Here is a 72,089-nt window from a genome sequence, read left to right as displayed (position 1 = left end):
TATGTGTGATGCTTTATTCTTTTTTTACTACACTGTCTAATGAATTCCTGATATACTAGTTAAAGTTCAATGCATGATAATTCGAGTAAATCAAAAGATCTCTGCATATACGCTGGTTGCATTAAGTACAGTTGCGTATACACTCTAGTTCACTAATGTGAAGTAGCATATACAAATCAGTTTTGAAAATTAAATTATTGATCTACCCCCCCTCTCAGTATTATTTCCAACAAAATCCTCCTGAGTGCTAATGAATGCATGATTTATTGTGCGAATAAAGATCTTCTTCATTCACTGTATCTTGAATTGTCTCATGTGTTTGTTGTATTGACATTCCTTTTCACTTCTTTCAATGATTACCATGTCAGTACAACATGCGAATTGTCACAAGGAAATTGTTTGGTACATTTATCATGTGAGGAATATGATTCATATATTCAAGGCATTTGTAAAGATGTTCAAACTAATCTATCATGGTTATCTCTAACCAAGAATATCTTGCCACAAACAATCCATTTGATCATAATATTAACTGTCACTGTTGGTTGGAAGACACATCAGATGGATGTGAAGACAACCTTCCTTAATGGCATGAATGATTGAGGAAGAGGTGTACATAGAGCAACCTAAAGGTTTTGAGACTTTTGACCATGATTCACATGTGTGCTAGCTTAAGAGAGCGTTGTATGGGTTGAAGCAAGCACCCCGTGCTTGGCACACCAGGATAGATAGCTAGTTCACCGGGTTGGGCTTCACGAAGAGTGAAGCGGATGCGAACCTATACCACATAGTGGTGGAGGCTAAATTGTTGATCATTTTACTTTATGTTGATGATCTCATACTTGCGTGTGATGATCAGCTGATCAATTCTTGCAAGGAGGACATTGCAAGAGAGTTTGAGATGAAGAACATGGGGCTCATGCATTACTTTCTTAGCATAGAGGTATGGCAGGGAGATGGGGAGTTGTTTGTGTCTTAGGGAAAGTATGCCAAGGAGATACTTAGGAGATTGTGCATGGAGAGTAGCAAACCCATGGATACTCCTCTAGCAGGTAACTAGAGGAAGGAGGATGCTACTTCGAGGGAAGTAGTGGAAGCTACTATTTACAGTTGCGGGTTCACTCACGTACTTGGTGAACACATGACTGAATATGTGTTATGCAGTTAACCAACTTAGTCAAGTGATGGTTAGGCCTACTAAGCTGTATTAGAAGGCGGAAAATCATGTGTTGAGATATCTCAGGGGCACTTCTCAGTATGGATTATGGTACAAACGGAAAGAGGAAGTGAAGCTTCAAGGCTTCATTGATTGGGTAGGGACTCTGTCTGACAGGAAGAGCACATCAAGAGGGATCTTCAGTATTGGGTCAGCGACAATTTCTTGGTACAACAGGAAATAGATATCGGTTGCACTCAGTTTGGTAGAGGCATAGTACATCGATGTGAGTCAGGCAACATTCGAGGCCATATGGATGAGGAAGATCTTGGTTGGTTTGTTTGGTCGGTAGATGGATCCAACTGTGATTTACTACGATAATCAAAGTTGTATCAAACTCTCTGAAAATCCAGTTTTTCATTATCAGTCCAAGCATATTGATATCCGATATCATCATCTCAAAGATTGTGTATTGAGGCAGATTATCTTGTTAGAGTACATTCCCATAGAGGAGCAAGATGCTGACATTTTGACAAAGGCATTGTTAAGATGTAAATTCAAGTTTCACATAGACAGGATCAGGGTAGCTGATAATCCCTTTCTTGTTGAGAGGGAGTGTTGAGAAATGGGAACAAGAAATTCCAGATTATTTTGTCCTTGAATTAAACTGAGAATTAAAATCGAATTCTATTCTCATAGAAACTCGTAAATAGTTAATTAAGTTTAATTAACTTAATTAGTTGAGGAATTTCAAGTTGGAAACCTTTTTGTAGTCATGTATATGTTCTCCCTAAGTTTTAGGGGTCTAGTATGAGTTTAAATTGAATTGGAAATTAGATCACTCGGTTTACTAAGTTAAGTTCAGTTAAATTAGTTCCAAACTATTTTTCGAACTAATAGAGGACAAACATTCAGTTGGTGCACTAGTGCATCCATAAGTGCTACTCCAGTTAACTAAAGATTCCCTCATTAGAAACTCATGCATGTTGATTATGAGAAAGACCCAGTTGATACTAGAGTGCAGGGACAGTGTACTATCAGTGGTATTATTTACTGGAGTATGAATATCATGCATGCATCAAAGATTGATCCCATGTTTGGATTGCATAGTTTTGGAAGCATGAATTCCCTTTAAATACGGGCTATTCATACTAGTAATTACACAAGAGACTAGGGGCCTGGAGAGCTACAGAACTGGCTAAGTGTTGGCCAAGAGCTAGCTTGTGAGCTGTGAGAGTTGAGCATACTTGTACAGAATTGTTCTAGTGAGAACAATATTTGTATCTTCACTCATATTTCTGATATATGCAATACAGATAGCAGGGTTTTGAGTAGTGGCTTTCCCCAGATACATCTTGTGTTATGTGACATTGATTTATCTTCTTCTTGTTCATATTGTTTTCATCAATCTATTAGCTTTCGTTGGTTGAAATTAGAAGTAGATTCTTGTCTTGTGCTTTAGTAAATTGCATGATCCTATGAATCTACAGGATTTTCTACATTGTATTAGAGCTAAAGATAATATACTATAAGATATTTTGAAGTTTTGAGTTTTGGGTTACACGTGAAATTCGAATTTGCAATACATACTTCAGGATCAGCAGATGACATTCTACGGTTTGCGGCTTAAGTATGCCTTGGAAGGAAACTTGAATTTTATAGCCTGGAGAGACAAAATTGAGGTTGTGCTAGAGGATAATGGCTTGAAGGAATTCATTGATAAAGAAATTCCTAATCCAACAGCATCGAATGCACAGAATTTGGCCGAATGGAAGAAGTGTGTGGCGAAGGTGAGGCGGATAATCCTTGAGGGAGTTCCAGACCACATTGTCTCGAGTCTCCATGGAAAGAAAACTCTGTATGCTATGTGGAAATAATTGACGAACTTGTATCAAAACAACAATGACCAAAGGAAATTGGCACTAAAGGACAAACTTCGAAAAATCAAAATGGAGAAAGGCGAGATGATTCCAAAATACTTAACCAAGTTCACTCAATTTCATGATGAACTTGGAAGTGTCAGAATCATGGTTTCCGAGGATGATATGGTGAGTCTTACTCTTCTCGGACTCCCAAAGAGTTGGCATAGTTATCAGGACTCTGTCAATGGTTGGGAGAAGTTGTTGGATTGGGAACGACTGTGGTCAAATTTGATGCAGGAGGAGATCAGGAGGAACACCAGGGATGGCTCTTCATTAAAGACTGATGATGAAGGGAACTGTGCCTTAGTGATTAAGGTGAAGAATGGGAAAGGGAAATATTCCCATTCCAAATCAAATTCTTATATTGGAGGTAAGAATAAAGGCATGATGAAAGTTAAGTGCTTTCATTGTCATGTGTTGGGCCATATTCCTACAAATTGTCCACTCAAGAAGTCCAAGAATAAGTCCTCAGGAGGAGCGGTAGGTGAATCTTTGGTCTCTCAATTCGAATTGGAATTTTCCCTTATTGCATGCATGGTGTCATCAATGGTGGGAAGTGTATGGTACTTAGATAATGGAGCTTCATTCCACATGAATCACAACAAAGAGTTATTCAGTGACATGGAGGAGAAAGATCTCCAGATGCATATCGAGATGGGTGACGAAGGGAAGTATAGTGTTACTGGATTGGACACGATTACTTTTCAGAGGGAATATGGGGCTCCACTCACCTTAAAGAATGTTATGTATGTGATTGGGCTGAAGAAGAACTTGGTATCCATTGCCATGTTTGAGGATAGAGACTATGATGTGATCTTCTCGAAAGGAAAGGCGTTCCTTTGACACATAGCCATGGGTCAAGTAAAGAAGATAGTGATTCAGGTGAAGAATCTCTATAAGTTGGAGGTAGAGGAGTGTGTTTATTTAAGCACAAAAGCAGAAAGGGTGCATAGCCAAGACATTGGAAAGTTTTGGCACAAGCGATTGGGCCACTTGCATCATGGGACTTTCAATATATTGCAACAGATCTCTACTGGTCTTCCCAAAGGTAAGCTTGAGCAAGTTGATACATGAAAGGGGTGTACTTTAGGAAAATACACCAAGTCTTACTTTCATGACAGAGACAGTCGAGCAGAGGTTATTCTAGAGCGATTCCATTCAGATATGTATGGATCATTCTCGAAAGCATCCACGACCAAACACGGGTATTATGTTATGTTTGTTGATGACTATTCTCGTAAATGTTGGATATTTTTCATGCAGAAAAAGGATCAAACTTTCACAAAGTTTTGTGAGTTTAAAGCATTGGTGGAGAAAGAGTCGGGAAAGAAGGTTAAATCTCTATGGAGTGATAATGGTGGTGATTATGTCTTAAACGAGTTTAAGAACTTCTTTACACCAGAAGGGATTAAACGGGAGTTGACGACACCCCATAACCCTCAACAGAATGGGGTGGTTGAGAGGAAGAACTATAGCATAGTAGGGACAACGAGGGAAATGTTGCATGATCAGGGCCTACCACTACACTTGTGGGATGAAGCATGCAACACAATGGTTTATGTTTAGAACTGTAGCCCACATCAGATACTTGATATGAAGACACCATAAGAGGCTTATTCTGGTAAGAGGCCACATGTTGGTCACTTCAAGATTTTTGGGTCATCGGTATATTTCCATTTGACCAAAGATGCACGAAAGAAGCTTGATCCTACAACAAAGTTGGGGATATTTAAGGGGTACACTGATACACCTCACAACTATCGGGTGTACTTGTCGACCAATAAGATGGCAGTGGTTTGCAGGGATGTCAGATTCGATGAGGAGAAGTCTATGCAAGTTTCCCTTGAGAGGGAGCTTGAGCTACATGCAGATGAGGAGCCTTTAGCTCCTAAGATTGAGGAACCTTAAATTGATGTGGAGCAGTGACATGCAGAGGATCCAGGAGTGGAGACATCATCTCAAGTAGAGTCTTCCAGAGAGGGAAGAAAGTGCACCAAAAAGGCTGACAGATTGTTGGATGATGCACGGGAGAATGTGGGAGCACCCACTTCTCAGCGCAGGTAAAGGAGGTCACCTGAGAGGTACAGGATACATGGCTCTTATGGGAGAATGTGTTGTCACAGAGCCATCATCCTTTAAGGAAGCAGTGCAGTAGCCAGTTTGGGTTGATGCCATGGTGGAGGAGTATGACTCCATAGTTCGTAACGATGTTTGGGATGTGGTCCCGAGACCGGAGCACAAGTCAATGGTGAGCTCCCGTTGGATTTACAAGGTAAAGCAAGCTACATATGGTAGTGTGGAGAAGCATAAGGCTATATTTTTGGCCCGTGGATTTTCATAGGTAGAGGGGATTGACTATGATGAGACCTTTGTTGTTGTTGCAAGGTACTCGTCAATCAGATCTAAATTGGCACTATCATCATAGATGGGTTGGAAGATACATTATATGGATGTGAACACAACATTTCTTAATGGCATGATTGAGGAATAGGTGTACATAGAGTAGCCTGAAGGTTTTGAGACCTTTGACCGTGATTCGCATGTGTGATGGCTCAAGAGAGCATTGTATGGGAAGAAGCAAGCACCCCGTGCTTGGTACACCCGGATAGATAGTTACTTCACCGGGTTGGGCTTCACAAAGAGTGAAGCGGATGCGAACCTATACCACATAGTGGTGGAAGGTTGATCATTGTACTTTATGTTGATGATCTCACACTGATAGGTGATGATGAACTGATCAAGTCTTGCAAGGAGGACATTGCAAGAGAGTTTGAGATGAAGGACATGCGGCTCATGCATTACTTTCTTAGCATGGAGGTATGGTATGGAGATGGTGAGTTTTTTGTGTCTCGGGGAAAGTATGCCAACGAAATACTCAGGAGATTCTGAATGGAGAGCAGCAAACCCATGGAGACTCCTCTAGCAGGTAACTAGAGGAAGGAGGATGCTACTTCAGGGGAAGTAGTGGAAGCTACTATTTACAGGTAGCTTGTGGGTTCACTCATGTACTTGGTGAACACATGACCGAATATGTGTTATGCAGTTAACCAGCTTAGTCAAACGATGGTTAGGCCTACCAAGTTGTATTGGAAGGCAGCAAAGCATGTGTTGAGATACCTCAGGGGCAATTCTCAGTATGGATTATGGTACAAAATGACAGAGGGAGTGAAGCTTCAAGGCTTCACCGATGTAGATTGGGCAGTGAGTCCATTCGACAGGAAGAGCACATCAGGAGGGATCAGTATTAGGGCAGCAGCAGTGTCTTGGTACAACAGGAAACAGAGATCTGTTGCACTCAGTTAGACATAGGCAGAGTACATGGCTGTGAGTCAGGAAGCATGTGAGGCCATCTGGATGGGGAAGATCTTGGTTGGTTTGTTTGGTCAACAGATGGATATAACTATTATTTACTGTGATAATCAGAATTGTATCAAACTCTTTGAAAATTCAGTTTTTCATGATAGGTCCAAGCATATTGATATCCGATATCGTCATCTCAGAGATTGTGTATTGAGGCATGCATGTTATTAGAGTACATTCCCACAAAGGAGAAAGATGTTGAAATCTTGAAAAAAGCATTATCAAGATGTAAATTCGAGTTTCACAGAGACAGAATCAGGGTAGTTGATAATCCCTTTCTTGTTGAGAGGGAGTGTTGAGAAATGGCAACAAGAAATTCTAGTTTAATTTGTCCTTGAATTAAACTGAGAATTAAAATCGAATTCTATTCTCATATCAGTTTGTAAATAGTTAATTAAGTTTAATTAACTTAATTAGCTTAGGAATTTCGAGTTAGAAGTCTTTCTGTAGTCATGTATATGTCCTCCCTAAGTTTTAGGGGTCCAGTATGAGTTTAAATTGAGTTGGAAATTAGATCACTCTATTTACTGAGTTAAGTTCAGTTAAATTAGTTCCAAATTGTTTGTGGAACTTATAGAGGACTAAAAGTCAGTTTGTGCATTAGTGCATCCACAAGTGCTACTCCAGTTAAATGAAGATTCCCTCATCAAAAACTCATGCACGTCGATTCTGAGAACGACCCAGTTGAGACTAGAGTGCAGGGACAATGTATTATCAATGGTATTATTTATTGGTGTGTAAATATCATGCATGCATAAGAGATTGATCCAATGTTTGGATTGCGCAATTTTGGAAGAATTAGTTCCCTTTAAATATGAGTTATTCATCCTAGGAATTACACAAGATATTAGGGGCTTGGAGAGATGCAGAATTGGCTGAGTGTTGGCCAAGAGCTAGCTTGTGAGCTAAGAGAGTTGAGCATACTTGTGTGGAATTGTTCTAGTGAGAACAAGATTTGTATCTTCACTCATATTTTTGATATGTGCAATAGATAGCGGGGTTATGAGCAGTGGATTTCCCCAGATACATCTTGTGTTATGTGCCATTGATTTATCTTCTTCTTGTTCATATTATTTTCATCAATCTATTGGCTTCCATTGGTTGAAATTATAAGTAGATTCTTGTCCTGTGCTTTAGTAAATTGCATGAGCTTGTGAATCTACAAGATTTTCTACACATTCAAAAAGAGGCTACTTGGTTTGGTGAAAGAAATTGTACCCAAGTGAAACTAGCTTGAGACCCAATTCTTTATACCATGACCTTGTCGGGGACATGCTCGCAAAAACAACAAGGAGTAGTTTTCTCTGACACCACTGATCTTGGTTGTACAAGGAACAAAATGAAAGGCATGAAAGAAAATGGAACACACGTAGAGAAATATAGCATATATCATAATAATATAGTGAAAACCCAACTTCTATTGATAAATAAATATATATATATATATAGAACACAAAATTTCTAGAATGGTGGTAGTTATCTTCGAAGGGAGAGATAAGGCCACTACACACATTCACAAAAGGCCATTAAAAGAGGTTGAAAGAATGTAATTTTAACATAAATAAATAACCCTGTAGATCTAAAACACTAACCCTAGAAGATTAAGCACAAAAAGTTTTAAGGACCTCAAGGTGGTTAGTTGGTACATCAACTTCCTAGGGGTACAACTTTTGCATACGATCACAATAGCTTATTTAAAATAAATATTTGAGGATTATAACTTTTTTTTAGGGCCAGGGCATTCCATGAAAACCCATGGTCCCCCGAATGGGCAAAAGAAATCATTTTTGGCCTCAAAATGTTCCCAGAAGTTTGGGACTTGAAAACCATAGAAAAATGACAAAAAATATAGAGAACCATTGAGTCAATGGAAGAGATGGGTGGACACCAATATCCACCTAAATCAATATAGATGTGATCAAATTTCATTAACCACCTCCCAAAAGAATATATGTACACATGATTTCTTGGTCGATTGGTATTCTTTCATTCTTTATCCCTCACGCATAACTTAAGAACACCATTCAACAATGGATTTTGCATCTTGAATGAAGGAAGTAGGAGTGAGCTTCATTTCTTTCCTACATAATGATATTTTGATGCATGTGCCTGCTCCATCATGTTTCCCCTTTTTTGCACCCAATCTCACAATAGTTCCAAATATGTGGTACCTTATTTTTTTGTGCCACATACACAACCATTGAAATACACTTTCATTTTTCAACTGACCAGTGCAATCATCCGACCAAATAAAATTTTGATTCATCTCTATATTATTCTCCTTCAAGTAATAAAAGAACTGAAATTAGTGGTGTACATAAGCTAGGTAATGATACCTATTGTGACTTATTTGGAAGTGATACTCCTTCAATATAATCATATTGGCTTCTATACTATATGGACCATGCCTATATGTAATATGGACCATTACGATGACGTGCTTTAAATGATAATATTGGCTTTGAATCTCATTTCGTAGTTGAAGTGTGCATTTTTTTACAAAATCTACCACTGATAAATTACAAAACCTATCTTTACAAAATTGAAAATGTTTGTCTTGTGATCAAACCACATGGAAATGCTACATATATTGTTGGATCTTTTTAGAAATTCCAAGCATATAAAAAGTTTACATTCTGTTTGAGACTTTGAGCATACATGATGGCTCACATGGATGTTGTTTTGTTCTTCTTAAAAGAAAGATAAGCAAAAATCTCAGTCCTTTTTTGACTGATTGTGGATGTTATGATATGTCCTGATACTGCTGAAAATAAAACTGTCTAGACTACCTCCCTTCAGGAGGCTTAAGTACAAGATATACTATGCATACTCCGGGGTCTCCTTCAGAGAAAGAAAACAACCCCTTACAAGATTGTATATAAGACTGTGAGACAAGACGCAAGACTGTACAAGAAGATTTTTGTTTTTCTGTTTGTGGTGCTCATGATAAATATAACAGAAAAGATAGAGAAAAACTGTAAACTGAAAAAAAAAAAATTGTGCCCATGGAACTGCTGACAAAAAGAAAAGACGAGCCTCGTTCATTGTGGAGGAGCAAAAGGGGGCTGTTGGGAAGTGGATGTCTGCCCCTGACTGATTTCCACTATTGACCAGCTGCCCATATCTTGTTGTAAACCAGCCTTAGAAAGCTGGTCTGCTTCCTCGTTTTTGTCCCTGTAGATGTGGCAAATGGTAAAACTGTTAAAAGATGACTTTAAAAACATAATTTCTTCTACAAGAGTCTTCAGAATCTGGTTTTGACATGATGCATTCCCATTAACCCATTTTATGACATTCAGAGAGTCTCCGAAGATTTGAATTGTGAAGATATTTCTTTGAAGTAACCAACATAGGAGAAGGCGCAAGGCAGACAGTTCAGCATAATTGTTTGTACCAGGTCCTAGCCCTACAGATGCTTTTAAAGAGTGATCAGGATTTAAGTGAATGCACAGGCCTGCTTCAGCCTTGTTATTCTGAGATGCCCCGTCAAAATAGAACATTGTACTCAAGGGTTTTAACCCATCCTAAGAAGACTCATATGGTAGGAATTTAAAAAAATTATTAAATCAAGCTAGAGCTTTGCCTTGGGGAGAAAAATAGATTCCCATAAACATTGGATTCTTCCACATCTTAGCTCACCCTTGAAATTGTAAGAAGAAGTGGATGGCCAATATAACTAATCAAAATAATTATAGATATAGATTTAAGGGCCACTGATCTGTAAACTTCTATGGATATTCCATTGGACAGTTCGTCACAACAGATCTGATAATATTATATTAAAATTTTGAGATTCTGCACTATCACAACTTTATTTAATTTCTAGATCTATAGATTTTATTGTAATTAGTGAATGCATGTAAAAGGAAATTAAGCAGATAAGTAGAGAATGGCAAAATAATCTCACACACACATAAGACACAAGATATGCTCTCTGGGAAAACCTTTTGGGAGAAAACCCAGTTGGAAGGTGAGGTTGCTTCGCTCTCTTTCTTTGTCTAGAAATATGGATGCAGGTATAAAGAAGTAATTCATGTAACCCGTGGGCTGCTACAATGCACAAATCCCCTCTTTTTTCTCTACCTCCTATCTCTCTTGGCTATCTTTTCTCATCTATGGAACAAAATTCTCTCGAAAGAATGAATGCCTCTTCCTCCTAGTGACCTGGTCATAACATAACCCTATAGCCTACTAGTGGTTAAGTTTGACTACATCAACTCTTAACTAGAGTTACAAAATAGACTCTTCTAGAGTCTTATACATCATAATCACGTGGCTAGCCCCTTTTCCATGAATAATGGGGGCTGACGTGACATCCTCCCGAACTATAGGTGTGAAAACAGGAAGGTCAACTTCTGAGTGGCATAACTTTTGCATACAGACTCTGATTAATGCGCTTCTTGCACTGTTGGGAAGATATCTGCGTGTAGAATAACATAAAAAGTTGCTACACCATAGCAGAAAATTTTTACGCCCAAAAAACATCATTTGATGCGTCAAAACTCTCCCGAAAGGTTTCAAACCCCATTTTGCCAAACTAGGTCCCGCCGTAAAAACGGTCCCGTGAGATGATTCCCCCAATTTTTCCATTCCAAATGCATCGAGATGGATGACAAACAATATAATGATCCAATGTGGATGAGCCACAAGAATGCCAAAGAACCTGTATGTATAGTTAAAGTGGTGGAATAATTTTAGAGAATAGAAACTTGAACAATATGTTACAAAAATTATAAAATATTTACATATAAATGTCCTAACACATGAATAATTGGGAGAGAGCTCTCAAACTAGAGAAAGGAAGAAGGTGATTGAGTTGAGGAAGGACTTTCCATGTCCTGTAACGTGGTAATAACTAAAAGAGATTGTGACATCATAGAACTATTAGAGTGTCCACTAAATGAATAAAATATATGTTGCATTATGACCCACCCCACACAAAGAAACCACATACTTTTCATTCTAGTGTTTTAGGGAGTTAGAGAACCCTAGGAAACATCCCTAAATTATAGGTAATTGGGGATCCAGATGTTTTGGATATATTTTGGAGACATTCTGGGCATATTTTAGGGATTTCTAGTCAAACATTTTCAATTTTGACAATGGACATTGACAATTAGACAATATGAACATTTTTGCCATCCGTCTTTTGTATTATATTAAATCTATAAAAGTTGCAACTCAAAACCTGGATTTTGTATGATGGGTTTGCATTTTGGTTTATGGTGATTTAACTATTGTCTTTTTAGCAACAACATTACAAGCAAGGCCTCTGTGCCAAAAAAATTAAGAAACACAATATCTCAAAGTATTGATCCTTGTGGTTATTACTCTTGATCTTTTGATTTTTTGGATGATATGAGATTTCAGATATTGTACATAGGTGTTGAGGAATTATTCAATTCTAGTTCTTCCACCATCCCAACCCCAAGCATTATGAAACAATCGAATAGTAATGATTTGGATTGAGTATTAAATGTTTGAATAAATTCTAAATTAATCACCTTTTTCATGTGAAATATGAATCTAATGTCTTTACAAAATATGTGCATGTATATCCCAAAGTGTTTTATAGTGGTTTCAACACAATTATAAAAATCTACATAATTTATTAAGAAGGGAATGCATTTAAACATAATCATAATTCACATGAAATACGATGAATACAAATTATTATAGAGACAATTATTTGTCTCACAAACCCTTCATCGATCTAATTAAAACATACAAATAGTTACACTTAAGTTTCCTAGATCTAAATTATGTTTTACTCATGTCCACAAGGCAATATTGGAATGCCACTAGACCCTTTATTTAATCATTGAAACATTTTTAGAACTTGTAAGTGTCAAGGCTATGCATAATACTCTATAGTATAGACTCTTATGCTTACAAAAAACTACAAATGATTATCATGAATTGTGTTTTTCCTAATTTTTTATTATATATAATATTGTTTCCATCCTCAACTCGTTATTTGTTGAAAATTTTGGAGATTTTCTCTAGCCATCCTAGGGATGCATCCCCTGGTTCTTGTCATTTTGTTGTCCTAAAAAGAGTTATAAAATCCTTTAGTTTTTATAATGCATATTTGTGTGAAATAAATGAATATATTTTCATTTATAAAGTTTGAGAAAAAATATTTTGAGGAATTAAATTTTCAAAACAAATTTGTATACAATAGTTGTTAAACTAATTAAAAATTGGATATTTAGAAATAAACTAACCAAATATTGAATGTTTAAAATTAAAATTAAAATTATGTTCATAATTAAACTAACTAAAATTGGATATTAGAATTCAAAGAGTAAGGGACCAATACTCACATATCCCATGGTGATGAAATGAAATTATTGAAATATGGAAGATTGAACGGAATAAGTAATCTCAAACATAATACAATTTTGTAATGAATGTTGAGATGTTGTTTATTCTTGTGTATGAATCTGGTGAGAATAAGGATTTATATTGTAAATATAGGTCTAATTGTTGTAGAAATATGTATACATCGGTCTAAATTATTGTAGAAATATATATACAAATAAAATATTTATAAATATAATTTGTCAAATTACATTATAATTAGAAAAATGTGATGTGAGAACTATGATAGTATTGAATCTTTTATTAAAAAGTAGTTAGTCATAAAAAAAAATTATTTTCTTAAAAAAAATCAATATAGAATAAGAAATCACACTCTTATATACTTGAGTACTTAACCTTAATATCTAGATGGATAAATTATTAAATAATATAAGTTATTAAGTGAAGAGTAAGCATTAATTCTATCTATAACACTACAATGTTAGTGTTTATTAAGTGAGGAGTAAGCATTAAATCTATTTATAACACTACAATGTTACTATTTTGCTATATATAACCTTTTACAATGTTGCATATCCAAAATGTGGAGTACGTTTCTACTGAAATGAATTACACACTTAGTTAAGAAATTATAGTCTTCCTATGTTGACCCCAATGAAAGTTCCTTAACATCATTGGTTTATGGAAATTATTATTATTCGCCTAAATGCTTCATTATGTAAGGGACAAAATCCTAAAATTTGGTACCAAATTCCTTACTAAATGGTGTACATGATAATTAAAATTCAAGAAATTTTAGATTGAGTTGCATAATAATAAAAACATTTAGCATATTTTATTATCGAAGAAAAGAGAGTTGTAAATTTTAAATATGGAAATTATTTTTGTGTTGGAGGAGCACATTTTACAATTTAATACGAAATATATGTATTTTTTTTATGTTCAATCTCAAGTTGATACTTGTTTTTTAAGTAAAATATATTTTAAAATAAATATCATATTTGGTTAGTTTTAATTAAAAATCAACGTAAATAATCTCACTCTTACTATACTTTCTAGATTAGTTGTTAATATTACAACTCAATATAAAGAAGATGTAGTAAAATATTTTATTTCCACTCCGGAACCATAAATAAAATATTTAGATATCTATTTTAAGTAATTTACTTTTATGATAACTTTGGAGAAATAAAATAATTAAAAGTATATATATATATATATATATATTTTCCTTATACAAATTTCAATTTAAGTCTAAAATAAACTTTTTGAATATTAATATTAATTTATATATTTAAATAAAAATTTATGTATATTAGGGGTTGAGGAATCAGTCGATCACATCTTTCTGGAATGCTATTTTTCCAAAGCCATCTGGGACTCTGTTTGTAATCTCCTTTCTGTGAGCTTAGTATGGAATGGAACCTCTTGTAAGGACACATGACAAATCTGGTGGCATTCAACCAATCTAAATCAACTAAAAAATCTCCCTCCTATTATTAGCTAGGCGATATGGATTGCGAAGAACAATGTCATTTTCAATGATAAATCTTCAAAGTGTTTGCACAAAGTGTGGCTATTTATGAGTTTATTATTGTCAATTCGTCGAGGGACCCCTGAGCATATTTTGATGATGCATCACAAGTGGGGAATGTATGTGTGGGGAATGTATGTGTGGTGTCGTTCTTTATTTAAATGAAAATCATTATTTTAGTCTCAAAGTGGTTTTGGGAGAGGAACAATTAATTATGCAAAACTTATAAGCCTAAAGCTTTGACTTCTTTTTGCACTTGAAAAAGAGTGCAGGCAACTATAAATTTTTGGTGACTCCTAAATTGCTATCAATTGGTTCAATGAAGTCTTTAGGTGTCGTGTCACACACTTAGTCCCATTGTGAAGGAACTTCTTTTATTAAAATTGAATTTTGATCATATATCTTGTTGTCATATCTACATGGAGAGAAATACCATTGTTGATGAATTATACAAGGCAGACGCGCAGCAATACCTAGGCACATAGAAAATTACAGAGCAACTGTGACATGAGGACTATTAATTCTATCATAGACCCTTTATAGAAGGGCCAAAGGTGGAACATGTAGAGGACAAAGTTTAATTAGTTTAATTTATTTTTAAACAACTTTTGGTATGCACACATGTTCATTGTTATTTTTTCTATAGGGATGAATTAGCGTGAAATTTGTATGACCGGTTAGAAATGTTGTAATTTTTGGATTATTGAACGATAAAGGTCTAGAATGTCTTATCACATTTTGTGGTTTGGAACTCTCTAATAGACTATGATATGTAATGGGATGATACAGACATACAATTTTATTTTTTTTAACTTTTTGCTTCTTACATACTGGTTATTATAGAAAACACAACCTATTTTTGAATGCACATTATTTATCTGCAATATGTATTTGTCACTAGCTATAATGAAAGTTAAGATTTTTTCCTTGGAAAAAAAAATATGTGTATATGGACCAAATAGAATATTTTAATATCCAAAGGAAGAATTAATTAAAAATAAAATAATCTAATTACTTCCTAATAAGAGGGAGATGTGTAACTCATTTAATTTTTAATATAAAATTGATATATAATATTTAAAAATATTATTAATAATAAAATAAAATAATAATCAATGTGAGTTATAAATAAAATATTTTAATGGAAGATTATGACCCGGATTATCCACAGTACTTTGTTCATTAGATCGACGTTTCGAATCCCAAAGGGGATCCATCATCAAGATAGAAAATAAGTACTTAATCCGAGTCATAATCGTCCAAGAAATAACCAGAAGTTTAAAATTCAACAAAATATTTTAATGTTCATAGTAAACATCTCAAGCAATTTCACTATTTTACACTTAGGTCTTTTTCAAGGTATAGATTTTACTCAATTTTATTTTAAAATCTAGAACTGATTTGTTGAAATTGTAAATTTAAGTTGTGTAAACTACACAATCCAAGTGCCCAAGCATTTTATCCATTTATACAATAAAAACACAAATTAAACTATGAAAAAATAAGCATGATATATATATTAAATCTCTTGACATGTAAGCATTTTTTCACATTTATACTCTAAAAGTGGTTTTCATATCCAGAGATTTGATCCATCTAGATGCTTAGTAGATTCTTGATTAAGATGTAGATTCTTGATTAAGATGGATCTACACTGATAATACTTGTGTTCAATGATATTGTTAGTGAACTATATAAGCAGGTGATCAACCCCAATCTTGAAAAGTAGAATTGTCTATTTGTCTTGACTAGTGAAAGTTAGGAGTTGGTCAATTCCCAAAACTCCATGGGATGAAGGAGTTTGTCCCTTATACAATGCTAAGAAGATTGAAGATGAAAAACAAGTTCTATTGGATTAACCAACTTTTAGTCGAGCTTTTACTTGCATCTTTCTAAATTTCAAAATATTTGTCATACTACCGACCTTCTTGACTTGCTCAATCAACATAACTATGGTGATTTAAGAACTAGCTTCTATTGCGTTTGTTCCAACATAGAAATAAAATGTTAAAGAATCTCAATTAATCTCTTACTTTCTTAGCATAGAAATAAAATGTTAAAAATCTCAATTAATCTCTTACTTTCTTAATGTCCAATAGACCATATTAATTTTAGTGAACATTAATCACTATTATATATTAATTTTTTTATAATATTTAAAAATATATATATATATATATTAAATCTTAATTAAAAATATATATATATAATTTTAAAACAACGTAAATATTTTAAACATATATATTAAATCTTAATTAAAAATATATATATATAATTTTAAAACAACGTAAATATTTTAAACAAAATCTTTAATCTTATCTTTAATATATATATATATTAAAATATCAAACATTGAAAAATATCATCCCTAACCTTCCAACGTATTTGTCATCCAAAAGCTACTTTACAACGACATTTGGAAAACCCAAGTTGTAACTTTCTACCGTAGGTTCGAAATGTGGATCCTTACTTTCTTAGAGATGCAGGCCGGTCATAATCTACTTCTGGAAGGGCCCCGGGATTGTTTTACTTTTATTTTTTTTCCAATTGTGGACCTCACATCTTATATGTGGAGTCCAATCATCATCTCCTTTATGGAAGATAGTGACATTATTTTATTTTTTATTTTTACATTTTGATGGTTGAATATTCATTATTGGTCACAATGGAAATCGGTCATACATTTTACAAAGATTTCGAAAATATATTAATTATTGTATTATAATGACTTTGGTTAATAAATCAAATTATGATTTACGTATATATCTCTCTAGAAATTAATTAGTAGGGACAAATTATAAAAACTACATTTAGAATATGTGGAATATTATTATTTATTATTTGAAAATTTTTTCTAAATTGACAATACTTCATTCATTTCACAAAAATGAAAAATACATTATTCTCATTATCACATATCTTTTATTTAAGTTAAGATATTTATTTCTAGTTTAAAAATTTAATTATTTAATTAATTAGAATAATTTTAATTATTATTAAAAAAAATTAATTTACACAAAATATTTTAATTATTATTCAAAAAAAATCTGAGGTAAGAAAATTTAAGCAAATCAACCCCGAAGTTAATCAAATCCTAAGAAACCTAACCCACAAGCGTTAATCAAATCCTAACACAAGAGACCTAACCCACAAGCGTTGAGAAAAATAACCTCAAATAAGATGTAAATTTTTTAATAACAGTTGATTAATCTCATATATATATACTTCGTAAAATAATCGAGGGACACAAACATATTGAAAACGGTCTTAGTTACATCACACCGGATAAAGCTTAAACTGTGAATAGTGATCACACACCGGAATAAACCTGAAACTGTGAAACAAGATGTTATTTTAGCATCGATGGCGATGGGAAATGGAGACAAATCGTTTTGACCGTAATCTGGCAGACAACTCACCCTCGACGACTGCAACGTCCAATTCAATCTCACGAGAAGCTGCAACACTTCTTACAGATAAAAAGCCATGTGATAGCAATCCGTAGCCATGTACTTCATCAAAAGCGGGCTTATTCTTTTGCCCTTTCACCAGAGCTTCGTGCAACACGCGGCCCGGTGATTATTACCGACATGGAGATGTCAAATCTTTGAAGCCGAAAATAAAACAATATTTTGAATGATCATTACCAGGATAATACTATTCCGAGGTGCATAGCCTTTTCTGCTGAATCTCCTTGGAGTCAGGATGAAAATCCATGCGGAGAGTCCGGCGTCAGTTTGATTCTTTTCCTTGAATTTCTGTGGGGAGAGAGGCAATTGCAGACAGGTTGGCCTGAATTCGAACGGCGCCTATACATTACTACTGCAAATTTTGCATTATTTACGTATTTCGATATATCGGTGCCCCTGTGTAAGACTGCATTTCCATCGGCAGCAATTTCTGTTATTGTGACGGGGCTCGCCGGGGACTTGGAGTCTGAGGACAATGTCGGACAAAGCGGATCTACTACCAGCTCTTCCATAATTTCGTAACAATCTTGAAGCTTTTGTGAGATTTTCAGAAAAAAATGAACTAAATCAGCCAGGGTAATAACGGAAATATCTACTCAAAAAGGAAATTCACAGGAATGGAACAATTTTCTTGAAGGTTAGATAAACAAGAAAAGCTTTAAAGTTTACATAATAATAACCTTGTCCACAGAGATAAACTTGCTTAGTTTTGTCTTGTGCAAATCTGCTTGTATAGGGATCAATTCCTCCAATGCACAGTACAGAGATAAAGTTGCTAGCACTGACGGTCCATATTCCAAAAACTCGACTACTGCGGAAATACATCCAGCGACTGTTAAATCTAATTTTCTTGGGCTAAACTAAATAATAAGCGTTTCTCGTAAAATGTATACCAAATACTGAAGATTATTTACCGGGAAGACTCTGCAGCAGCAACTCTGTTACGCGAACATGTAAGAAGGCTTGAATGCTCGAAGACAGGCCTAAATATTGAAGCATTGTATCGCTATAAGAGAATGCTGTAACGGAATTCATTCTCCATTCGAGTGTGCTTAAGATTGTAAGTTCCATGCGTCGTATCGCCGTTGAATTGAACGTGTAATCCATTCCTTCGACCTGTTAAACAACCAAGCGTTCTTTTTCTTTAACATTAATGAAATATTTAATGGGTTATTAAACATTCACTAGACGGATGGGAATTTTCCTAGCAGAGCTGCATTTTACAAGATAGCACAGAAGCTTAAAGGCTTAAGTGCGTTTCTGAAACACAATGACCACGGAAGAAGTTGTGTTAAATAATATTCAGAGACTAAAAATTAAAGCACAGAAATATTTCTTGATAATTACCTGTAAATCTTGCAGAAGCGGGACATGCACTTCCTCCAGCTTTGCGGCAATGGATATACAGCCAATGGTTAGCAACTCTATCATCCACGGCTTCCATGGCTGGATCAGCACGCCGATACAGATTCATCAATAATTTCGAATGTCCACAAAGTTATTTCGCAAATTCATTAAGAGAAACACTTGTTAAAGATCGTAATTCTTACCTTTTCGAGGCTCTTTGCCACAAACCGGTCGAAATAATTAGCTGCCAAGCTAATGGTATGCGGATTGAAGTTAAAACGGAGACCGACCTGCAACCAGCACAAATTCAATGGGGACGGGTTCTAAATCCGCTTAATAAAGACTCGCTCTCCAAAGACGCGTTAAATAGCGTCTCCTGATAACGAAACGTAAAAGATTTAAGGACCTGAAACAAAAATGAGCCAGTCTTTCAACAAATCAATATGAAATACCTTCAGCATCCATTGCACGGCCCTGCAACGAGCGACGCGCAGGCGGAGGTCAGTGAACAGCAAATGCCTCAGATATTCATGTCCCGGCATGAAACTCGTCTCCTTGGCTAGCAAAATCGCAAGCGTTTCATCATCTTCCACAAATTCCAAAGGCGAATACGTACAACGAAGAACTTCCTCGCTCGAATCAAACGGATCGACGCAACCTCCATCGTCTTCAATCCACGGACTTCCACCGATTTCTTCTTTACACAGCAGGCTGTCGATGACGCTGCACATTCTTGCTAATCCAGGCCTCGACTGTACGCGTGAAGCTACCACGATCTTTCCTTTCTTGAACGAACCCCAATGCTAACGACTTACCAACGGAATGCAGCCATGGCAGACGCTCAGTACGTCCTGGCTCCTCCAGCGATCGTGGAACGAATGCCGAAGCCAACCTTTAATGAAAAAAGAAAGAAAGTGTAGAAAGGCCAGTTGTGAAGCTGCAGAGGATCGAGATCGGAACCCCCTCTTTAGCTTGTTCTCTTGGATATTGGCGCGGGGTAATGAAAAATCAACAATAATGGACTAATGGTCTAATGAAGACAAGAAAATTGCAGACAAATAAAGTAGGGATTTTGTAGGTAGCCTGTTACATACAACAAAATCTCACCGTGCGATTTCACTCCGCTGAATTCCTGCCGCCAAATTCCAAACTCCAATCGTCCCTCTCTGATCGCACATAAATAATAAAGCCCGCCGGGTCTTCTTGGACTGTAACTTAAGTCACAGGCGGGCATACCGCTCCCTTCCCCGCCCTCGCTTCAATGCATCCGTTTTGACGTTCGTTAACGGAGTCAATACCGTATTTACTGCGCCTCTCGCAGGGAATAACGACCGACCCGAGATGGCTACGGCTCAAAGTTTTCGCTGCATGTGACGGAGATCAGGTAGCAGCAGCAGCAGCATCATGTCAGTTGAAAGAGCCGAGGAGCCGCCAGATGTGGAGGTAGACGGGCAAGCGCGCGCCGGCCATATGTTTCGCCAACTTTAGCGAAGGACAAAGCGACGGAGATCCTGACTGAGGGCGACGGATATGCTACCGACAAACATATTTTCCAGAGGCGCAATCGGTGCCTTGAAATCGTTTTGTATGCAACCTAAAATCTAGGACTCACTCTTCGGATATCGCCATGAGGGGGGACAAATAAGAGTGGCTTTTTGCCTCTATCATTTGCACGGCCCTAGGACTTTCTTGGCCAACAATAATTAAATCCGGATAACTTTAGCGACGAAACAGACACCCCTCCAACCTGCCTACCGCAGGTGCCAACCTCACAAAGCGATAATAATGCTAAGGGAATTTAATAAAAAAACATTAGTCTCCTCTTTACTCTCCTTTGTGTCATATCCAATCTTATCTTCACTTAACTTCGGATTGTCTTTCTTCGTCGTATTCTTCTGGATCGTGTCTATGTTTTACCAGCATCATGTTTTCGTTGTCCATTTTATTTTATTGGATTTGTGTTTTATAATGTATTATGAGAAGTACACTTTCACTACAAGATATGTAATGTTATATCAGTATAGATTTATAAGATATATAACCTCTTAGGTTTATAAGATGTGTAATGTTATATCAGTATAGATTTATAAGATATATAACCTCTTAGGTTTATAAGATGTGTAATGTTATATTAGTATAGATTTATTTACTTTGGATTATGTCTAAATTTATTTTGGAGTGTAAAATTTTAAAAAGTTTTTATTTTTAAATTAATTTTTGATGTTTTAGAGTCAAGGTTAAAATAGATCTATGCTATTTATATATGTGTATGTGTACGCACCATGTGTTAACTCTTTATTAATTAAAAAAAAAATCATGTTTTTTTTGAGAAACCCAATTTACTATTATAAAAAAAGGACATGACGATGGGCTTTCAATTTTTTTTAATTAATATTCCATGTTTAAATACCATACCTCAAATCTATGTTGAGTATATAATATCAATATTATTTTAGATGTTACATTTAAATTGTGTATTGAGTTGTGAAGGAATGAAACTTCTCCCTAGTCAAAATAAGTAGAAAGCAAATTATAGGGTGTTAATGTGAAATTATGTTATTTAGGGTGGACAATGAAGTATTTTATTTTATTTTTTTATTATTAATATTTATGTTCGAAAGATTTTTTGTTCTTAACATTTTTTACTTCTTTTTTTTAATGTAGGTATTAAATTTAATGTAAAGTTATTGGTTATTCTCTCAATGTAAGGTTATCTTAACATTTTTTACTTCTTTTTTTTTAATGTAGGTATTAAAATTTAATGTAAAGTTATTGGTTATTCTCTCAATGTAAGGTTATGGACAACATGTCTCTCATATAACACAATGAAGTTGATATTGAAATATATTAATTAAGATGAACGTTCAATTTTTTTTATTATTTAAAATTAGTAATGAAATATTTTTAAAGAATAAAGGAATGAATTTTTAACATTCAGTTTTTTTATATAAAGTTGATATAAAATTGTGTTAGTTAATATGGACATTAAAATTATGTTAATTAATATGGATATTGAAATATTTTAGTTATTAATGTACTCTTTTAAAATACTACATATCAAACCCATAGCGTGGTGAATGGTGGTTTGTATGTTTGTATCATATTTAAAAATTAAATTAACAAATGAAAAAAGAATAACAAAAAAATTCAATATCCATCTCAAATAAAATACTTCAATTTACGCCCTGATGGGGGTGGAGGTAAAGTTCGTTGGGAAGGGGGGGAAGGGGGTTTGCCTGCCACCTCCCTGAATTTCAAGAGCAATTAAGAGGGGGGTGGTTTACCCCCCCGTGCATGATATGTGTGAGCAATTATTATTTGAACGAATGGAACTCCATACTCTAGCACCTTCTTCTGTTATGTATTGTATGCAACGTATGTTTATGATTTTGGTGAGCTACCTCTTTTGGATGCAAGTGGGATTAACCAATATCCTAGAGAATGTGTACTCTTACAGTTATCCTATGGAACATAGGAAATATTTGTGATGGAATTAGGAAGTGTTTGTCGAATATGGAAGGTAGGCTTATATTGTTGGTCCACACCGTGCAATGACAAGTTTTTACTCTCTTGGCATGCAAAAGGGTGTGGGGCATATTAGTGATGTACATGATGTCGAGCTCAATGGTTTGAGAGTAATTCAAGGAGTCTGGGTTGCCCCTGAATTCGAATAACAATCTTAAGAGAAGCTCTACTCAGACTTGGTCTCTCAAATATGGCCGATTCACACTAGTGTTTAGAGAATCCATAAGGTAAATTTATCCTTTCAGGGTGATTGTTGGATTGTTCTGGGCTGCCCTTTTCTTTGGTTGATGGATCATTTTGTAAATCGTATAGACATGAATTATGAGGCTTTGTCTCATCGGGTTTTGGCTTCATCCTCTAGCCAGAAAGTTTCTCATTTGCTCTTTTTGTGGTTTGTGTTGTATCTATTTCTCAAAGGTAGTTCTTGGTTGCAAAACTATGCTGAGAAACTAACTTGACTAGTCTTTAGGATCAAGCTGGCCCTTGAACCTGAGGGGGCTCCCTCAAGTGTTACAAGGCCTTTTTTAATGTTGTCCATTGTCACTGGACAACAACCTTTGAAGCACAATGGCCAGATTTATTATTTGTTGTAGGTGGTTGTTGATGATTATCCAATCTCTCCTCAGAAATAAAGCCCTCTCTTGCTGAAACTTAATCAAAGTGCCAACATCTAATTCCGATATAAATTATATCTTAAAGAGATTCGTGGAGGAATAGAAGAGAAATCAAATAATTAAGTATTCATACTTAATACTTAATCAAGAAAATATAGTAGAGGCGTGTAGAAAAATTCTACAACCAAACAAATGTACATTCAAGAGATGATAGAAGACAACAATTAAATGGTGCAGGTGAGCTTATTTAAACATATTGTTCAATTAGCTAATCTCAATGTATATTATAACTTTGTAGCAAGCTATCAAGGAGGTTGATACTCAAACCTAGTATTTCCCTAACTCCTATGTTACCTTGAACATATGCAGAAACAAATTATGGAATAACAGGGAAAGACATACATGAAAAATAATTTATGGCATGAAACTAAAGCCAAAATACTTTAATTACAATTCCTGTAATAAAAATATTTACAAAAATGGCAGGGTTCTGACATCAAAAGCCAACCTTTTTACATTGAAGTTGAAATAATATATAGGAAAACATCTTCCTCAAATTATCACTAGTCTATAGGAAACAAATCCTATCAAATAGACTAAAAATACAATATGTTGCAGAAAGTCTGGAAATGGGAGTGATCCTTTAGTTTCTGATTCTTCTGCTCAGAGATCTGAATATGCCCTATAAATTTGGAAATGATTGCTTGACTACTGATTTTGTTCCCTCAAATCTAGAAATTGGCTCATTGATTGTTGATTGATTTCCTTTATTCTTGAAACTGGTTGCCCATTTTTGTCACAAATCTACATTAATCTTCTGCATGTTGATATTTTACCTTAGAATCCGGAGGTTGTTGAAGTTGCTCCCTAAAACTCAGTTAATATGCCCATAATGTAGTTGACTGATCCCTTTTTATAGAATTGATTAATCCTCTATCCTTTGATAAAATCCTTTGATAATGCAATTATCTTAATTATCCTTCCGGTGCTTAATCATTGTCGAGAAATTTGAAAAAGGATTTAGAAATCATTGATTTTTTGTCACTCTTTAATTTTCAAAAATATAAATCTTAAATTTTTGGGAATAAGATATTTTAATAAAAAAAATTCCCAAAGATTTATAGAATCATATTTCCATGAATTCCATAAATGAAAACTCAAAATATTTCCTCAAATTATTTTATCCCATACAACCATTCATTATTTGAAATCCATGTAAAATTGTTCCTTTCCTCATGAATTTTATAAATCAAATCCCAAAATATTGCTTTGTAAACTCTTTCATGGTTTTGAAAATCATGTCTTGTAATACTTCTCCATTGTAGCAATTATTTGTTTATGAATTTCATAAATGAAATTAAAAATAATTTACCCAAACCATTCACTTTTTTCATATTTAGTTTTGTCCACTTTTGGTTTACTTATGAATAAATGAAACTTTATTTGTTTTATGAATTTCATAAATGAAATTAAAAACAATTTACTCAAACCATTTACTTTTTTCATATTTAGTTTTGTCCACTTTTGGTTTACTTATGAATAAATGAAACTTCATAAATAATTCTCATTTTTTTAGTGAAAACCATCTACTGTTTCGCTTCCCCATGGTTTTGAAAACCATGTCTCCATTTTTTAACTCCATTTTTTACCTCTATAAAAACTTTGGATAAGAAATTATCCAAATTTTCTCTTCACGAGTATTTTTCTTCTTTTTAATTTTTTTCCTCCTTATATCCATAGCTAAAAACATTCATTTGTCTGCTCTCTGTAAAATTTTATTTTCACCTCTGTAAAATTATTCTATAGGGAGGAAGTTTCTTTATAACATTGGAATGATTTATGTTTTAAATGTACTTCTGAAACATGTATCTTCATTTTTAGTTGCATGAGGATCTTTCACATGTAAGCTCATTTAAGAAAAATATAATTGTAAAAGTCTTCCCTCCATTTTCTCCTTCTGTACAAACTTTATAATATATAAATTTGCTTGCATACCTCGTAGACCTTCCCCCCTAACATTTATAAATTCAAAACAATGTAAAAAGTAGTTTTACAACGGTCTTGTGGGGGTAATAGGTGGGGTCCACAATATATGAAATGATAACAAGTATAAAAGTGAAACAACTTTGTGGAGGGGGTAGGTTAAAAGTCGAATAGGCAACCCCCATAATGGTTTTTTAATGTGTGAAATTAGGGGTGGGGACAAGGTTTGAATGGACACAAATAATATTTTAAATAATTTGACTTATGGATTTTGACTTTCGACCCCGTAATACATGGTAACAAATGTGGTTCTCGTATTTTGAGATAAGGGTTGGTCTCAATTTTTTATTTTTATTTTTAATAATAATTCTATATATTTTAAATAATTTGACTTATGGATTTTGACTTTCAACCCCCGTAATACATGGTAACAAATGTGGTTCTCATATTTCGAGATAAGGGTTGGTCTCAATTTTTTATTTTTATTTTTAATAATAATTCTATATTGTAAATAATTAATTTTATAAAAATATAACATTATATTTCTATAAAATTAAAATCATTTAAATAATATAAAATTATTATTAAAATTAACTAGCACATTGCATAATGACCATTTCACCACAGGAATTTGTATATGTCTGAGGCTTTCTGGGAGACAAATTGGCAATTATATAAAAACAAATTGCAGCCTTCTTTGGTGTAAGAAATAGCTACAACACTCTGTTTGGGTAAGGATTAGCCTTATTACTATTGGACCCTATTGGTCCCTTTGTGTTTTGTTAATGAGGCTTTGCTGGGAGACAAATTGGAAATTATATAAAAACAAATTGCAGCCTTCTTTGGTGTAAGAAATAGCTACAACACTATGTTTGGGTAAGGATTAGCCTTATTACTATTTGACCCTATTGATCCCTTTCCGTTGTGTTAATGGGCACTAGTGGGGTTGTTTGGGAATATGGCCAACCCATCTGGACTCATGTTGAGATCCTCACTTAGGAGGTGGTCATTGGTTACCATGCCACAACTTCACCGGGTACTCAGGTTGAGATACAATGTATGGAAATTCGAGTCCTTCAGGATTGACAAACATTTTTTGATACTAAGCTTGTGGATGAATTTTCTCATTGGCTCCCTGCCCTTGGACAAACGAAGGGCAGGAGAAACTAGTACATGCACAATCTTAACCTTCATTGGCAGTTGAAGACACTTTTGTGGTCAGTCCTAAAAGAAAATTGTGAGGGCATAAATGAGATAATCTTTTTCCTTAATGATATTCAACATAATCAATGGAAAATGCAGGACAATTGGCCAAGCTATAAGCTTGATTAGCTCATATGGAGAAACACATTCAATGCGAGCTCAAGTTCCAAACACCCCCTGATACCAGTCTAATGATCTAGCTCCTGTGAGATCCTTAGATGTCTAAATTGCTTTTATGTTTTGGTTGCTTTTAGTTTTGTATATGGTCCTTGGGATATATGATGTTTCTTGTACTACTATTATTTTTATTTCCTATAGAACCTAGTTACATCATATACCGGTCAACAAGTCTAGTCAAAGTGAGGCTGGTATAATTTTTTTAAAGAGCCATAAGAGATGTAATACTTTAATTAATGAAAAGCTTACAAAAAAACAACACTACTACTTTACTTTACACTTTAATTTTACATCAACTTTATAGAGAAATAAAGTAATTAAAATTAAGTCATTTTCTCTTCTTCTTTTTTAGTCTAATTTATCTTAATTTTATATTTATTAATTTCTATTTATTATTATTGTTCGTATTTTCTTAATTAATTTTATTCATTTCTACTCTCTTTTTTTAATCTCATTCGTTTTAGTTTTATATCTATTAATTTCTATTTCTCATTGTTATTCTTATTTTCTTAATTGATTTTGCTCATTTCTCTTTTGTTTTTCTTTTTAGATTTGGCAACTTAACTCTATTTTATAAGTCAATGGTGGACTTGCCTTTAGGTTTCACAATTCTATATATATAAAGCTAAAACCAAATCCACCATTCCCCTACAAAATAGAGTTGATCTGGTTTTAGGTTTATATATATAGAAAAATCTCACTAAAAAAGAGTAATTTTTGTGCAACATAGGTGTATTTTTAGAGTACAATTTTGTGCAACATGAGTTTTCACTTGAAAGTTCACAAGTTTTTTTTCCCGGAATAATGTTTTCCAACGTGAGTCTCTTATTTGGTTTGGGATTATTTTCTATATTTTGAGTATAAGAAAGTTCACAAGTTTTTTTTTCCCGGAATAATGTTTTCCAACGTGAGTCTCTTATTTGGTTTGGGATTATTTTCTATAGTTTGAGTATAAGTAAATTTGGAGAATTTTCATTGAACATTCAGTCAATAATAATAATAATTGAGTAGGTTTTTAATTAAATGTAAAAGGTGAACCTTAATTGAGTGGTTTTCTAATTAATTGTGCAAGATAAACATTAAGTTATTGGTTTTCTAATTAAATGTAAAAATAAACATTACGTAACTTTGAGTGTCTTGACATTCACCTAAACCAATGGTCTTATTCTATTAAACTTAACAATACAATCTTAAATATTTTAAATTTTAAATATTATTTTCTATGTTTAATGTATAGTTCTATGTATTTTTAATATAAAATTTAATTTCAAATAACAAAAATAATAATCTTTGTTTAATTACCGTTTTTATTATAAACTAAATATTCATGAATATAAAATTTATATTATCATCGTAATTTAATGTAAAAATAATAATTTATGTGTAATCACATTTTTTAATTATAAATCAAATATTCATAAATATGAAATTTGAAATAAAATTTATTTAATTATCAAATTTTCATTTATTTTTTAAAATTTGATAGATTAAGAAAAATAAATAAATAAATAAATTACTAAAACAAAATTAAGTATAGCACGGATGCTTCACATTAGTATTAAAGTATTGGTGCACTAATATTTTTAGATAGTCAATGTTCTTATGACCTTGAGCATTAATATGCCACATTTGTATTGAAGCATTATAAATATTTAAAATTTAAGAAAAAAACAATAACATTTATAAAACCCTTTAGCACCAATAAAAATCTATACGAAAACCTTCACACTTATTATTTGTGTTTTTCTTAGAATTTTTCTCAAACTTATAACACTAAAATCCTCCACAAATAAGTGATCTTGTTGTGTTTTCAAATAGGACAATTAAGTAGGTGAAGAAGGTGCAATTTTCATTTATGGAATCATATCCATTACATACAAGGATTGTTGGGAAGGGATCCCTAGGTTCAGTTAAGTCAAGTTTTGAGTTAATTTTGAGCAAATTTTATAATATCTTTTTGTAGCGAATGTAAAGTCTCTGCAAAATGTGGAAGCAAAGCGTGAAGCTAGTAGAAGTCAAAGGGGCTTTAGTCCCTTAGTTGGGTAGGTGATAGAGTTGTTTTAAGACATGCCCATGGTCCGCGGACTATGGTATTGTAAATCAAATGCTATATATAGTTGAGTCATAGCGAGTCTAAGAAGAAATCATATGGTGAAGAATCATTGTAAGGGCAAGGTGCTAAGGAAGGAAAAGTTTGTTTCTTGTACTTAGGTGAAAGGGGAAGGCTCCTGCAGCTGAGTCCACAGACACCTTGGTAAGTCCGCAGGCTGAGTACGCAGGCCCCTGCAGCTAAGTGCGCAGGAAAAAGAAATCTATAATTGAACACTTATACTTAATAAAGACTATTTTGGGCCGAAATTGATGCATCTGTGTCTTATTATTTACTTCTGCTAAGTTCATGTATCTTCACTCTGTGATATATTTTATATGAATTAATGCTTGTTTACTGCACGAAAGTGGTAGATCTGTAATCTTTATGCATGATAAGTACAATTAAGTACCTTTGCGAAGACCTGGAAGTTGTTTAGATAGATTTGTAGTAGTTATCTGTTCGGAAGGATTAGAGTTGCGGGAAGGCATATCTAAGCCATAGGGACTTCAAGAAACCATCACACAGGCCTTTGGATGCATAAAACTGGTTCTCACATCCCCCAATATTGCTTCGAGTGAGACGGCAACCTGCACTCTACAGGTTGTTTCCGAAAGGGCCAACAATTAGGGTTTTGTTGGTTGGTGCAGATAACATTGAACCTGGGTTAGGCCCCATCAAGCCAACAAATGGTTCTGTTACTGAGACCGGGATCTATCTGATGAATGTGTGATGTCAAATAAGTGGTTCCCTACTAATAAATAAATCGAGAAGTGGCTCAATCAGAAGTTGCACGCGTTTGCAACTCAGGAGAACAGGATCCCGCGACTATCCAAGGAACGGTGGTTGAATAGATACATGTACACAAACGAAACTGAATCCTTTTTCTGTTTCTTCCCTTGTGAATTGCACGAGTGACTGTCTAGATTAGCGGACGGTTAGGGTACGTGGAGGCTTGACGACCCTATTGTGTGGACTCCAAAGCTGGTGAAGCACCTAGAAGCTTCAAAAAATAACATCGCGCGGGTTGTTGATCATTAGATTGATCGTATCTTAGGAGGATTCGTCACTGAGCTCATGATTGATACGACCATCAGCTATAGCGAAGCAGAGCGCAGGCTCTTCAAGGGACTGCGAGGTAAGTATTTAAAATATCTGAAAACTTGGATTAAGATGTTGTTGTGTGAAAAAAGGGTTATGCCATTACCTTGATGTTTGGGACTATGCAAAGCGGAAAACCCTTCAGAAGGAACGAAGAATCAGGCTCTGAATACAGTCTGCTATTAGGATCCTCTTCCAGCGACGACGAAGGAATTATTCTGAGTACACTGCGAAGCGCACTACAGATAGTAAGTTAGGGTATCCCGAGGATACCTCACCCATCCACTCCACCTCCACCTCCACCTCTGCCGCATACACCTACACCTTCACCTCCACCTCTACCTCCGCATCAACCATTCAACATGGTGAACACAATGAAGATGTTGATCTTTAAAGGGGTAGGAAGTGAAGACCCCGAGCAATTCTAGTTTGTTGCAAATGTCGTGTGGACAACACAATAGATTACTAATGATAATATAAAGAAATCACAGCTGGTCATAGCACTACAAGATAGGGTGCTAACTTAGTATATTAAATTCTATCAAGATAGACCTGGCGCGACATTGACAGAGACTCAACAAGCGTTGAACAATGAGTTTAAGAAGCCTAAGTCTCAGGCGCAGTCTATAGTTGAAGGAGATACAAAAAAAGGTAAATGAGTCTGCATGGGACTTCGATCAAAGGTTAAATTTCCTAATCCGACAGGCTAACATGTCGATCACAGATTCTCAGCATAGGGACTGGTACATCGCATCCCTCCTACCACATCTAAGATTGTCATTATTGCAGCAAAAGATAGGAACGCAAGAGGATGCTGTGGAAATCACAATGAGGTTGGAAGCCTCACCAATACAGGATACAAATGTAGGATTGCAACAGATTCAGTCGCAACTGGCAAGTCTGCACATGGAGTTGTGTAGCTTAAAGATAGGGAAGGAAGCTCAGTCGAAGGTGCGCGCTGAAGTCTGGTGTATAAAATGCAAAGACAAGGGACATGATAAGGATCACTACCCTATTTATTAGAATTACTTGATTGGAGGAGGTCATGTGCCTCTGAAGCCTGAAAACATTGTGGGACCAAGCGCGGGAGTACCATTATGGTGTGTTATCTGCCAGATAGCTGGGAAGCACGTGACGGATAATTGTCACCTCTTGCAAAAGTTTGTTTAGACACCACAACAATTATTTTGTACTTTCTGTAAATCGGTTGGACATGATGAACGAAACTGCCGAAGCTATGAATTAATGATGGAGCGGACCCCTACGTATTAGATGCAGGCGGAAAATCGGCCTCAAGATCAGGGCACGGGTGCAGAGCGCAGAGGATTTAAAGGTCGTGGAAGAGGAAGAGGAGGAGGGGTTGGCAGAGGTCATGGAAAAATCATTTGTTATAAATGTGGCGAAGCAGGACATTTTGTGTGCGACTGTCAGAACCCTACGCATCCTTCTTGTCAATATTGCAAATAGTTTGATCATGTGATAGAAGATTGCCCAGTGTTGATTGCCAAGATGCAGGAGAAAAAGACGCAACAACCTACGCAAAACATATAGATGATGAGGGCAGAGCCTCGCGAAGAGGATCATAACATCAATATCGTAACACGCAGTGGTATGGCCATATGAGAAGATAAGGGAAAGAAACTAGAAGCCAAAGGATGGATGCACGAGGCTGTCGAAAAGGAAGTCATATTTGATCTCAACTAGGCTAGAGAGACTTTTATGGATGCCAAGAAGAATTTTGTTGAAGCTTCTACGTCAAGAAGTCAAGAAAAATCGACTGGAAACAGTGAAGTACAGGACGTGTATCCCTCGCTATTGTCTACCTTTCTAAAAACTTGTATGAAGTTGTTGCGGGATAAGAAGGCGGTAGAAGGGCTCCAAGAGCTAATTGATAAATGTACAGGTAAAATCAAGACTCCTCTTGAGCAGCGCACTGTGATAAAATTGGGTAAACATAAGAAGTGGACAAGGCGTGAGATGAGGTTGACCGTGCAGATTGGAGAGTGTGGAATGGATCAAGTTATCCTGGATCTAGGATCTGATGCGAACGTATTGCCTAAGTAGACCTGGGAAAGGATGGGGAGAGTTGTGCTTCAATGGTCCCCTATACAGCTACAAATGGCAAATCAACAGAAAATCATTCCTATGGTGCGCTTGTATGGGGTAACAATCGACATTGAAGGAGTAAGCACTCTGGACGATTTTGAAGTAATTGAAATAGTGGATGACAATAATCCTTACCCTGCGTTATTAGGGATTGATTGGGCCTTCGACATGGATATCATAATTAACTTGAAGAAGCAGAGGATGACATTTGAAAGGAAGGCGTTGCGAGTTATTGTATCACTAGATCCTGCGGAGGGAGCGCGCTACACTGAACCAATCCACGACTATGTGGAGGACCATGACTTGGATCAAATATACAAGATTACTACCCGTGATGAATATTGGATCAATCCTACTGCAGATGGGTGAATTGCATGGGATAGAGATAGTTCTTGTACCTCAGATTCAGATGAAGAGCTCGAACACTGGTAGAATAGATTGCATGAAGTATCTACGCTACGTTGCAATATGATGACAAAATCATTACGGTGCGTATCAATGGAGGTAAGGAATCTCCCGCATTATGATGGCTTAAATGATGTTAATTTATTTTTGGATGAGTTTGAAAGGGAGGTGCCCGAGGAACATCGATTCCAGGCACTGGATCTGGCACTACGCGCTATGTCTGCTCGTTGGTGGGGTACGCATAAGGATAGCTTCACTGATTGGAAGGAATATAGGCAGATGATGAAGCTAAGGTTTGGTTACGCTAATACCCGGATGACTGAAAAAATATAGTGGAAAGGATGACCCATGCGAGCACTTGGCGCAGTGGACTAAAGATTGGGGAGAAGAGCCACAACAGGAATGGGTGCATATCTTCTATCACACCTTAGATAATATTCCAATGAATTAGTACTTGGAAACAGAGCTATGCCATGGGACAGCTGAATGGGATATCTTGAGGGAAAGTTTCTTGTTAACTTTCAGCTTTGAGGATGGATTTGAGTGCATTGATGAAGCGCTCCAAGAAATTAAGGTCGTTATCTTTAAAACACCTGAAGAGCCGGTAGAATGGGTTCAACTGGACTGGAATACCCAACTGCGCCATGCGCTAAAATTCTACAACGTGCCTACAGAAGAAAAAGAAGAGGATCCCCAAAATACCAACATTCCAGAAACCGAAGGACAACGCGAGGTTCAAGGACCCAAAGTAGTGAACCCTGACATAATAGAACCGTTGAAGACTAGGAAAGTAAACATTGGGTCCGACGTGCAATCTAATCTTGCAAAGATAAGTGATTATTGGGACAAAGATATAGTTAATAAAGTGGAGGAACTGTTGTAAAAATACCAGGACTTGTTTCCCACCAAGTTCTTGGACCTGAAAGGAATAGTATGGGATCTAGGAGTAATGAAGATCACCTTAAAGCCCGATGTGAAGCCCATGAAACAAAGACCTTACCATCTAAATCCTAAGTATAAGGAGAAGGTGTGCAAAGAGCTGGAAAAAATGCTGGAAGCTAGAATCATTGAGCCAGTAGAAGAGTCTGATTGGGTAAGCCCTATGGTTTTCCAGGAAAAGAAGCAGCAAGGTGAAATCATGATATGCGTGGATCTGAGAAAGCTTAACGATGCATGCGTTCATGAACCATTTCCAACCCCGTTTACAGATGAAGTTTTGGAGAATGTTGGAGGGCAGGAGGATTATTTGTTCACTGGTGGGTTCTCAGGGTACCATCAGATTAAGATCGCGCCGAAAGATCGCAGCAAGATGACCTTCGCGACAGAGTGGGGATGCTTCCAATACAAAGTAATGCCATTCGGGCTTAAGAATGCGCCTGCGATCTTCTCAAGGGTTGTAATTGCAGTAGTTAAATATTTCATCCATAAATTCTTAGAAATGTATTTTGATGACTGGATTGTTTTTAGATTGGTAAAGCACCACGTTTCAAGTTTGCACCTTATATTGGATACTTGTTGCGAATACTAGACTACCCTGAATCTGAAGAAATGTATCTTGTGTGTGCCTTATGGGATATTTCTCAGCCATGTAGTCTAGAAGCATGGATTAATGGTAGACCCTACGAAGATAGTTGTGATTGTCAATTTAGAAGCTCCGAATAATGTAAAGCAATTGCGCGCAACACTGGGACACACTGGTTACTATAGAAAGGTTATAAAATCTTATGCATAGATAATTTCGTCGATGGAGAAATTACTGAAGAAGGACACAACTTTCTACTGGGATGAGGAGTGTCAACGTAGTCTGGATGTGTTAAAGGAAAAGATGGTGACTGCGCCCATTTTGGTGTTTTCAGACTGGAAGAAATAATTTCATGTACATGTGGATGCTTCCTATATTGTGTTGGGTGCGGTGTTAACCCATCCAGTAGAAGGAAAATTTGATTATCCTTAGCCTTTGCAAGCAGAAAATTTTTAGAGGTTGAGAAGAATTATTCACCTACATAGTGCAAAGGACTGGCGATGGTCTACACGTTGCAGAAATTCTGACATTACCAGTTAAGCGTTCATTTTAAAATGTAGATAGATCACCCTGCTCTCAAGTACCTGGTCAACAAGCCTGTGTTGGGGGGGAAGATCTGTAGGTGGTTGTTGCTTTTTCAGGAATATGATTTTGATGTAATTTTGAAGCCTAGATGATTAAACATGAGACCAAATCATCTATCCAGGATTGAGACAGGCGAAGAACCTACTAGTCTAGAAGACGGATTTCCGAATGCGCATCTCTTTGTTGTACATGTCACTGATGATCATTTTGCAGATATAATCCATTTTCATAACTACTAGCATAACCCTGGAAGGATATTCTACCCAACAGAAAAAAGAATTAGTGGTCCACGCGATCGACTTTTTTGTGACCGCAGGACACTTGTATAAGATGTGTGTTAGCATTATGATACAGGTGTTGTCCTTGATGGAAACTCACTCAGATGATAGATCATAGTGCAGTAGGTCAAGAGCAAAGAATTAATGATCAGAGAGAGGTATACGCAAGTTCACCTTGACAAAGAAGCGTATACACGCGGGTTAACAGACCAAAAGAAGCGTATAACGTACACACGCACTTTCATAGAAGGAAAGGCGCGTATATCTTGGAAAACTAAGTTTTGGTCCAAGGTATTTGGTCCATGGTATTTTGATCCATGGTATTGGTCCAAGGTATTTGGTTTGAGGTATTGACCCCAGGTATTTGGTCCAAGGTATTGGTCCTAAAGTGGTTTTGGACCATGGTATTGAGAAAGGCCTAACACTATAAAAGGAGGAGAAGATCATTAGGCCATGTGAGCAAGGATTGAATATCAGATGAAGTGAGAGATACAGTATGCAGGTTATGGGTTTGTGATGCTTTGCTTGATCTGAACTAAGGATGCGCCTATGTGGATGATGATGAATGATGGATCAGGATCTTAAGGCTTGAAATGTATTATCATTATGTTGTTTGATCATGGATAGGCTAAATCTGAATACTGACGCATGTTTTATTCTGTAAATGATATGATCTGTGTATGACTAAATACTGAAATAGTTGTGAAGTTTATAAATTAGTATTTGCAAATCTGTACGTGGGTTTGCTTTGGTAAAAGCACGTATACACGCTGGTTCAGTTCATCAGAGTAGCGTATACATGATGAAATATGATATCTGAATTTGCAGTTGGTTCTAGCGGTTGTTGTAGAGTTCTGGGTTCTGCTCTATGTTCTGGTGACTGTGTTTTGATGATAGGGCTTCAATGATTCAATTGTTGGGTGATTCAGAGATTGATGATTGAGTGAAATGGTTGTGTTGCAGTAGTGATTGATTTTGAGCTTCAATGTTGTTGATGGGTCCAGTATGAAAATTGGATGAAATGTGGCCTTCAAATTATGGTGTTGTGTTCCAGGAGTATCCAGTCTGAAAATTTATGAAACGTGGTCCCTGGAGGAAGAGAGAAGTTCGTAGCCTTCTGTAGGCCAGCGCGTACGTACTAGTAAACATATCGTCTAGTACAAGAGCCAGGGGGTTGGAGCTCCCTTCCAGTAGTAGCTGGAAAACGAGAGAGGGTTGTAGCCTTCTGTAGGCCGGCGCCTACGTACTAGTAAATATATCGGCTAGTACAAGAGCCAGGGGGTTGTAGCTCCCTTCCAGTAGTAGCTGGAGAACGAGAGAAGGTTGTAGCCTTCTGCAGGTGGGTGCTTGCATACTGGTATGAGTCTGCGCCAGTACAAGATTGTAAACAGGTTTTTTTATATTAAAAGGAAGACAGCAACAGGTGGTTTTTGTCCCGCATTGGGTTTCCACCTTATATCATGGTGTTCATGTGTGTTTCTTATGTGTGATGATCTGTTCTATTTTTACTGCACCTGGTTACTGTTTATATGGTTAATGAAGTTCTGATGCACTGATTAAAGATCAACATATGATGAATTAACTGAATCATAAGTTTGTTGGATATACGCTAGTTGCGTTAAACATAGTTGCGTGTTCACGTGAGTTCCCTTAACTGAAGTAGTGTATATGAATCTGATTATGGAAATGAAAAAGTTACTTATTTGCTAATATTGATTCACCCCCACCCCCCCCCCCCCCCCCCCACCTCTTAGTATTATTTCCAACAATTGGTATTAGAGTAGGTCCTTCAGAAGAAGCTTGATTGCTTGAAGGGAGATCCATCAAAATCAATAATCAAGAGAGCATGGGATCCATCAGACAGCCAATCTTCGATGGGAGAAATTTTGTTTACTAGAAAATAAGAACCACAGCATATCTACAATCGCTTGGAACGGATGTTTGGGAAATTGTGGAAAAAGGATATACATTTCCAACAGCAATTCCTACAAATACGGCAGGTAGAAAGGAGTATGAAACCAATGCCAAAGCTGTCACTATTTTATTGGGAAGTTTGTCAAGGTCATGCAGCTCAAATCAGCCAAAGAAATATGGGACAAAATCGTTCTGAGCTACGAAGGAGACTCTCAGGTAAAACGTGCTAAGCTTCAAACTCTCAGAATTCAGTATGAAACTCTTAAGATGCATAGTGATGAAAGCATAGCTAGTTACTTCCTACATATAGATGAGGTTGTCAATTGTATGAAGAATCTGGGTGAAGAAATTAAGGAAGTTGTCTTAGTTGAGAAAGTTTTGAGATCCTTGTCTGCTAAATTTGAACCCAAAGTGTCTGCCATAGAAGAAAAACAGGATCTGCAAAATATCACTATGACGCAGCTTCACGGAATCTTAACTGCCTTTGAGATGAGAAAAGGAGGACCATCAGATAAGATAGAAGCAACATTTAAAGCATCAGCAAAAGGAAAAGAAAAACTCTATGAATTAGGACACATCTCAGAAGAAGAAGATGAGGTAAATTTTGTCAAGCAGCTTCAACGGGGTTTTGAAAGGCTCAAAGGTAAGCTACCTTTCAAATGTTTTTCTTGTGGAAGAGTTGGTCATTACGCTGCTAGATGCCCTCATAACAAGGGTAATATGTCTAAAGAAGGTAATAGAAGTTATTATACTCATGATGATAGTGATGGCTTGTCCAATAGTGATGAAGATGATCAAGAAATTAGACTACTCATGGCATATGAAAATAATGACTCAGAAAAGGAAGATTTCCTTAAAGAAATCAGTCAACTTAAAATCAGTTTGGCAGAAAAGGATACAGTCATAAACATAGTGACACATCAACTCACTGAAAAGGACAAACACAATGAAGTGTTAGAATGTGAAGTGGTAAGTCTAAGAAAAGAACTTGAAAAGACAAAGACTCTGAATCTTAGATTTGCTAAAGGATCAGAAACGTTAGATGAAATCCTCAAAGTTCAGCGTTCGCCCATTATAAAGACTGGTCTTGGTTTTCATGAAGGTGAATCTAGTTCACAAGGTAAGGTAAGAAACTCCAATGAAAAATCTGAGATGCTCAACAAGGAAATAGAAAGTCAACCACATCAACAACCAAGGAAAGAGATTCTTCAAAGAAAATTTGTTACTCCTAACTGTGGAAGTAATAGTTAGTTATTTCCTTCAAAGAATGATGTTGAATGTTTTATATGTCATAATTTTGGACATGTTGCAGCCAAATGTAGAAGAAGAATGGTTCAAGATCATCACACAGAAAAATCATCAAGTTCCAGGTACTTTAAGGGATATTGTTTTGCTTGCAATATGTTTGGTCACAAAGCTATTGATTGCAATAAAAGGAATATGAAACATGTAAGATGTTATGCGTGTAACAAGTTTGGACATAAAGTAAAGGAGTGCAGGAGCAAAATTCGGACACCAAACCAAAAGAAGCATACATCATCTCAATCCCAGGTATTGAAGAAGACATAATTATTGTCAGAAAGATGTGGCATAGCTCAGTTTGTAGACATGACAGACCCAGGGGAAGTTGAAAGTGTAAAACTTCAGTATTCCAATTCTCATATGCACTTATTATGAAGAGAAGTCATGTATATACGCGAGTTAGATGCTGCACAGTCGCGTATATGGTGTTCTGAAGAAAAAGCAGCGGTACAGACTACGGAAAAGGAGTCTGATATGGTTTAGTCACTTATCTGCTCTGGTTGATGATGGTATGGCACAGGTTTAGGGGGAGCATATGCTTCGAATAATGCATTGTTGGCATTATGGTTAGAAGTCTTTGGTGATGATGCTTATGTGGCTAAATGATACATCTTTCTACTTATTGTTGGTTGGTCAAGAGAATGGTATTGCAGGTTACAGATGTTGTTGACAGATGCTTATGGTGCAGATCATATATGGTGTATGATAGTTGCTAATGACTATCATGGTCTTGTTTAGATTGCTGGTCCTTATTATAAATGTCATGTATATCTTTCATATGATGTAATTTGTACTCCCACTATGCATGGGAAGGATGATTTCTATTTAAGTCATGTATAAACATTTGGTATATCCCCACTTAGTTGGGTGGATGAGTTAAAAATGGTGTATCCCCACTTGGTTGGGAGATTGTGTATGTATGAGTCATTGGTGATAGGAAGGTCATACTCACTTAATTGAGTTGTAGAGTCATGTTATTCTTTTGAGAAATATTTTTGCAGACTCTGCATGTGCTTGGGGGGAGCAAGGACGTTTTAGTGCATCTCAGCATGTACAAAGCAGGAGCTCAATCAAATATTTCAGCATGTACTCAAGGGGAGTATGGACAGCATAAAGTATATCAAGGGAGAGAATATCTTGGTCCGCCCTTTGCCCTTGGTGTCAAAGGGGGAGAGTGACTTGGTGTTGTTGTTTCCATCAAGTCCAAAGGGGGAGATTGTTGGCATTATGATACAGGTGTTGTCCTTGATGGCAACTCACTTAGATGACAAATCATAGTGCAGCAGGTCAAGAGCAAAGAATTAATGATCAGAGAGAGGTATACGCAGGTTCACCTTGATAAAGAAGTGTATACACGCGGGTTAATAGACCAAGAGAAGCGTATAACATACACACGCACTTCCACAGAAGGAAAGGCGTGTATATCTTGGAAAACTAAGTTTTGGTCCATGGTATTTGGTCCATGGTATTTTGATCCATGGTATTGGTCCAAGGTATCTGGCTCGAGGTATTGACCCCAGGTATTTGGTCCAAGGTATTGGTCCTAAAGTGGTTTTGGACCATGGTATTGAGAAAGGCCTAACACTATAAAAGGAGGAGAATATCATTAGGCCATGTGAGCAAGGATTGAATATCTAATGAAGTGAGAGATCCAGTATGCAGGTTATGGGTTTATGATGCTTTGCTTTATTTGAACTAACAATGCACCTATGTGGATGATGATGAATGATGGATCGGGATCTTAAGGCTTGAAATGTATTATCATTATGTTGTTTGATCATGGATAGGCTAGATCTGAATATTGACGCATGTTTTATTCTGCAAATGATATGATCTGGGTATGACTGAATACTGAAATAGCTGTGAAGTTTATAAATTAGTATTTGCAGATCTGTACGCGGGTTCGCTTTGGTAAAAGCACATATACACGCTGGTTCGGTTCATCAGAGTAGCGTATACATGATGAAATATGATATCTGAATTTGCAATTGGTTCTAGTGGTTGTTGCAGAGTTCTGGGTTCTGCTCTGTGTTCTGGTGAATGTGTTTTGATGACAGGGTTTTAGTGATTCAGTTGTTGGGTGATTCAGAGATTGATGATTGAGTGCAATGGTTGTGTTGCAGTGGTGATTGATTTTGAGCTTCAATGTTGTTGATGGGTCCAGTATGAAAATTGGATGAAACATGGCCTTCAAATTATGGTGTTGTGTTCCAGGAGTATCCAGTCTGAAAATTTATGAAACGCGGTCCCTGGAGGAAGAGAGAAGGTCGTACCCTTCTGTAACCCGGAGTCTACATACTGGTAAACATATCAGCCAGTACAAGAGCCAGGGGGTTGGAGCTCCCTTCCAGTAGCAGCTGGAAAATGAGAGAGGATTGTAGCCTTTTGTAGGCCGGCGCCTACGTACTCGTTTATTTGGCTAGTACAAGAGCCAAGGGGTTGTAGCTCCTTTCCAGTAGTAGTTGGAGAATGAGAGAAGGTTGTAGCCTTCTGCAAGTGGGTGCCTGTGTACTGGTATGAGTCTGCGCCTGTACAAGATTGTAAACAGGTTTTTCTATATTAAAAGGATGACAGCAGCAAGTGGTTTTTGTCCCGCATTGGGTTTCCACCTTATATCATGGTGTTCATGTGTGTTTCTTATGTGTGATGATCTGTTCTGTTTTACTGCACCTAGTTACTGTTTATATGGTTAACGAAGTTCTGATAAACTGATTAAAGATCAACATATGATGAATTAACTGAATCATAACTTTGCTGGATATATGCTAGTTGCATTAAACACAGTTGCGTGTACACCCGAGTTCCCTTAACTGAAGTAGCGTATATGAATCTGATTATGGAAATGAAAAAGTTTTGATTTGCTAATATTGATTCACCCCCCCCCCCTCTCAGTATTATTTCCAACAATGTGCACTGATGAAATACTACGTCAATATGTTCCAAAGTTTGAACGAACTAGCATCCTCGCCGAAGCACATGGAGGAGTAGCGGGAGGACACTATGCAGGCAGAGCAACCGCACAAAAGATTCTATGCGCAGGATTATGGTGGCCAACAGTGCATAAGGATTCTAAGACATATTGTAGGGCATGTGATGCTTCTCAAAGGAAGAGGAAGTCATCGCGGAGGGACAAAATGCCCTTAAATCCTCAAATTTCATTACAAGTCTTTGACAAATGAGAGATTGACTTTGTAGGTCCGATAAACCACCAGGGAAAAAGACGGCCGCGCAGTATATTATTACTGCAACTAAGTATTTGACACGATGGGCAGAAGCACAACCGGTGAAAGACTGTAGCATTGCTACAGCTGTGAAGTTCCTATTTGAATATGTCTTGACAAGGTTCGGGTGTCCTAAGATACTGATGAGTGATAGGGGTATGCATTTTCTAAATGAAACTATTACCGTGATGCTTGAATAATTCCAGGTCTATCATCAAAAGAGTATGCCCTATCATCCTCAGGCAAATGGTATGGTTGAAGCATTCAATAAAATCATGGAGAACACATTGACAAATATCTACAATTCACAGAGGAATGATTGGATGTATGCATACCAGCGGTCCTATGGGCATATAGGATGACGTACAAAACGTTAACAGGCCAAACTCTATTCAGGTTTGTCTATTGGATAAAGATTTTGATGCCCATGGAGTATATTGTGCCAAGTTTGCGGATTGCAGAATTGACTGATATGGCAGTTCACGAGACTATGGAGGAACACCTAGGGCAGTTGTTGGAAGTAGAAGAAGACCGATTTCTAGTAAAATTTCACGAACATGTGCAAAAGGAGCACGAGAAGGCATGGCATGATCGACATATTAAGTTGCGCACCTTCAAGGTGAATGAATTGGTCCTACTTTACAATAGCAAATTTACAAAATTTCCTTGGAAGTTTCTAATGCATTGGTTGGGACCCTTTGTAGTCAAGAAAATTATAGATGGTGGCGCAGTTCAACTTGTGAAGCTGAATGGGGAATTAGTTCTGGGAAAAGTCAATGGAAGTCGATTGAAATTGTATCAAGGGGATCTTGCCCCTGCGCAATGACTACATGATGGCGAGGCAGTCTTAGTACTCCAAACAGCTAAAAGGAGGTGCGGGACTATAAACTACACTACCCAAAAAGCAGAAAAATGAAGTAAGGAAGCAAGAAGTGCGCCAAAAGGAGTTGTGCCAGGAGGGCTGCGCCATGAAGAATGGTGTCGCACAACAGGGTCTAAAAATAACCATTGGATACTCTGTAGCTGATTGGATGGTGAAAATCCCATTAGGAGGAGCGTGTAGGCTGCATTTATGGCGCAAATATTTTGCATTCTGCCGCAAAAGATGCATTTATGATGATAAATTGGAAGTAACAATCTGATTTGAATTTGAAATCACCTGTAAATCTGGCATGTTGGCTTGCATTACAACACTTTGGTTTCAAAAAATTTGTTGCCAGAAAGATTATTGTATGTATATGAACCGAGAAGATTGGGAAGAGATTTTTAAGCGTCCAGAGCTAGCTAACGTATCTGAAAGTTTCTGAAATGCCTTTGTAGACAACATGACAGCGACTAACTCTGTAGAAGCTGCGAGTTCTAAAGCCGTTGTCTCTGAAACCGTAGCCCCTGAAATCAAGTCAGCGATGGAAGCCACACCGTCTATGCCTACGACACCGAGGTCAGCTAGGTCTAAATCATCTTCCACAAAGGAAAAACAGAAGAAACCACAGTCTGTTCCAGTGAGGCAGTAACCCAAGAAGAACCCTACAGAGATTCAGAAGAAAGGGAAGATGGACAAATCCAAACAACCACATGAAACCCTAGAAATTGATGAAGAGGAGCTTCACGACGGGGTTGAAGAGTTGCGCACTGAGGAGGAGGGGGAGCCTATCACTAGGCTCCCGAAGTATATCCCTCAGTGGAAAGGCAAAGAAAAGGTCTCGAAAAATCTTGATTCAGGTAAGTTTATGGTCTCTACACCGTTGTTTCCAAAAAAGGTGGTATTTGAAGGCGCTCTCTTAGGGTGCACTCTTGCACTTGAAATGGAAGATTGTGATCTAGCTAATCATGAAAAATTTACGCAGTTGGCGCCAAACAAGTATTTGGCCAAGATCTATTATGAAGAGACATGATTCACGTGACTGGAGCCTATGAAGTGGGTTGCGGGGGTTGAGAAGGCCAGATTGCTGAATATGCTATGGGTACCGCATTTTAACAGAACCACTATCAACACGGTGTGCGTACGCCAATTACTAACATTGGTTCATGATGGGTATCTCTAGCTGGGAGATCCCATCCCCATCACAAATATGTTGATCCACCGCATCACAAGGTTTCCCTACCAAGGGGTGGATCCAGCTGAGGATTTTGGAGGCAAGAGTAAGGAAAAAAAACTCGCAGACAGAATGAAGAGCAAGTTTGGCTTAGTGAATAAGTCATGTGGATACTCTATTTGTTTCATCACAGACAAGGCGATGTATTTTTCTGCCCATATTTTGGCTTGCAAGGTCATGAGAAAGTGTCGCGTGGATGAGGTGTTGGTGCTAGTCATTTCATTGGTTGCACAATGCACGAAGGGGGTGCAATACAATTGAGCACAATATTTGTGTAAGGAGTTTTTGTTGAATTTTCGTGAAGCACAGGATGACAGCAAGGCATTCCACTATGCCTGGATGTTGTTGTTAATTTCCCTAGTTGCGTAGAGACTGCCAGAAGGCAGTCAGTTCCCTCCACAGGATGTAAATTTACCAGAGGCTGCAAAGTTCGCTTCGTTGTGGGAAACAAAGGATCCGGAGAGGGTCACAGAGATGAAGATATTATGGGTGCTAGTCGAGATGGACCTCCACACGGTGATCAGCCATAGGCTGAGGTTGTCACCAACCTTGTTTGAGCAGTTGGAGGCATATGCAGAGTTTGAGGTGGATTTTCACAACGTGTCTATCTACACGCGACAAGATCCAAAAAGGTCTGGTACAAGTTATCATACCTAGTCAATGAGGTCGATGTGTAGGGAATTGTGGGGAAATGGCCAGGGGAGTGGCTGCAACCCATATATCTATGCGCGGGAACAAGAAAGGGCAGAGAAAGTTTCTCTGCATAGATGACAGTAGCGCATAAAAAGAAATAGGTTGAGCATGCAGAAACCCAAGAAAAAGTGCACATAAAAATAATGCAGCTGTTGAAAAGGAGCATGCCTCTAAGGAGACCACAATGGAAGTTGAGGAATCTGCTTCTCAACATAATGCAGATAAGGAAGGGTCCGAGGAGGAAGGAGGTGGTGGTGAGGAGCAGAGCACTCCTTTCAGAATCACAAAGCGCCAGAAGGAGACGACTTCTGGACCTAGGAAGAAGAAGAAATCGGACAAGCACGTACATGTAGATCCAATGGTCCTCACTAAGGGGGACTTGGATGAGATTGGAGATAAGGTCCGCGATACAAAAACCAAACTATGGCAACAGTTCAAACAATAATACCTGCAGATGCTAGGGAACGTGCAAAAGGATCTGCATGAGTTGCAGATTCAAACTGGCCAACTTCAAGCGAGCATGGGACAGGTGAGCGGGATTCAAATGAGCCTGTAGCAAGCGAGCGCAACTGTGCTGGAGACAGATAGGACTCTGGACTTCACATTCCTACCATTTCTAAAGGGATCACTGCGCGCATAGGCAGATGAAGAAAACACTCAATTAGCACAGATCAAGGATGTGGGTGTCAACCTAGTAGCGCTATTGTTTTAGACCCTCCACGCACTCCATCAGGGATTATCAGATGAGATTCGGGTCAGGGAGAAGCGCGCACTGCTAGTCATCAACGAGGTAAAGATGAACAATGAATAGATATTTGCGGAAAAGGTACAGGCCCTAAAAGAGAAGGAAGAAATGGCCACGCGCAGCCAGACTTTGGAGGCAGCCATTACGCAGGTATGTAATGAGCTTCCAGAGCTCAACATTCCTGAAGATGCAGCATCAACAGAAAAGATTAGGAAATTGGTTGCCGTTGTAAGGGAATCCAAAGAGGAAATCAGCCAAGTCCAATTTGAATTGCACATGCAGATCTCAAAATTACAGCTAAAGTTGTAGCCAACTACTCTGTTAGAGGTCTGAGAGCAACGCGGAGCAGCCATCAAAGAAGGAATGACAATGTTAGATGCAACGGTTAAAGGCTACACTGATCTTTTTAAACAAACAATTTAATTATGGACGACTCTGCAGGAGGACCCAACTCTACAAAAAATTGGAACGGATATCGGGGTGAAGCAGCAGTAATTCGATGAACTCAGTGTGACTGCACGCACTTTGGCGCCAGTCCAACGCTTTTCTCCCTTAACCGAGGGGAAACATCTGCAAGCATAGATTGAGGAGCTGCAAATAAAAGAGGCCATCTTGAAGGCCAAGATGCAGCGATGGACAGAGGAAGAAAGCCAGCTTACTCTGTCAGTCTAAGAGAAATTAAAGACAGTCCAAAAAACGTAGCAGACAATGGGCCTCGCAGTGGAGGGACTTACAACAGAAAATTTGGTCGAGAAAGTGCAACAGGCTACAGTGCAGAGTACTACTGATTTGCAAGTGTTGAAGGTGGAGTTCAGTGAACTCCAAGCCAAGATTATTGCACAAGCTGAGTGACTCAAGGGTGAGTCACCCAATTTGTGTTGGGGGCCTGTTGGGAAGGGGTCCCTAGGGTCAGTTAAGTCAAGTTTTGAGTCAATTTTGAGAAAATTTTGTAATATCTTTTTGTAGTGAATGTAAAGTCTCTGCGAAATGTGGAAGTGAAGCGTGAAGCTAGTAGAAGTTGAAGGGGCTTTAGTCCCTTAGTTGGATAGGTGATAGAGTTTTTTTGAGACCTGCCCATGGTTCGTAGACCATGGTATTGTAAAACAAATGCTATATATAGTTGAGTCATTGCGAGTCTAAGAAGAAGTCATATGGTGAAGAATCATTCTAAGGACAAGGTGTTAAGGCAGGAAAAGTTTGTTTCCTGTACTTAGGCGAAAGGGGAAGGCTCCTGCAGCTGAGTGCGCGGAGACCTTGTTAAGTCCGCAGCTTGAGTGTGCGAGCCCCTGCAACCGAGTGCACAGGGAAAAGAAGTCTCTAATTGAACGCTTATACTTAATAAAGATTGTTTTGGGCCAAAATTGGTGCATCTACGTCTTATTAGTTACTTCTGCTAAGTTCATGTATCTTCACTCTGTGATATATTTTATATGAATTAATGTTTGTTTACTACGTGAAAGTGGTAGATCTGTAATCTTTATGTATGATAAGTACAATTAAGTAACTTTGTGAAGATCTGGAATTCGTTTAGATAGATTTGCAGTAGTTATCTGTTCAAAAGGATTAGAGTTGCGCGAAGGTAGATCTAAGCCATAGGGACTTCAGGAAACCATCACACAGGCCTCTGGATGCAGAAACCTGCTTCTAACATCGCCCAATACTGCTTCGGGTGAGACTGCAGCCTACACTATGCAGGATGTTGCCGAAAGGGCCAACAGTTAAGGTTTTGTTGGTTGGTGTAGATAACGTTGAACCTAGGTCAGGCCCAATCAAGCCAACAAGGATGCCATAGTTGTATTGGAAATAAGCACCTTTTTAGCGAAATATTCTACTATCAAATAATGTACTCAACTTAGTGTCATGCCCTTATTATTTGTGAAAGATATGGACAACTCTCTAACACATGCACATGGATGGAAAATAAATAAAGATCAAACATAAGGGAAAGTTATTTAATATCGTCATCTTGTCTTGTAAAATTTAGAAAATGTGCACATTTGAGGTCCTCAAATTTCCATGGGATAAGGCTACATACAAGGAACTCTTATCTAGGGGTCGAATATTTATGGAACTAACAATAATATATATTGACTTGAAAGTGATCATGTTTGGTAGAAGGAAGAAGAAGGTAGTTATTCCATTCCAAAAAAAAAAAAAAATCAAATCATATGAATAAGATGTATATGCTACTGATGTGGAGAATCCTTCAAGAGGCTATAACATGGATGCTTCAAAGGGATGGGGATCAAGAGAGATCAACTCTTTCCCTAATTGCATGACCTGGCTTTCATCAACTTTTTCAAACAATGACATCATCTTCTTCTAGACCTCATGAGGACATTGATCCCACTTTTATGAAAAATGAGTCTCTCGATCATATAAGTCGTAATAACCTTGAAAACTTAATATTTATTTCCATCAATGGAAAACTTAATCTAGTCATCCTTTGGATTTGGAATAGTAGCCTTGGTATACTTTCAAAACCCTTTTCTCTTTAATAGAGTTTCATATTTAGTGCCCAAACAACATAATCATGTCCATCAAAACTGACATGATAAATCTTGGGAGCCATCTTTATATTTATAATAGATCTTATATTATCTAAATTAGGTTCCAACTAAAAAATCAATCAACCCATATTCAATCATGATAGGATTCAACTCAACATGATTTGTAGAAAACAGGGCTAGGTCAAAACAATTAGCTTTGATGCCATTTTGGGGAGTGAAGAAACTCTAGAATAGAGAGAAGAAAAATATAAAGAAATAAACAGAAGAGATCATGCTTCAAGTTTATGGGTGGTGTCTAAAGACACCATTATATCACTTGAGCACAACACATTGTAATCAAAGCATCACAATGCAAGATTTTCATATCAATCATTGTTCTTCATCATGGTGATTTGACTCGTAGGGTCCTTTATTTATAGTGTTTGAATCCAACCAAGTTCCTTAAATTTTGGAATATGAAGTCCACAAACAAATGTTGGTAGTTTCAATCATTTCCATGAAATCCATGTTGTTTTGTTGGTTAGTCAAATATTGTATTCAACCCAATTGTCATTGGTTAATTGACTACTCATGTTGGCCTAATCGTCTAGTATATTCCCTTGACCACTTAGTCAACTCCTTTGACCACTTAGTTGACTACTCCACTACTCAACCACTTGACTAACCCATTGACTATTTAGTTGACCATATAGTTGACTACTCTATTAGTCGACCACTTGAAAAACTATCTCTTGTAATTTGATCCTTCAATCAACTATCTCTAAAAGCTTTAAAGGTGTGATGAGCCAACATAATATTAGGTTCCAAAACCCCCCATCAACATAACATTCTGGAGGAACCTATTGCAATGGAATCCATAGCAAAACAAAAAGAATTTGCCTGACTAAAATGCGTTATCGTTCCGAAGGAGATACGGAGCTGGAGAACGCGGGAGCGCTGAAGACCTTCTGAGAGCAGCTGCAGCACCGCCGCCTCGGCCTGGGCCGCGAGGCCTGCCTTCCGGGGCCTGGCTTCAGCCATGGCCCATATAGATCCTTCTCTTGGGGACGCAGAGAAAGCTTTTTCTGACCTGGTAAAGTCTCTGCCCCCTGCCCGACCGAAACCAGCAACTTCAAAATTCGTCAAGAAACTGGATATTCTCCAAGAAGTTCAGCTACCTCCATCTCTTCCTCGAATGGCAGCTCTATCATTAGCAGAAAAAGGGCTCATAGGGCAGTTTACAAGCTTATGGCCTTCACCAAAGACAGTCCAGCGATGGGTGGAAAGGAATTGGTCTGACAAAATACAAGGAAAGATCTCGATTCGCTTCTGTGGCAAAGGCTACTATACCTTTCATTTTGAAACCAAGGCAGACAAGGATTTGATATTCAGGAACGGGCCCTATTTTATGGACTCTTGAGGGTTATATCTGAACAAGTGGACCCCTGACTTCGACCCTGAGCTAGATATTCCTAATGCGGTTCCAGTTTGGGTCCGTCTTCCTCATCTGCCCTTGCATTGTTGGGGAGACGAATCGGTCAAAGCAATTGGGAATGCAGTAGGTAAATACATTGACAGAAGCGAGCCCAAAGATAACATGCAAGCCTGTGCAAGGATTTGCGTAGAAGTGGACCTCGGAAAAGGCCTGCCATAAGCCATCAAGCTGAAGGTGGATGACTGGAGCTACATACAGCAGCTGGACTACGAGCAAATACCCTTTAAATGCAAGGTATGTCACGAATACGGTCACTTTGCTAATAGATGCACTAAAGTAACTAATCTGGAATCTGAAGACCAAGGAGGACAATGGGAAACTGTGAAAAAAAAGAAAGCAGCACCTCAGTCAAAACAAGATCCATCTTCTGAACATCCGGGCTCCTCCTCCCCCCGCCCCACCTCTCCTCCTCTCAATCCTCCTGGACCTTCCCAAGAACCCTCCTTCCCCTCATCCTCCAACCCTTTCCTTATTTTATCCTCTGATGATCCTCAGACTGATCAGCCCTCTCTGGAACTGACCGATCCTCCCTTGATTTCCTCGACCCCCTCTCAGCCCTTCACCGACCCCCCCCCTCCCAGAACCACCAGAAGTTCTTCAAAAGACATTGGCGCCTCCAGTGACATCCACAAGAAGCCGGGACCAGGAAGAAAGTCAGCCAAACAGCATCGGGAAGAAAGCACGCAAAAGGATATAGCTCTAGGGATCCAAACCCCTATGGACTCTTTCATTACAGGATCCCAAGAAAAAGAAACAGTAGGAAAAGACCATGAGAGGCGAGCACCTCCTCGCTCGAATGCCTCATGATGAAGCTTTTATCTTGGAACAGTAGGGGTATGGGGCACCCCTCTAAATCAGCTGCCCTACGAGATCTTCTTCAAACAGAAAGACCTGAAATTGTTCTAATTCAGGAAACCAAACAAAGTCAGAGCGAAATGCAAAAAATTGTAGATTCCCAAAAAAACTTCTCAGGGGCTAGTAGCAACTCCAGAGGAGCTTCTGGAGGAATTACAACCATGCGGAACAATCAGTACTGGGACTGTAAGTCTTCCGTCCTCAATCAAAACTGGGTAAGGACTAATCTTAGTAACAAGGAAGAGAGCTGTGACCTCATCATTTATAATGTTTATATCCCCAATCATTATCGGGAAAAGGAACAGTGCTGGAAGGAACTGAAGGAAGATATAGACAACGAGCAGAATACAAATGTCATTCTAGCTGGAGACTTCAATTTAGTCCTCCATGCGAATGAGAAAAGAGGGGGCAATTTCACCCCCGACTCCTTCAGAAGACAGATGGAAGTGATAATGTCCGAACATGAACTGATGGATATCATCCCAAAAAACAGAAAATACACCTGGAATAACAGAAGGTTGGGGCCAGGCAATATCATGGAAAGATTGGACAGAATTTTGGTTAATGTCTCCCTCCTTTCCTCCTTTGCTGCAGGCCACACAAAAATTCTCAGTGCCACAGCTTCAGACCACTTTCCCATTCTCTTAACGCTGGACTCCCATTCTCAATTGGGACCAATTCCGTTCAGGTACAATCCTTTGTGGAGAGACAACGCTGAGGCCGAAGCTATCATAGAAGCAACATGGAAGCATCATGTAGAAGGCTCCCCAAGCCATATATGGGAAACAAAAATCAGAAATACAAGGAAAGCTCTCAAGGACTGGGCAAAAGGCAGCTATCAAGAGCCAGAAAAAATTAGGAAAAAAATACAGCAGGACTTGGAGGAAATCCAAAAACAAATAGAAGATCAAGGATTCACCCACCAGCTGAAAAGCAAAGAATGGGAAGCTCAAGGGCAGCTAATGCAAATCAAGAGAGCGGAAGAAATTAAGTGGAGAATTAAATCGAGACAACTATGGCTGAAAGAAGGTGACAAAAACACGGCTTACTTCCACAAGCAAGCCACTGCCAGAAAAACAAGAAACAATGTAAACACTATAATGGATAGTCAAGGCAGCCAACATAACGACCAAGAATCCATCAAAATAGCTGCCTCCCTTCACTACAAAAGCCTCCTCACGGAAAATCAAGGAGAAGCTGACTATTCGGCGCTTTTACAGCATCTACCGGAAAGAATCTCTTCAGAGGAGAATGACAGTCTAAATCGAGAAATAACAGAGGAGGAAATCAGAAAAGCTATCTGGACCCTGCAACTGGACAAGTCTCCAGGTCCAGATGGGTTCCCAATCAATTTTTACAGGGATCATTGGCACTTGATTAAAAAAGACCTTGCAAAGATGATGAGGGGAATTCAAAGAAAAGGGAAAATGGGGGGCTTCACAAACTCAACATTCCTTGCCCTCATTCCCAAGGAAAACCGCCCCACTTCCTTCTCCAGGTTTCGACCAATTTCATTGTGTAACTCCTCTTATAAGATCTTCACAAAAATTATAGCTACTAGGCTCCAACCCCTTCTTCCTTCCCTTATATCCGAAAATCAAGGAGGTTTCATGTCAAACAGGCAAATTCATGACACCATCACCTTGGTTCAAGAAGCCATTCATTCCAGCACATCAAGGCAAGAGAAAGGTTTTGTTCTTAAGCTCGACTTAGCCAATGCCTTTGATCGAGTAAGACACTCCTTCTTGTTTGCTGTCTTGAGGAAAATGGGGTTCAATTCTGCCTTCATTAGCACCATTGCTGCTTGTATCTCAGGTCCCTGGATTTCGCCTCTCATAAATGGGCGCCCTTGTGAAGCATTTCAATCCTCAAGAGGGTTAAGGCAAGGTTGCCCTCTTTCCCCTTATCTTTTTATTATTATGGCTGAGTCATTCAGCAGTACTCTAGATTACAATAGAAGAGCTGGCCTCATCTCTGGTATCAAATTCGGAAACGGAGTTAAGAACATCAATCACTCCCAATTTGCTGATGACACTCTGCTCATCGGAGGAGCTTCCACTACTATCGCAAGGCGCTTCAAGACCCTTCTCGACCAATTCATGGAGTACTCAGGGGGAGAGGTCAACTTTCAAAAAAGCTGCATCTATGGATGGAATATCTCCAATCAAACTGCTCACAGCATAGCTAACATTTTTGGAGTTGCCTACAAAGCAAACTGGGATCACTTCACCTATCTTGGGATGCCGGTCACCCTGGGTTCTTTAAAAGCCGCTACCTGGAATGAAATAATAGACAAAGTCAAAAGGAAGATTCAGCAATGGGGAACTCAATGGCTTAATCCAGCAGGCAGATTAATTCTGCTCAAATCAGGTATATCCTCCTTACCTCTATATCGATTTACTCTTTACCAAGCTCCTGCCACATTTTATCACAAGCTGGAAACTGCCCTCCGCAATTTCTTATGGCAAGGAGGGAAAAAAGAAAAAAATAGATTCAATTTGGTCAGTTGGAAAAGCGTAATCCAATCTCAGGATAGAGGTGGTCTGGGAATTAGAGCTCCTAAAATCCTAAATCTAGCATTTGGGATCAAAATGGCCTGGAGGTTAATTAATGAGCCAAAAGCTTGGTGGAAACAGGTCATAGAAAGCAAATACCTTACCGGCAAAAGGCAAAGACTTCTTGAAATTGACATTCCCAGCAGAGACTCCACTAAGAATTGGCATCTCTGCAAGAAAGCAATTCCCATCCTCAAGCAAAACATCTCAAAGATCCCTGGGGGAGGGGACAACATCAATTATGCTACTGACAAGATAATGGGTCTTCAACCTCTAAATACAATTGAAGAAGCCATCCCTTACATTCTCCATCTCAATAGTAAAGGCATTCAGAGGCTTGATCAAATATCAAAATGGGATGCAGATACAGGAGCCTGGATTAGTTGGGAATTTCCAGTCATCCCTTCAAATCTAGAACCAAGCTTCAAAGTCCTTCAAAAAAATCTCCAGAATAGAGCACCCATTAAAAAAGGAGCAGCAGATGGATTTCGATGGGATCCCACGGGCTCAAGCTACACCATCAAGTCTGGCTATCAATATATCTGCAACAGTACCTATCAGACTCCTATTTGGAACCAATGGAGAACAATCTGGAAATCCGAGGCCATTCCCAAAGTTAAATTTTTCATATGGCTGTTGTTAAAAGGCAAAGTCCTCACTTCTGAAAATTTAAGAAAGAGAGGGATCAATGGACCTTCAATTTGCCCCAACTGCTGCTCAGCAGAGGAAACCATCCATCATCTGTTCCTTGATTGTCCCTTCGCGAAGAGATGCTGGATCAACTTGTCCAACTTGGGCAATATAAATTGGCAACCCCAACAGAACATTGCAGAAGCAATTCAAGAATGGAGAAGGAACTGCCCATGGAAAGACAAGAGGAGCAAGATTGTCAAAAGAATTTGGGCTATCATACCTCACAATCTTCTATGGAAAATTTGGCTCACAAGAAATAAAAAAATCTTCCGAAACAAAGAGAGCAATGTCCGGATGACATGCAACAAAGCTCACATCTTGGCGCAAGAGACAATTGCAGCAAAATACACAGGAAAAATTAAAGCAGCAGATTACTCAGTGGAAGAGAGATCAGTTATCAGGCACATTATAGATCAACCAGGTCATCAGCAGGATACCCAGAGAACAGATAGACAGCATCAGGATCAGATTAGGGAGTGGGAAATTAGACTCCCAACCCAGGACTATAAGATGTGGATCCAGAGCAACAATTGTCCAATTTTATACTTCGATGGTGCTTCAAAGTCCAACCCAGGACCAGCAGGAGCGGGAGGAGTAATATTAAATAAATCAGGGGAAGAAATCTGCAGTTATGAATGGAGCCTGGGGAAAAAAACAAACAACATTGCAGAGGCCTTAGCTCTCTATCAAGGTCTGTTGCAATTAAAAAATCTGGGTATTAGAAAAGCTTTAGTTTTTGGAGACTCTTCTATAATAATTCGCCTCATGAATCGTAACCAGAGATCTCCGAACAGCAGCCTCCAGCAACATATTAGACGTATTAAACTCCTCCTCCAATTTTTTGAAAACATCAAACTTTATCATATCCTTCGCACGCTCAACATGGAAGCAGATAAGCATGCGAATAACGCAGTGGGAAAGCAGGAAGGTGCGTTGAGGCACAACAAAAGAGACACCTTCCAACCCCTGCCATGACTCAGGAAAATCCTGACTTTGCCCAGATTCGCAGGTCCATCAAGTGTGCGAAGGGCATGGCTTCTACAGCATCAGGACAATTTGCAGAGAGCATGAAATGCACAAGCAGTCAAATCCAAGCATCGATCCAAAGAATAATCTACCATCCAAGGAAAACAAATCAATACAGTGCTGGCCTGAAGATCGAAAACACTGCAACTGGAGATTGCATAAGAGATTTCGAAAAATATCTCATCACTTCCGAGGGTCCGGTTCCAGCTAGGCATTCAGTCTATCGTTGGATTCACTCTATAAATATGGGCAGAAGCAAGCCAAGAATTGTCACTCAAGGTTATGCGAAAGAGCAGCTACATCGGCCTGACGCAGGAGCTCTTGTTCAGAATCCCAGAAGAAACCAGTCTCTGGTATTGTTTCATTTTGCTTTGTTTAACTCCACTTTAACTTCTGTTGTGGTGTTTTTCAGGAACCGTCTCTGCAGGGTGGCTCGTTTAGCTGTTCCACCATCCCTGCTCTCTTCGCTCTCCCCTCATCGCCTCTGCCAGCCGCTCTCAATATCCTCCTCTCGCCCCTGCAGCAAGCTTCCCCCAGCTCCCGCCTCCCTCTTCTCCACCGTTCCCTTCTCTTATTCTCCCCTCTGCCCCATCTGCCCCTATAGTCTTCTGGTTCTTTCTGGCTTGCGCGCCTATTCCCCGCCCAATCTACCTTCTACCCTTGTCGCTCAGGAAGTGGGAATTATTACCTTCTCTGACAGCGTCTTTAATCTCCGTCTCCAAGACAGCAATTTCAACATCATTCTAATCTCTCCCGCCTTCTGGACTTTTTTCCCTTACTATATCTTCCTTTCTATGGCGCGCAGTGAGGATTGTTTACACTGTGCTGACCTTCAAGCTGAGCTTGAAGAAATAAGGACTCAGCAGTCACTGATAGAGGAAAAGCAGGGTCTGCTAGCTGCAAGATTAGAAGAGCACGACAGGCGCCTTGATGAGCACAGTAGGAGACTTTATGAACAGGACCGCATCAATACCGAGAAGTATAAAGCAGAAATCCAGCTCTTCATGCATAGGGTGTCCTCCCTCCAAGAGCAATTTGAGCAGCTCTCAAACCGCTGTGGCCATGTCGAGGAATCGCTCTCTACTCTGAAATTCTGGCTGGAAAAGCACACCATCGCCACCAGCTCCTCCAGTGCAAATCATGGAGCCAAAGATGAGAAGCCAGAAGAATCAACAGCAAGACACATACAACACATAATGATTGACTGAATGAATTTCAAATGTATTTTTCTGTTATCTTCCTTTATTAGAATCTATACTAGCGCTACCTCTAGCAGTAGTAGGAAAAAAAGTAATCTAAGGATCAAGGGGGCAGCCTCATTTTGTAAACCCCTTGCCTCCTCTCAGTCTGCGCAATCTATGTACAAGAGGATTCTACATCCTCGTTTTTTTTCAGAATATAATATATAGCAACCGACCATTTCAAAAAAAAAACAAAAAAAAAAAAACATAACATTCTGGAGGTTCACGAGGTGAAATTATGTTAAAATGACACTCCCCCTTAATTGTATCTTGTTGAATCCCTATCATATCACATAAATTAATGAACTTGGTTTTTTTATAATGGCTTCATAAATATATCAACAATTTAATCATCTAATAATATCTCAAACACTAATGAGTCAACTACATTATTCTCTAGCCAATACCCTAAATAATTCCTTGAGCCTTTCAAATACATTACTCTTATTTCTTAAGAAATAAACCTAAGTAAAGCTCGAGAAATCATTAAGAAAGGTTAAATTATACTTTGTTTGATCTGGATCTTGGGGGGGAGGCCCCCAAGATTTGAAACATTGCAATGCCAGAAAGAAAATGAGAGAATGCACAGTAAATAAAACCACAAAGAAACTTTTTATTAGAACGAAGAATAACTGTAAAAGCTACATTGCATTGGACAATCTGTCCTTTTACAAAATGCAACTTGTTACTTATAGGCTTTTTCGGTTACAATACCACGGGTAAATTCCATGGGTGAATGAATACCATGGGTGGATGTCACAATACCATGGACAAATACCATGGGTGAATGCCACTTACAATAGCATGGGTGGATAAATACCATGGATGGATGTCACTTCCAATACCATGGGTTGATTCCATTTTCTATTCAGATCATTCCTCCCTCCTTAAGAAGCAACGGTCCCCATTACGTGAAGTTCCCTACTGCAAAGCCTTTGTTGAATATGAAGAGCCACTGAAAAGAAGGGTTTAATGTGGTTAACCAATTACCATGATGAACGAAGATCCGAGAATAGAGATACCATGTAATGCTTGTGACCAACTGTGATACTGACAATGTGCGGCCTAGAAAATGGACTTCGATGAAGTGTGGGTTTGTGGATGACCCATAACCATGATGAATGAAGATCCGAGGATAGAGATACCCTATAATCATTTGTGACCAACTGTGATACTGACAATGTGCGGCCTAGCAAATGGACTTCGATGAATTGTGGGTTTGTGGATGACCCATAACCATGAAAAACGAAGATCCGAGGATAGAGATACCCTGTAATGCTTGTGACAAACATGATACTAACAGTGTGCGGCCTAGCAAATGGACTTTGATGACAAGCATTTTGTGTGGTTGGCCCATAACCGTGATGTTGATTATTGATGAAGTAGTGGTGCCTACATAGCCTGGGGTGGGAGGGAATGTCTCCAAAGAACCCAAGTCAGATGTTGTTATGCTGAAACAAATGAATGTGAATCAAGTGCCTACTAAAGCGAGGTGGGAGGGCACGTCTCCAAAGGGAACCGCTTTGAATGTTGCTCCAGATTTTAAATGGACATAACTCGGTCAATATAACTCGGAATATTTATTATAACATGTTTTTGGAAACAAAATGACCATTCTGCATCTTCCCATGTGTTGGAAATCCTTATCTAGACACTCTGGAATCTCATATTTGCACTGTAGTTGTTCCGCTATCACAAAAGTTCTGAAAAAATAGCTGATTTTAAATCAGCGATATCTCCCACATCCGAACTCCAATTCGACCCATTTTCTTTTTGAAATTGAGTGATTTTTCAAGAGGAGCTCAGTTTTGTAATCATTGTTCTGAAATTCTGCACAAAAACTACTAAAAACGATAGAAGAGTCGTCGTCCACGAATTGTCGTCATAAAAATTTCTACAACATAGTTGATTTTAAATCAGCGGTATCTCCCTCATCCAGGCTCCGATTTGACCGAATTCTTTTTTGAATTTGGGTATTTTTTTGCAAGGGATCCATATCTATTATTTTTTTGTAAATTTTTCCCAAAGTTTTCGGATCTGATCTACAAACTCGTCACAAAAAAAAAAAAAAATAATAATAATAATAATAAATCTTCCTTCTTGGCCCAAGAAAGTGCTTTGTGGAGGTCGCAGCACGTGCCTGAAGTTTGTTGAATATTGATGCAAAAATTTGAAACTGAAATATGCATTAAACCCTCATTCCCATGGAATTGTAACGTGCTCTGATACCACTGATCTGGATCTTGGGGGAAGGGCCCCAAGATCTAAAAAATTGAAATGGATCTTGGTGGGGAGGCCCCCAAGATTTGAAAAAATGCAATGCCATAAAGAAAATGAGAGAACACGCAGTAAATAAAACCACAAAGAAACTTTTTATTAGAACGGAGAATAACTGTAAAAGCTACATTGTGGTGGACAATCTGTCCTTTTACAAAATGTGACTTGTTACTTATAGTCTTTTTCAGTTACAATACCATGGGTAAATTCCATGGGTGAATGAATACCATGGGTGGATGTCACAATGCCATGGGAAATTACCATGGGTGGATGTCACTTACATACCATGGGTGGATGCCACTTACAATACCATGGGTAAATTCCATGGGTGGATGAGTAATATGGGTGGATGAATACCATGGGTTGATTCCATTTTCTATTCAGATCATCTTCCCCAGGGAGAAATCGTAATTTTCATTAATATAAGTGAAAATGACATGTTGTAGATGTTGCAAAGAAAATAAAAAATGTGACTGTTGCAAATACAACAATCATCGAAAAGTATAAGATCTAAAAGTATAAGATCTGTTCTATGATAGCATATACATGAGAGTATTGGTAATTATATGTTTTTATATAGAAAAAAAAACTTTTCCCTAATAAGATTAACTGTCCATATATATGTACTTCATGTCATCATACGATAATGAGCAAAAATGTGAAATCTATATATCTAAAATAGGTGCCAAAAATAAAATCACTCGGGAGTTTCCACATCCTGAAATGTCTCATTAAACAGTCGATGATAGTATTGATAGTGTTCATGTCCATTTTGTTCTGCTACATGCCATATCCCATGCGCCCGTTGTGCGCCCTCTTTGGATAATCTGATAGAAAGATAGTTCATTTCCGTGTAAATATAGTGACAAGTAATTTAATCAAAATGTGATTTTAACATGATAACCTCATCCAAAATGCTTTTGAGTGTGTGTGTGTGTGTGGCATGTTGTATGCTAGTTGAACCAATCCATAGCCACCTTAGGATCACCAAAACCTGTATCTGTTGACATCCCTTTTCAATAGCAAAAAGAAGAAATATTTTAAGACTGAATAATTCTGCAAAATTGTTTGTACTAGGTCCCAAGCCAAAGTTTAATTTGTTTTTATGGTTATTATTTAAAAGAAGTACAACTCCCCCTCCACTGCTGCCATGTTGTGTTGACCCATCAAAATATTCCCAAGGTTTCGAATGGTCTATGGATTCCTCAGAAACAACATGTGATCCATGACTTTGTTCCTCCTCGAGGAGAAGATTATATATAACTATCACCTGAGCGCTAATTACTTATGGAAAGAAATCACAATTTTGAAAAATTTTACGATTCCTCCCAATCCAAATGCCCTAGCCATTAAGGTTAAATTATATTTCTCTCCCTCCAATGAAGCATTATTAATGTAGTGAAGGTCATTGTGAACAAGCCCCAATGGTTTCTACACACACCAAGCTTTTCTAGTGTCGAAATACGCTTTATAATGTTTGCCTAACACACAACCTATATAGACTCCCTCAGGTGGAAGGACATTTGGTAAACAAACAACCATGTTCTATGTTACTATTATCTTTAGAATTGGAAAATTTAGATGTTTGTCATTCATGCCAGAGTCTGCTTTGATCGTTAATTTGTGCAATAACAGAATTTGGTTCAACTCCTGATTGGGACAAGTCATAGAACTTACATTGTCTATCCTTTGAGTTGACAACTAATTTGGAAACAATTAACTTGTATTTCCTTAAATATTTAACAAAAGAACCAATTTGGCCAAACTTTGAAGACTTCACCAATCTGTTTCAGTTGGGAAAACAACAACAAATTTGTGCTCAAACTAGGCACACGATACACATTCACAATTTTGTTGTGTCGACAAGGCACACCACCAAGTCTCCCAGTATTGAGAGTAATATCATATGCTAGATAAATATTTTTCTCAATGGCCTTATCCAAAGAGGAAATTAGAGAAACATCATTTGATATCTAATGAGTGTACCGAAAATAGACTACTCATTCATTCTACATGGTGTGAGCATGCAATTCTTGAGTTTCAACTAAGAAGGTGAAGTTGTCAATCAAATGACTAGTTGATCTCTCAGTCGCCATGTTTCCTTCAAGTTGCTTAACCTTCTACTCTTCTAACAAGTTTTTCCCACGTCCCAACTTTCCACAATAGTGAAATATCTTCTTCCTTCAATCCTTACTAGTGGAATTAGACCCATTACTCTTTCCTTTAGCTTTATGGTCAAAGCATTTTGACTTTCTTCCTCTCTCCTTCAATTTGGACTTCCCTTTCCTTTGAGCAAGCGAGATTAATCTTTACTACCAAGCTTTCCTTCATCAATAAACATTCATTGGTCCTTGATAAACATATCATACAAGGTGCCAAAAGTGTATTCCTTACCATCTTCACTATGTGATCTCCAACTGATGCACAAATCAAGAACAAACACATCATAGGGTGTTCTCAAATTTATCAAGACCAATGCAATGAGCTATATGTATTTCTTTGAAAAATTATTCCTGCATTCACCCAACTTCAACTATAGCTCTTTAACATGAGTTAGATTAGTATTTTCAAAGGAACGGGGATTAAGAGAGATCAACGATTTTTCGAACTTCTTGACCTGACTTTCGTTGAAATTTTCAAACAATAACTTCACCTTCTTCAAGACTTCATGAGGAAAATCCATCCCACTTTTATGAAAATGAATCTCCTTAGCAATACAAATTGTAATGAACCGATGAACTGGTCTTTCTTCCTATCAATGACAAACTTCATCTGGTCATCCTTCAAATCTAGAATAATGGTGTTGGTGTATTACCAGATCCATTTTCTCTTTAGTAGGGTTTCCATATATGATGCTCAAACAAAATAATTCTATCCATCCAAAATGATAGGTTCAATCTTAGATTCCATCTTTGGATTTTGAATAGATTTGATCTATTCTAAATTAATTTCCAATTGACAAATCAATTATCCCAGATTCAATCGATGTAAGACTTGACTCAACACTATTTATAGAAAACATGGCTAGGTCAAAACCAATAGATATGATACCATGTTGAGGAGTGAGGAACCTTTAGAACATATAACAAAAATAAAATCTAAAGAAATAAATAAAAGAGTAATTATGGTCCAAGTTAAGGTGGTGCCTAGAGACACTGCTAGAACACTTAAGTACAATGCATTGTGATTAGAACATCACAATGCATGCATTGCTTATGAATCATTATTCTTCATTATTGTTGTTTATTTTTCAGGATTTTCTAGATTGGTAATTACTTTCAATGATATCTTCATTATTTATCTTGCGTTGCTTCATCATTAAGAAATTATACATATGAAATCTTCAAAATTTGAAACAATAATAACAATAGAAACATGAAGAGACATCTAAACACAAGAGACACAAAATGTATCCTGGGAAAACCCCAAAATAAGGGAAATACCCTGCAACGTTTTCATAGAGAAATTTTGTCCATTCAAGAAGGAATACAATCTGAATTTTCAAGTCAAATCAAATCAAACTGACCAGTAACCACACAAGTCAATGCTCGTCAAACATCCCTCAATTAGCCTAAAAAAATTGGTCTATTTTCCCTCAGAAATTTTGGCCTTCCTTAGAGAATTCGTCCTTTTGTACTACCTCATATTTGTCCTCTATATCTCCCATAGATTTCGTCATTCCTGCCTCAGATTTCATCCTTTAATAAGATTTTAAATGTGCCTCGGATAATCTGAATTGAATGCCTAAATGGAGAGGATGAATTCCAATAAATTGTAATGAACCTCCACATACTCACAATTTATAAATAGACAATAATTTATTTTTGTGTACTAAAAAACTTTTGCTTTTCTTAATAACACTTTTTTTTTTTTAATTGATGATGAAACTGAACATTCCAAATTCCTCATATACCATTGCTTTTATTTTCAATTAAACTATAGTTAACATGCATAAATCTACATTTACTCAAGTTTGCATATAAATGGTTTTTCTTTAATCTAATATTTAAACATTAACCTCTGGCAAAAGAGTTTGTATGTGGACTTAATAGAGACTATACACTATATAATTAATCACTCTTTTCACTAATCTTTTATTAAATCAATGAATCAATGTTTATACTTTAATGTTTTGCACACAAATTTCCTACCTAACATTATTCCTACTATTATTGAAATTAATGGGATTGTAGTGATGTCTTGTTTTGTAACCGAATATCATTTACAATAGTGTGAAACATATTACACTCATAACGTAGATTGCTTCGGATAAGTAATACTTTACCACGCTCATATCAACGATTGCAGATTATATGCTATATTATTTGGTTACTTTACGCTCACTTATATTATTTGGTTGCTTGCAGATTATATGCTATATTATTTGGTTAAGCTTTGACGTTTTCTTGGTTCATATTCATAGGGCTTCTTTCAATCTTCTTCACAAGTTCCATTTGATGTTCACTCTTTAAAACCCTAGCAATAGGTTTTTTTCTTTGGTTAATGTTCGAATTGGAAAGGACCACAATACCCTTTACTCCTCCTGCACCAATATTGTTCATGTAAACTTATCAAATTTATTATCCTAATGTAGTAGCACTTGTCAAATGTATTATCATAATGTAGGATGGTTTGGAGATTTTCCCTTAAATCCTAAATACCGAGTTTGGGGATTGTCTATGTTCCTTACTTCTATTAAGTCTCTTTTGCTTTCAAAATGAGACAAAAGAAAGTAAAAACATAAGATATTATCCATCCCATCTACCACTCTTTTGGTGGTTAATAATTTCCTCCACCTCATCAATAAGTGGTAGGTAGTTACCTTCTCATTATGAGCCTATGTTTCCCACTCTTGAGGATAGCTCCTTGTCTTCGTAGGAAACAATTAATTGACTAATATCATAATTCCTCAATTAAATATAATCATCCAAATTATATGCCTAGGACTTATTGATATATATATATATATTCCACAATAATTTGTAACCTCAAAACTAATTTTCCATATTTTCTTTATTTATATAAATAAAACATCTTAATTACAACTTTACAGTTAGTAATAATTCACTCATAATTAAAATTTCAAATGCTTTTCATACTAGCATACTTTAACTAGAAATAAAAATATGTACATTTAATTACATAATTTATCAAGCCAAGGGATATCACATAAATAGTGGTCAAATGTGTCGAATTGGTGTGTCCCTTCATTGGGGATGAGAAGACCTTACATTTTGGAAGGAAAATTCATAATTTTAAAATTTAAATTTTCTTCTCTTATGGTCGACTAGGGATCCACATATATATTTATCATTTCTTGAATATTGGAGGACTAAAACTTGATTATGAAGACTGACCATAGCTACATAATTCAACACTCCCTCTTAGCTAGGGAGATATTCATAATGATTTCCACATATATTCTCTTGTTGAAATTTTCTTTATTCCAAGAAAAGGTTGAATGAAGTCAAATATGTTAATGAATCCATCCACCACATGTTCAACACCAAAACCATGTGAAAATCATCCCCACATCAACATCAAAGGAGGAACTAGTCACACACTAGTCATGGGTCACTAGCTCAACAAGTTGTCATTTGGAGACATGTCAAGAACCCCACCTAAACCATGGTGAAACGCAGGGCCCAATTACCATTCCCACATGTATTCACACATAATTGAATTGGTAAATACATGCCCTATATTCTATAATGCACATGCTTGACCCACTGACCAAACCCCATGGCAATATGGTCAAAATCCATGACAGGGGGAGAAATACAGACCTTGATGCTTAATGAGCCAAAATCCATGGCTTCCAAGTTAAACCCCGTGATCAAGGCAAAAATCCAGGCTTTGATACTTAGAGGTCTAATCTCCCCAACCATAAACCATGGTTTCTCGGTCAAACCCCATGACCTAAGGGAGTAATCTAGGCTCTGATTCTTGAGTCAATCTCTCCATCCAAACTCCATGGCTTCTAGGCCAAACCTCATGAATAAGGGAGAAATCTAGACTTTGATGCTTATAGGGCCAATCTCCCCAACCATAAACCATGGTTTCTCGACCAAACCCCAAGATCTACGTGAGAAATCGAGGCCTTTATGCTTGAATCAATCTCCTCATCCAAACTCCATGTCTTCCAAGTCAAACCCCATGACCAAGGGGAGATTATCCACACATAGATGTTACAACCTCAACACTCCCTTCAACCAAGGGAAGCATTCTCAATCACTCCAATATTGTCCCATAAGTACCCCAACTTCATCCAGGGAAATATGTTTTCTAATAGTGTTAGCAACCAAATCGATCATAGAAATACATCGGAGCCTCACTACTCCACGTGCTTTGGCTTGACACCATGATCATCTCCCAAACTTGATTAAACAAACTTGAAGCTACCCTGCTTCACAACTTTCCAAGAAAATTGCAATATACTTTGTTTTAGTAGCATTTCCATCTTCTTACTCATCACAGTAGGCCCCAAGTTGAATCTGTGAATAGCTTCTGTAGACAACCCTTGGCTCAATAGACTAGCTTCTTTCAATGAATTCATCACATCTACATTTTGATCATCCTAAAGTTAATCATACCAAATCACTAAATGATATTAATAATATATTTCCTTTTGCGACACCCAAGAAGCAACGTATCCAATTGAGATCCTTCATCATGAATTAAGAGGTCAACTTCCTATGTCTTGACTACTCCCTCTATTATGGAGGAAAATATTTTTTCCATTGTTTCTACCTCTGACCTGTGAGTCATTATGCTTCCTTCATAAATACAAGACTCATAAAATAACCATCAATCTAGGAATACCATGCCCAATATCCATACAAATCCTTCTTTAATATAACAACAGGAGCAAACGTCTTTCTTCCATGGAGAATCCTTACTTTATGCTACTTGAACTAGGACCACTTCCTTCATGGTTCTAGATGTTAGTACAATTTCTCCCTCTTAAAGAAGAAACACTCTTGGTAGAATCCTCTTGTCACAAACTTTGCTTCATTCTTCCAATGCTTTCAATTGTTACCAAAGCCATGATAGTCTTCATGATATACCCTCACTCCTCACTAAGAGGCCATGGAAGAATGATTACAACCCAGCAAAAGAAACAAATACAAGGGGTTAACTAATAGTTAAACAACAACGATAATAATCAAGGAAGAGTGATATAAGTTACTTATCTTTTGATAGATTGAACGGAATTTTCAACTCTCTCTTGATGCTTGCCATTTTGCAAAAAGCATCCATCTGCAAACTGATCATCCTCGTCTTCGTCATAAGTTACTTTCATTCCTTCTTTCCATGAGCTAGGGTTTCTTCTTTCATCAGAAACATTCATCTAGGTCTAGATCAAGGATTTTATCCATAAACCCTAGGGCTTTCACATCCAAGACTTGAAATCTTATAGGATTTGCAATTCTCATTTACACATTTTGCAAATCCAACAAAATTTTTCATAGAACCAACTATGGCAAATTATTCTGCCAAGAATTTGATTATTTTGAACCCTTTAAAATCATAGACCACCTATGAATCTCATCTTATAGATGAAAACATATTTTTCTCTTTAGGATCGATTTGATCTAGTAACAACACTCAAACATCATAACCTCATTATTACAATATATGTGTAAGGCATCTTTTTCATTTTTAATAAGATCCCTTATTCATTCATGCACGATATTTCCAAGGAATCCTACAACAACATCCATACAAAAAATTCAATCAACATATCACACTTCCAGATGCCAGATTGCCCCGTCACAAGTGTATGGAACACACTTGGCCCATCCTCCTTAACATGCCTTATTCTATCTTTAGGTCTTATCAAAATTTGAAACATAATCCAAAAACCACGTCAAATATGTCGTGAATTTTGTTGTTGTAGCCAATATATTAGTTTCATATCCAAATGTCCAAAACTATAAGATTTTCCATGCCTATGCATATGTGATGAAATGTCATCAATTTAGGATGTTCCATCCAATATCAGTTGGAGAAAGTATATTAGATAGCCTAAGGCTTTTACTCTGCCTCTAGCACTATAAGTAAAGTCATGTTTATAGATCTTCAACATCCATCATATTCAAAACATACTTGCAAGCATAGTATTGCAACTATGCATTCTCAGCTGAATATTGTTTCATTTTGAACTAAGTTAGCTTTCAAAACCATTATAGCAGTAGCAATAATTCTATCCTTTACAAGGACAACTTTAGTTCTTCTCTTCAATCTCAAAAATTGATGAGGAACTCGACCTCTTCTTTATTATAAGCTTATGCATTCCCTTTCAAATTTCATATCAAAATACTTCATGAAGGCAAGATGTCTTTATGGCATTCCACTGTCTTTTTTAGCTTCCTCTGATTCTGAGTAACCTTTTCAAATGTTGAACGACAGTCAAAAACAACTAATGGTACCCTAGTAATAGCATAAATTACCCAGTACAATCATGGTCACATCAATACAAAACATCTTCTTAACAAGAGATATTATACAGTCATGGCATTAGCAACTTCAAAGCAAGACTTGAGATTTTGAACACATATCTTGCAATAAAATGTAGTCAAAGGAAACATCCAAAATTTCAATCCAAATGGTTTCAGCATAAGTGTATAGAACTTATTTGGTCTATCCCTTTATCCAAACTCAAAACTTTTACGATGTCATTATTTCTCAAGATGACTTAGAACAACAAATGTGCATTCATTTGGTGTGAGGTAGTGACCTTCAAAACTCTTATATGAATAACTTTAATTCTTCTATGGTTTACAAACCCTAATACAAATGATATCATCAAATTTTTCATGTGCAAAATCTCTTGTTAGTTCATCCAAATCATAAGAGAATAAGAGTGTATCATGGATTCCTATGCTTTTTCATATTATTAGTCAAACAAGGAATGTTTCATCATGTCAAATAAGAATAATATGTTCCCCCATGAAGTGTTTATCTTATAATTACAGGGGGCTGGCTAGTGCCTCCAAGAAACTAGCCATGAAGCGTCTCATTGAGACTGAACCTATTGATATCATTCTGCTCCAAGAAACTCTTTGCTCGGTCGAACAAATCTCCCAATCCTTTCAATCCTTGACCCCGGGTTGGTCCTTTGTAGCCCTTGATGTTGCTGGCCGATCCGGTGGTCTGGCCATTGGAGTTAACCCTCGCTCTATTAAGGTTGAAGCTACTTGGGGGGGGGGGGGGGGCGGTTATCTGGGTCTGGATTTTTTCACCGCTGATCTGGGCATGCATCTCAGGTTAGTGAATGTATACGCCCCGTGTAATCAAAGAGAACAATTTTGGCAGCGTCTCTTACATCTCTCCCTCATGGATGCGGGGCAGACCATAATCGGAGGAGATCTCAACTTTTCATTAGGATTCAGGGAATCATGGGGATCGGCGGCACAAATCGACTCTATCACAGATTATATGACTAATCTTTTAGAGCAGACAAATTTTGTGGATATCCCCATGCATAAACTCCTTCCTACCTAGAGGAACAGGAGGGTGGGCGATGCAGCATTGGCTCGCAGACTTGACAGATTCATCATGAAAGATTCGCTCCTTCAATAATTGCATCATTACAAGCAATGGGTGGGCTCGGGAGGCATATCGAATCACGCGCCTATATATCTGGAAATCCAGGGGCCATTTAAGAAACCAAAAGCCCCTTTCAAATTCAATCACATCTAGCTGAGGGACCCGTCATATATTAAGATGATCTCTAAATATTGGAATACACATCCCATTGATGGAACAGAATCACTTGCAAAAGGATTCTGCAAAAACCTCTCTGAGATCAAGCACCTCTCCATTAAATGGGCCAAGGATAAGCATGCTCGGGAAACCTCTCAACTCACTCATATCGAATCAGAGTTGAGCGCACTACTGGATGAACGGGGCCTGGGTTTCATCACAGCTGAGGACAAGGGTCGACTGATAGAATTGGAAAACCAGAAGGCTAAAATCCTAAAGGAGCGCGAAGAATCCCAGCGATTGAGGAGTAGAGCTATTTGGATACAAGCAGGGGACGATAATTCGAAGTTTTTTCACAGTTATGCCAAAGGTCGAAAGGTGTCCAACACCATTTGGAAACTCCCCACTCCTGAGGGAGACATGGCTGACTCCTTTAATAAGCTTGCCCACCTTGGCATTACTCATTTCAGAAATCTCTACAAATGCCCCCGTGAAACAAACCTTCCTGATATTATCAATATAGCGAGACATTTTCCGAGATTTGTTGATGAGGATGATGCTGAAGAGCTTAATGCTCCGGTTACTTCTGGGGAGCTAGAAGGTATTTTAAAATGGTTCAAAAAAGATAAGAGTCCAGGCCCGGATGGATGGACCATTGAATTCTATCTGGCATTTTACGAAATCCTGGGGCAGGATCTTCTGAATGTCGTGGAGGAGAGCAGAACTACGGGATCCATCTACAATGCCATCAACTCGACCTTCATAGCTCTCATCCCAAAATCTGACTCCCCTTCTTCATTTGATGATTATAGACCTATCTCTTTGTGCAACTGTCTATACAAGATCATTTCCAAGACCATTGCCAACCGTCTCAGACCGATTCTCTCCAGACATATTGCCCCTCAACAATTTGCTTTCCTCGAATCCAGACAGATTCATGAAGCCATTGGTTCGGCGCAAGAAGCCATCCATTCTATCTGGTCCAAGCATCTCAAGAGCATCATTCTCAAGATTGACTTATCCAAAGCTTTCGATCGTGTCAGTTGGCTCTATATCAAAATGCTTCTTATTCATCTGGGTTTCCCTCACACATACATCACTTGGATTATGGCCTGTATTACATCTCCTTCCTTCAGTATTCTCATCAATGGCTTGGCCTCACCCTTCTTTCACTCTGAAAGGGGACTGAGGCAAGGATGCCCTCTGTCTCCTCTTCTCTTCCTGATAGTCATGGAAGGACTTAGTCGGCTCATAGCCTCTGCAAAAAGGAATGGTGATATCGGTGGTCTCCGGATCTCAAATGATTTCTCTCTCACTCATCTTCTATTTGTGGACGATGTACTCATTCTGTTGGATGGAAGCATACGGGATACCAGAACTTTTTCCAAGATTCTTCTTCTCTTTTCCTCCGCTACAGGTATGCTCGCAAACCATACTAAATCCACTATCACTTTCACTCGTACATCTGTATAGGAATCACATTTTTCTCAGCAGGCTTTTCCCTACAGCATTCACCCCCTGGATAGGGGCCTAAAATATCTGGGGTACTAGCTAAAACCAACTTGCCAAAGAATTGCTGATTGGGTTTGGCTGGTTACAAAGTTGGAGAAGAGACTCACTATATGGAGCTTCAGATACTTATCAAGGGTAGGCAGACTGGTGCTTATCAAATCTGTCTTGGAGGCCACTCCGGTCTTCTGGATGGCACTTGCATGGATTCCGCGGAACATCCTAGGGCGGTTAAAACAACTCTGCAACAGATACCTCTGGAATGGAAATCAGGACAAAAGGTTATTTGCCTGGATTAGCTGGCAAAAGATAGCCCTACCAAGGAAATGGGGCAGATGGGGGCTCAAGGACCTTCCCCTCTTCGCCCAAGTACTTGCTGCAAAAATGGGTTGGTCACTCATGACAAGTCAGAATCTTTGGGCACAAATATCATACCAAAAATACATTTGGCCTCAGAGCTTATTGGACTGGATCAGATTACCATCATGGCAGGTATCGGGATGCTCTTCAGTATGGAAGGCACTGCTCCATTCCCTTCCCCTCATACGAGACAATTTGGTTTGGAGAATCAATGATGGAATGATGGGAAGGATTGGACAAGATCCGTGGATAGGAAGTGGAGGAAGACACATACTTAGTAGAGATCTTATCAGGCACCTTCATGCACGAGAGATCAAGGTTTTTTCACACATCGTCGATCAACAGAACACAGATATCTTCTCACAGGCATGGAAGTCGGCCCTACAACTTGATCTCCCCCCTCAATGGCATCAGGAGTGGCTAGAATATACCTCAGCATTGACTGAATCGCATATCCGCATCAAACAGGGGCCTGATGAACTAATCTGGTGTTTGGCAGATAATGGTACATACACACCAAAGCCTGGATACTGTTCCCTCATTCAACATAAAAAACCAGACTTGACATTGCACTGGTGGAGAGATATTTGGAAGCTTACTGCATCCCCACGTACCAGACTTTTTTTCTGGTGTGTTCTTAAGGATATTGCTCCCATGGGAGAGCATCTAACCCATAGAGCGATTTATGGACCATCTTGGTGTATTATGTGCAAAGAGGCATCGGAATCAATTGTACACCTCTTCCTACATTGCACAGCATCCCGCACTCTCTGGCAAAACATCTCCACATCTATTGGTTTTTCTGGGTCCTGGACCGGTGACGATATACAAAGTGCATGGGAAGATTGGAATCGTAGACATCTGGGATCAAAATTACTGAACCTTCCCGTAGTGGTTTTTTGGCATATTTGGAAGGCCCGGAACAGATATATCTTTGATAACTTGGCTGTGTGTTGGCCTCGAACGGAAGCCGGCATTATCTCCGCATACCTTGAACTGCCCGACCCAAATCCCCCTAGGGAGAGGCGCATACAACCACCCCCCATCATAGACAAATCGGTACCTTGGGCTTTCTTCGATGGGGCCGCGAATCAAAATGGTTGTGGGGGTGGTTTCGTTCTCCATATCAATGATCACCACAGTTACAAAGTAAAACTGGGGCTAGATGTGGGCTCTAACAATTTTGCGGAACTCATGACCCTACGACACCTATTACATTTCTCTCTGGGACATCAGTGTTTAAATCTTAACATATTTGGGGATTCAAAGATTGTTGTAAACTGGTTCAATCATTCTACAATATGTCACATACACACACTCAGCAACATATTGTATGAAACACACACTTTCAAGGCAGCTTTTAACCATATATCTTGTATCCACATATACAGGGAATATAACTGCAGCGTTGATCAATTATCCAAGGAGGCCACGCTACTTCCCAGAGGAGAATGGTTAATTTTGGAGCAGCGAGGGACTGAGGAGTACCGCTATTACCATAGGCCGTACATAGATCAGCGATATCAGAGGGACAATAGTCCCTGATCATAGCAAACGATTAAATGTTCAAGATCTGAAAATTTTTGTAAATCTTTTTGTAAATCTTTTTGATAATGGACCCTACGTGGTCATGTACAGGCGACTATAACTAGACTGTTAAAGTGAAAATACAAACAGCTTTTTTGTTTAAACAGCCTAATCACCCTGCGTGGTGGATTTTGATTGACGGCACTGATACCGCATATGCTACTGCATATACAATATGTAATTTTCTCTATCATAATGAAAATTACGGATTTTTCCAGTGGAAAAAAAAAGAATGATATGTTTCATTGTCTTTCATAGAAGTATTCCAATACAACTTGCTTCATCAATCGAGGAAAGCAAAAAATGTTGAAGCTAGGATCATCAATACTTCCCTTGACTCGCAAGTAGGAATCAACACCTTGATTTTCCTCTAAACTTGAGTTTGCATTATCAAGCTTATTTGGGATACTGTGAATATCTTTCAAGCAGCCATATATTTGATCTTGCAACTCAGCTCATAGTCCTATGTAATTTTATCCCCTTATTGACAAAATTTGAATAAGTGAGCATCAATATATCTTCCAAAAGAAATTTGACTCCAAACAAACTCATTGTGGGTGAATCATGCTCCACGTTATAAATCAAATCATGTTGTTAAACCTCCTTTTGCAAACAAGCTTTCATAGAGGACAACTTTGTTAGCTTTTTCATTGACTGAGGCACATGGCCATTGATGCTCAGACTGAGACCATGTTTGGATTCTTCTAGGCTTGCGGTCTAGTCCTTAGGCCGTTCGGCCTACCTGAGGTTATCCCTAAGGCCTTTCATCCCCCTGTAACTAATATTGAAACCTTCTTGACCCATCTAAGGTTTCTTATTACAAAATTCAACTTAGAACTTTGACTTGTCTTCCTTCTGGGGCAGAGTAGAGCATAAATACTTTTAGGGCACTCTCCAATCAAACTTAGAATATATTACTAGGTCTTGTCTTATTGATTGCATGTATGACCAATTCCTTCCACTTATGGGGTAGTAAAACAACAAACTCATTACCCTTTTGCAATAAAACAAGTTATCCAAAATCATTAGCAAATTGTGACCATTTTGGTTGGAATTATTAGCCATTTTGACACTTCTAATATTCTTTACCTCAACCCTAAGGACATTTTTTGCCTCCTGTAACATCCTGAGTCCTTTCAGTCACTATAAGAGATTGACTGAGGCCCAAAACTTAGGACTTTGACCTTCTCCAAAAAAAAAACTTTCACTTACATCAATCGTCTCACTAGAAATTTTAATTTTCCATAAGGATGGGTGTCAACAAGTATCTTCATAAGCTCCTTTGGGATCTTAGTCAAGCTAATGAATGGTTCTTTCATACAAACTTTCTAGAGATTTTTATTTTCTTTTCATGGCTACTCTATAACCAACTCTGATCCCATGTTGATTTTTCAAGATTTCCTATACTGATAATTACTTCCAGTGATATCTTCATTATTTATCTTGTGTCAATTCATCATTAATAAATTATACATAGGAAATTAAAACAATAATAACAGTAGAAACATGAAGATACAACCAAACACAATAGACACAAAATTTATCCTGGGAAAAACCCATCAACCTTTTGTTAGACAAATTTGTCCATTCAACAAGGAATATAATCTGAATTTTCAAGTCAA

The 72,089-nt window shown here is 37.8% G+C and overlaps 2 protein-coding genes across 2 annotated transcripts; both read right to left on the bottom strand.

Annotated features, from left to right (window-relative positions):
- Window positions 1-9,479: 9,479 nt before the first annotated feature.
- On the bottom strand, window positions 9,480-9,938 carry LOC149186811 (uncharacterized). Its single transcript, XM_089409461.1, has one exon. It carries the CDS (start codon window positions 9,936-9,938, stop codon window positions 9,480-9,482), a length of 459 nt encoding a protein of 152 aa, XP_089265587.1.
- Window positions 9,939-17,996: 8,058 nt separating this feature from the next.
- Window positions 17,997-20,680, bottom strand: LOC149186810 (cyclin-D3-2-like). Its single transcript, XM_089409459.1, has 7 exons — window positions 20,221-20,680; window positions 19,566-20,050; window positions 19,317-19,403; window positions 19,114-19,212; window positions 18,681-18,882; window positions 18,447-18,577; window positions 17,997-18,299 (listed from the first exon to the last, which is right to left on the bottom strand). Exons 2-7 carry the CDS (start codon window positions 19,842-19,844, stop codon window positions 17,997-17,999), a joined length of 1,101 nt encoding a protein of 366 aa, XP_089265585.1. The 5' UTR covers window positions 19,845-20,050; window positions 20,221-20,680.
- Between the last annotated feature and the right edge of the window lie 51,409 nt (window positions 20,681-72,089).

Source organism: Pinus tabuliformis, chromosome 3_1 (genome assembly GCF_031772625.1).
Source record: "Pinus tabuliformis cultivar Carrire ecotype Pingquan chromosome 3_1, CPIR1, whole genome shotgun sequence".
NCBI lineage: Eukaryota > Viridiplantae > Streptophyta > Pinopsida > Pinales > Pinaceae > Pinus > Pinus tabuliformis.
Note: the sequence above shows the minus strand (reverse complement) of the source record. Positions and strands in the feature narration are given on the sequence as shown.

Bases quoted from the DNA above. Each gene is read 5' to 3' on its own strand.
- LOC149186811 (XM_089409461.1), bottom strand. From the start codon at position 9,938: ATGTTCTATTTTGACGGGGCATCTCAGAATAACAAGGCTGAAGCAGGC.
- LOC149186810 (XM_089409459.1), bottom strand. From the start codon at position 19,844: ATGTGCAGCGTCATCGACAGCCTGCTGTGTAAAGAAGAAATCGGTGGA. The intron at 18,883-19,113 runs GTAATTATCAAG...GTTGTTTAACAG, and splicing joins CGCTTCTGCAAGATTTACAG to GTCGAAGGAATGGATTACAC. The intron at 18,300-18,446 runs GTTATTATTATG...ATCTCACAAAAG, and splicing joins AGTTTATCTCTGTGGACAAG to CTTCAAGATTGTTACGAAAT.